The sequence below is a fragment of the Panthera tigris genome, chromosome A2 (genome assembly GCF_018350195.1).
Source record: "Panthera tigris isolate Pti1 chromosome A2, P.tigris_Pti1_mat1.1, whole genome shotgun sequence".
NCBI classification, from domain to species: Eukaryota; Metazoa; Chordata; class Mammalia; order Carnivora; family Felidae; genus Panthera; species Panthera tigris.
The window spans coordinates 13,280,925-13,340,605 of NC_056661.1; the positions used below are offsets into that span (position 1 = coordinate 13,280,925).

The following is a 59,681-nucleotide window of genomic DNA, read 5'->3' on the forward strand; positions in this document are numbered from 1 at the left end:
CCTCAACAGCCCAGTTTCAACAGGAATAGCCCAGTTCCAGAAGGAATCAGAACAAAGGCCAGTACAGTTCCAATCGGAGCAGCTCAGTTCCGAAAAGGTGGCAGCCCAGAGGCGTCAATTCCAATAGGAACAATCTGGTGCCCGAAAGGATACAGACCAAAGGCCAAATGAGTCCTCTCAGAAAAGACAAAGCCTTAAAACAGATCCTGAATGAAAACCCGGAGAGCTCAAAACACACAGATGGCAGAGCTTAAAATCCAGGAGAGACTTAACCTCCATGGTTGGGAAGAAAGTATTAGGGCTCCGTTGGCTCTGTGGGTTCTGGCACCTCTTTGCCAACCAGCCTCAGGATTGTTGGGGTGGGGGTGGGGTTCTTCTCTGGATCCCACCTGTGATCACCAAATAATGTTAATCTTAAAAATAGGGGCGCCTGGGTGATTCAGGTCGCTGAACATCGGCCTCTTGATCTCAGCCCACTTCATGACCGCAGGGTCCTGGGAGCAAGCCCCGTGTTGGTCTCTGTGCTGAGCATGGAGACTGCTTGGAAGTCTCTCTCTTTCTCTCTCTCCCTGTCTCCCTCTGCCCCGCTCTCTCTCTCTCTCTTAAAAATAATAATTTTTAAAAATAAAATAAAAATTAAACAGCTGGTTAGTTTACCAGCAAAATGGATTTATTCGAGAAGAGCAGAGAAACCACAACTTGGGCCAAGCAAGCTCTGGCATAACTATGGGCATGTCAAAAAACAAAGGAGAGGAGGAACAGTTGTTTTATGGAGAAGGAGTTAGTTGGGAGGGGTTGTTTTGAACTAAAGCCCATTGGAGAAAAGCAGAAGTTCAGGGTGATTGACGGCATTTACTGGCTGAGTTTGACACGTTTACTGGCCGAGGGCCAGAGGTCATTGATCTCTTACGGGGAAATGCAAAAGTCTACCTTTTCCCCTTTAGGGCCTGCCATTGATAATTCTTCCCTCTTGATGGCTCTTCTGTTGGATCTGTAATTGACAATTCTTCCTGCAATTGACAGTTGAGTGGTATGGCTCCCCCTTCCCAAGTCGACTTGAGCGAGGTTTCCCTTTATTAACTTTCACAGAATAGACACTGTGTCCATCCACTGGTCTGTTGATGGACTCTGGAGTTGTTTCCACCTCTTGGCTACCGTGAATAGTCCTGCTAGGGACATACATGTACGAGGATTTGCTTGAACACCGGTTTGCAGTTCTCTTGGGTAGCTACCTACCAGGAGAACTGCTTGAGTGATGAGATACTTCCTTCTGGGTGCAACGTGAACCCAGGCCCTCCAGCACCCTCATCTGCCCGGGAAGATTATGGAGTCACTCCTGCTGTCTCCAGGCTTCTACCTTCAGACCTGGCAGGCCTCAGTTTCCTGCAGCCATTGGGGCTGGGCGTGCCTGAGCTGACTTCCTCCACCGCGAGTCTGAACCCAAGATTACACCTAAGTAAGTTTCCAGGGCAAGGGATGCAGGAAGTGTCTGTTGCAGAGGGGATGGGAGGGGCTGCTCCCTCCAGAACAGGCACCTGATGCCAGCTCCTTGTGCGGCCCATGAATTCAGAAAACCCAAGGGACCCCATAAGGTAAAAGCAAGGAACCTAAACTGAAACCTGAGCTGACGCTCCCCACCCCCAACCCTGGGGGGGGGGGGGCGGGGAGAATTGACCTCAAAAGGCTCCAAAGTTACAGCATTTTTCCTAGCAAGAAAGTGTGGGTGGGCACCCAGTGCAGCATGAAATGCCCACGTTTGGTGCAGTGACATTTGATGCAATGGCCCTTCATACCCGCAGTGTATGGAGGTGACGCACGTGCTCTGTGTTGACCCTGCTCCCCAGACGTCTCCCAACTAAAGGAGCCAGGGCTTAGTTCCTCCATTTTCCGCGGCAGGAAACTGAGGCACACCCACCCAGGACGCGCCCCCCTTTCCTCCTTGGGGCGGGGAGGCAGGGGGTGACTCGAACCATCACCTGCTTCACACCTACGGAACTGGTTCTCCCCCAAACCAGAGCTCCCGACCGCAACGTGTCAAGACTAGAAATTTCAGACGCGGCGTGAGGCAGGATTCGGATCTTTACCAACCCCAACCGCAAGAACCTTCAAATCCGACTTCCAACTTCCAGAACCTCTCCCATCCCGAGGGCTGTGGGTTCAGGACAGGCTTTCGGGTTGCGGAGTCTTCAAACCCCTTGCAGAGATCCGAGGAGCCCCTGGGCTCAACCTGCTTTGCTGTCGCCCTTTCAATCATCTCTTCATCGAACACAGGGTGGATCAACCCTGCACGGGGCCCCGTGCCAGGGGCTGGGAAGGCGCTGCTTGCACACCTCCGGGCCGCGGGGAGCTCACTCTCTGGCTGACGGGGGCGGGTGGGGGGAGGGCGGGACCCAATTGGGGTTGAGAGCCCCGAGGGGGCGCGGAGGAGGTGGTAGAGGAAGGTTGCGGTGGGAGCCGGCAGGCAGAGGTGAAGGGGCGGGGTCGGGGGGGGAAGAAGGGAGGGGCCGGCGGGGTGAATTTCTACTGGGCTATTAAGCAGCTCGGCCAGGCGCGGAGAGGGGAGCCTGGAGGGAGGTGAGGCTGGGAGGAGGCGGGAAGGAATTAAACCTGGGGGGGGCGGACGGAGGAAGGTAGGCGGAGGCTCGCGCGCAGGTGAAGCTCTCCCTCCTGCTCGCAGCGCAGAGGAGCCAAGAGGTCAGAGGCTGGACCGTGGTCCGGGGTGAGTGTTGGGGGCCCCTGAAGACCTGGCGGACCTCCGGGGTGGGGAGAGGAGAAGTCGGGGCTCTAGGGAAGCCCAGGCAGGACCCTGGGGTCGGGTCTCCACCGCGCTTACCCTCAAGATGCCGGGAGATCCCGGAGCCCCAGGTCTCAATGACTCCGCGGCCCTCACCCATCGGTGATCGTCGTCGCCGGCATCTCCAAGACCGGCTCGAGCCTGGCGGGCAAGGAAGCCTCTCCTGGCACTGTCCCGTCGCAGCTCTGGACATAGGGAGGCGTCCCTGGACCCCTGTTCCCACTCCCCAGCGCCCACTTCCCAGGAAAGGGCTGAATCGGAATGGAGAAGTGGAGGGCGCTCTTCAGGCTCCGGCTGTTACTCTTAACTGTCGTCGTTTGTGTCGAGATTGTTGGCGCACTGATAGGGTCTGGCAGGAACAGCACCCTGGTGCCCAGGCTGGGGTTTTTATTGTTTCCTGAGGGAACCACCGCTGACCGCCAACCTTCCCAGGCGCTGGGGACCTCAGCTCACGGCTCCCTCTGGGGTTCCCATCCCTCTCTGTTCGGCCAATGCCTCGCTCGGTGGCCTGGGCAGGGTGCCCTGGTTTTTGAACGCACCTCAGTGTCACCTCCCTGACTGACTAGGACAATGACTCAGCTTCCATCTGGTTGCCCAAGATGTCCGGCCAGCGGCAGTTTTTATGACGGGGGGCCCCCCTGACCCCTGGGGGACCTCAAGAGAGTGACTTTGGGTCTCTGAGTTTCCGTTCCCCTATGTGTCAAGGTGGGGCGGGTTGGAGGGGACTGTGGGGGAGGGTCAAGTACGTGGGCTCGCACTGCCACCGTGGAGTGAGTGGACGTCCAGGGGAAGCCAGCTGTCACTATATTAAGTATTACTGTATCATTAGCCACCCTTCCAGGTTCCCCGGGGGTGCGAGTTTTTTTATGGCCATTTTTCAGATGGGGAAACTGAGCTCTCCCACTTTCCCACACACACACCCCCCCCCAGAGCCTCCTGTAGTCCAGCTTTGGGGCCAGCCCTGGGGCTACGGCCTCCTCGCACCGCCCTGCGGGTTCCTAAGGCGGCCACCCGGCCAAGCAAGGGCTGAGGAGTCTAGAGAAAGAGGTGTGGACCCTGCGTCGGGCAACGGGGGCCCCACTCAACCCAAGTGAGAGGATTCCTTTCCCTTTCTCCCTCACCCGTCCGGTGTGGCAATTCCTTCCAGGTGCCCTGGGTGTGGGGGAACCAAGGAGGGGCCTCGAAACGTCCCTTCTCCAGGCCAGAGCTTGAGGGATTCAGACAGGCTTCCTTGGCCCAGGAACCCCAGGGCTGGGCTAGGTGAGCCTTGGAGGAGGAGGGAAGGTGTTACTGGACGCCTTCTCTTCCTGCCACTGCCTCTGAGGCCCAGAGTGGGACAGTGACTTGTCCCCCCACCCCCCCATGAATCAAGATGGCTACCCACTGTGATCCGGCCCCCTGATGGGAGTGTGGCTCAGCTTGATCCCCATCACGGGGAGCTCACTACCAGCACAGCAAACTAAAGGAAGCCTCATCAGGCAGGGATTGAGGTCCCACGTGACCTTCCTTGGATGAGGGCTCTGTGCCTCAGTTTCCCTATCCATAAAAAACCAGGCCAACAAAGCCCTCCCTGCCAGTCGCAGGTGTGGTGGGTGGAGAGCAGGTGGTCCCAATGGGACCACACACAGGGCTTAAGAGGTGTTAACAGGTGTTAACTCTAATCCTGACCGAAGGAGGGCATGAAGGTGTGGGGGGCTTTCGGGAGGCCCCCAGAGGAAGGTCCCATGAGACCTCGATGCCTCCATCTAGGAAACAAGCCCAAGGATGTCCTTTGAGGCTCGGCTGGGGCAGGGCCGGCATTTAGTTCGAGGCCGCAGGTCCCCACCTGGCCCATCCCACGTACCCTGAGCAGTTTCTGAGGTGGGCTCTCCCAGGTCACCTCCTCCACGGAGCCATCCTCGACGAGCCCTTTTTTCCTGCCTACCCCCCCCCCCCCCCCCCGCCTTCTGCTTACAAAAATAACTTCTACTTCTTGCAAAAAGGCACCGGTCCATCATTACTGGGAGGCCTAGCTGGTATGAAATCAGTGATCAGGGTCCAGCGGATCAGGGTTCAAATCCTAGCAACCACTCTTGGCCTTGGTTGGCCGTGTGACCTCTGGTGGGGGGCGGGGGGTGAGGGCTCCCTTTCTGGGCCCAGCTCAGCCACCTGGGAACTGGAGATTAGGTCTGCCTGGAAGGTAGTTCACGGGCTTCACAAGGACAGTCACAGGGATCACGCCCAGGCCGGGGCCTCACGCCCTCTCCTGCAAATACCCTGAGTCCCACCCTTGAGTCTCTTCCAGGAACTTCTCTAGAAAGCTGTCGCATTCACTGCTTTTCTGCCCCTGATTCACACATCAGCTCCGTGAGCACGGGCGTTTCTTGCAGTCATCTTGGCCGCGTGCCCAGAACGTATACCAAGGGCATGGCACACACTAGGTGCTCGGCGCTGGCTCAGCAGTCACAGCGTGTACATGACAACGGTCACCGACGCTGATGTTAACTGGTCCTTGTTGGCGCTTCCTAAATGTGTGGTTTGGCTTACAGCCTGCCTCAGGACCCCGGTCGCCATGCGCACAACTGGGGTTCTCCTGTCACCACCACCCCCCCTGCCCCTCCCCTTGCCTTCTGGAAGTCCCAGAACGTTCCATGCCCTTTTCAGAATCCCAGCTGAGCCTTGTTAAGTACAGCATGAGGAAGACCCCAGTGAGGCCGGTATTCATTCGCCTGCGGGAAGTGAGCCATGGGTTAGCAGCTGACAGCATCCGGCTTTGCAGATGAGGCCCAGAAGGGACCCGCTACCAGCCCCGGGTCCACCGACGGGGCGCCACAGCCGACTTCGGGGGCTGTCGGTCTTCCCGGCTGCTGGGCGAGGGTTTTAGCCCTCACTTCTCTGATTCAGAAACTGAGACCCAGCGACTGGGGCAGGGAGTGGGTCTGTGTCTGACGGGCCCGGAGAGCGGTCCAGGACTCACCGTCTCCGGGCCTCAGTTTCGTCATCGGGAAAGTGGGAGCATCACGCGGGGAATCCCCTTGATTTGATGGGACCCTCCAAGCCCGTGTCAGGCGGGCCCGCCATGGTCTCACAGGAGCAGGCGTCCTGAACGAACGAACGAACGAACGAATGAATGAATGAATGAATGAATTCTGCTGAGTGGTCAGCCCCTTCTGTACTTAGTGTCTCATCAATATTCAGTGAATCCTTAGTATTTAGTGCTGTGCATTTGCGATGAATCGTGGCCACCCAGCGACTGTATATTTTAGTCTCCGGACCCTTCAGTGGCTTGTTCGTGTTCATTGTCATTTGTGTTCATGTTCATTCATGCATCACGCATGCGAACGTGTTCTGTCGTATATTAGAACTCCTGGGTGCTTCCCGCGTATTTAGCCGGTCATTAACGGTTACGAACGTCGGGGTTCATGCTCATTAAACGTATCACGAATATTTCAGCGCTGCGGAGATTTGGCTCTTTAGTGCATTCGTACCTCTTGGTCCTGTCTCTGCTCTACAGGCCCTTGCTAACTCACCGTGACTGAATCGCCGTCGTCCCCCAAGGCCTGTAGGGCAGACGGGGCCGTGGCACCTGTCACGTGCAGCGGGCTTTGGGCTGAAATGAGGCATGAGGAAATTGTTGATATGTGGGCCGTTGTCTTTTTCCCCCGTTCAACAAACAGCCGGTGAGCGTCACATGGGGACACAGCTGTCGGGCGCGAGACACCTGGCCCCACCTCTGGGGCTCCAGGCCGGTTGGGGAGATAAACGGGAGAGAAGTGAGTAGATTTCCCACGTGCAGTGGTGGTGAGAGCGGCAGAGAGAATCAGAGCCGGGGGCAGGGTGTTTTTTAGCTGGGAGGTTGAGGCCCTTCTGAAAAGGCAACATTGAGGGCACCTGGGTGGCTCAGTTGGTTAAGCGTCCCACTTCGGCTCAGGTCATGATCTCGCGTTTTGTGAGTTCAAGTTCCGTATCGGGCTTTGCAGTGACAGCGAGGAACCTGCCTTGGATCCTCTGTTTCCCTGTCTCTCTCTGTACTCGCACGCATGCGCGCTCTCTCTCTCTCTCTCTCTCTCTCTCTCTCTCTCTCAAAGATAAACATTAAAAAAAAATTAGAAGGCAGCATTGGGCTGAGCCTAAAGATCAATGGGGAAAGAGCAGAAGTCCAAGCAGGTGCAAAGGCCCTGTGGCAGGGCTGAAAGAAGCTGACAAGGCTGGTGCGGCTGGAGCAGACCAGGAGGCAATGGTCATTAGGGGCGGGGGAACAGGAGCTGAGAGGTCCCATACCTGGCAGCCACACCCCAGAGGGAGGCTCTTGGATCTTGAAAACGTCGAAACAAGTGGCTTTTCCGAGTACACTAGAAGACGCAGGCTCTGGGTGATGGCGAAATCGCACCAGTGTCTGGAAGGCAAACAGCCAGGAGCAGGATCAGCTGGTCTGGCAGTGAGGCTCCCTGAGAGTCAGCCCAGACGTCACTGCTGTGACTCTGTCCACAGCCACTATGTCTGATCGGCAGGGAAGAAGCATGAAGGAGGCCTTGCCGTGGGCAAGCAGTGGAAAGATGTGCTCATCCATCAAATACCTGCTGGGCCTTCCTGGTTTACTTGCCATCGTGTCCCCACAGCTCTTGGCTGGACACCACACCGAAGTCAGCCCCTGCCCCAGAACATCCCATGGGAAAGGCTCCCAGGCTTTGTACAGTCTGTTCCTCCCGATCCTTCTCCGTCTCCCATGGGCTTTACCCATCGATGACTCCCTTCATCGTCTTTCCTGAATCCACTCCCCTCCCTGCACCTCGCTGACCAGCCCCTGTCCAGGCCCCCAGATTCTTCTGCCTGGTTGCTGCCTGGCCTCTACTCCTGCCTGACTGTCCTTATCCCCTCCGAAGCCACAGGGGGCTTCTTAAAAGCATAAATCGATCTTTTCCCTCTCCTGCTCAACACCCCCTCCGTGGCTCCCATTGCCCCTCACATGTGCCAACGTAAGAGGTTCTTCGTGGCCTGCCCCATTTCCCCCCACCCTCCCCCTGGCATGGTCTGACAACCCACCATCATCTCCCTCCTTGTCGCCCTGTTCCAGCCACAGGGCCTCCCTCTGTCTGCCTTCGGCACCTTACGTTTGGGGTCTGACCCTTTGCGCTTGCTAAGCCCTCAGCCCAAGATGCCCTTCCCCGAAGGCTTTGACCTTTTTATCTTTCCTTATTATCTTTATTATCCTTCAGGAGTTCCCAGGCTGATCAGGTGCCCCACCCATGGGCCCGCCCTTCTTCCACAGTGTTAATCAGGATGCTACTAAACGAATTACCTCCTTCCGGTGTTAACGTCAGAAAAAAAGGGGCTGGTTTAGTTATACCTGTTCATAGGTTTCACTCGCCTGTCTGCACCCAGGGTGGCCCAGCAGCGGAGTGTTGGCTGACCTGGGCTCCGGTTGTCTGTCCTTTGTCAGATGTTTAAGTGCGTGATTCCTTTGACTGATTCTGGAAGGCTCTGAGGTCCGGGTGGGGAATCTCCCAGGAATTCTACATCTCGGGAAGAATAGGATAGACGGACTCCACCCGTCGGAGTCCTGGGCTCCAATTCTGCTTCATGCTGAGTCTCAGTGTCCCCATCTGCAAGCAGGGACTCTAGGGGCACCTAAGGAGCCAGTACAGTGACAAGGTCACTGAGTGGTTACCACACAGCCAGTGTGGTTAAAGCCAAGCCCTTTAACACACAATTCCAAGTGACCTCGTTGAGGGTGGGTGTCGGGGGGCTCAGCACTGCCTCGTCCAAAGGGACGTGGCTGGCCAAGGTCAATTCGGGGCTGAGGTTCAGCAACGAATCGGGCTTTCCCACTCCTTATTCGCATACCCTCTGTGGCTTCCCCCGACCTCCGGGAGATAGCCCACTTCTCAATCTGGCATTCAAGGTCTTTACAGGGTCTGGCCCCACTCCCTAGCCTCGGAAATCACCCCCTCTCCAAATTTTGCTTTTCAGCAAAATAAACCACAGACGATACCTTGAATAGGCCTGTTTTCTTTCCCTTCCGTGCCTTTCTGTTTGCTCTTTCCTCTACCTGAATTCCCCTCGGTGAGCTCCTATGCATCCTTCAAAGCCTTAGCTTCAATATCCTGGTCCCTTCTTCTGGCCCCAGGCCTGATCCCACAGGTACCTGGATTTGTCTCCCCCAGATTGGGAGCTTCTGGCGGGGGGGGGCCGGGCCCAGGGTTGAGGCTTCTCAGGTTCCCCAGACCTATTTGTTGAATGAATGAAAGAATGCGTGGACGAACGAACGGTTTTCATATTATCGGTTTTTTGGGGATAAGAGCTGCTGAGACCCTTCTCAGGACTGAAGGACCTGGAGACAAAGCAGGTTGTTTCTGTGGTGACATGAGGTACCCACTGGGCCACCCTGGGATAACTGTGAGCTCCGCCTCCCCATCTATGAAACAGGGGTAGTGATTTCCCCAGGGTTATTCAAAGCCCATGGACTTCACTGAGTTAGCAGCTGTTTGGACTTCTGTAAATCCAGTCATTGTGTACAATGAGGACTGGAGGGGGTGGACAGCAGGGTCTTGGGTAGGGGTCAGGGAATGGGACCCAGGCCTGCAAGGAGTTTCTTTCTCACCAGCTACCTGGCCCACCCAGCAACAGGCTGCTGCCCAGTAGCTTGTAGGAAGTAATAACCAAACCCACAAGGACGGATCCCTGACTACCTGGGGCACCACCCACAGTGGCACCCAGCGAGGTTTACTAGACCAGTAAATCTGCGCTCTCAGCCTTGCTGACAGGGAGGCCCAGAAGTTCTTTCCTCTGCCTTGGTGGATGGTAAAAGGAAGGGGGTCTTGGATGCATTAATGGAGGTCTATTATAGGGAGGAGGGGAAGTGGGTCTCCCTCCTCTGCCTCGAACTTGAGCTCTCAGACCCTAATCAGGAACCTCATGGGGGCTGGGCTGGTAGGATAAAGTAGCAGAATCCTTCCGTTTAATTTTTTTTTTTTTTTTAGTGTTTATTTTTGAGAGAGAGAGAGAGAGAGAGAGAGAGACTGAGTATGCGTGGGGGAGGGGCAGAGAAAGAGGGAGACACAGCATCCTAAGCAGGCTCCAGGCTCTGAGCTTATCAGCACAGAGCTAGATGCAGGGCTCAAACTCACAAGCCTTGAATCATGACCTGAGCTGAAGTCGGACGCTTAACTGACTGAGCCACCCAGGCGCCCCAGAATCCCTCCATTGAGAGAAACCTTAGACCTGGGGAGAAAAAATGGGGAATGCGGGTGGCTGTCGGTTAAGTGTCCGACTCTCGGTTTCGGCTCAGGTCACGAGCTCACCGATGATGAGTTTGAGCCCTGCTTGGGATTCTCTCCGTCTCCCTCTCTCTGTACCTCCCCTGCTTGTGCTCAGTCTGTCTCAAAAATAAACAAACTTAGAAAAAATAACAGTAGAGCGCAAAACTCCTCCGTATGATGAATTTGTATAAAAACCCAGCGCCAGGTTCTGTGTTCCACCCTGATTCTCCACTTCTAATCTTCCCTCATTGTGAGTTCTGTATTCTGGGTTTCTCTCGGTTTAGACCAGGATATCTCAGCCTTGACAATGTTAACATACCTGCGGCTGGATTATCCTGAGGCGCAGGATGTTAATTGCAGCAGCATCCCGGCTTCCACCCACTTAATGCCATTAACAGCGCCATACCTCCACCCTTTGCAAATGGTGACGGCCAGGAATGTCTCCAGATGTTGCCAAGTGTATCCTGGGGACAGAACCACCTGTTTGAAAATCCCTGATTTCAGCTCTAAACTGCAGATGGCGGGGTTGGGGTGGGGGGTGGGGGTGCACCTGGGTGGCTCAGTCGGTTAAATGTCCGATTTCAGCTCAGGTCATGATCTCCCCATTAGTGGGTTCGAGCCCCGTGTCGGGCTCTGCGCTGACAGCTCAGAGCCTGGAGCCTGCTTTGGATTCTGTGTCTCCCTCGCTCTCTCTGCCCCTCCCCCACTCGCACTCTGTCGCTGTCTTTTGGAAATAAATAAATGTTAAAAAAAAATTTTTTTTAAATAAAAAAATAAAGTAAAAATAAACTGCAGGTGGGGAAAGGGGTGAATCACTTTCTAAGATTTTATGGGTCCCTAAGGAGAGTGTCTCTTGCCCAGGAGATAGGTTCTGAGGCGTGCAGTCGTGTTCCAGGATCTGTGGGTCTCCGGCCGCAGGGGCGGCCCAGGAGGACATTGTGGCGTTTCTAGTCTGATTTCCTTTCTGATGACATGGGCTTTCTGTTACAGCTCGTGAGGTTTTGTCTTGTTTTTTTCTATCCTTTTTCTGTTTAAAATTTATTTATTTATTTTAGAGAGAGAGAGTGAGCGAGCATGAGCAGGGGAGGGAGAGAGAGAAAGGGAGAGAGAGCATCCCAAGCAAGGTCCGCAGTCTCGGTGCAGAGCCTGACTCGGACCTCAAACTCACGAGCCACGAGATCGTGACCTGAGCAGAAACCAAGAGTCAGAGGCTCAACCCACTGAGCCACCCAGGCGCCCGTTTTCTATCCTTGTAGCTCGGGGTTTGCCTGGGAACCACACCTTTCCCATCGTCCATCCTAAACTCAGGCCTCTCTTCAGTTCGGGAAAATGTCCTTCCGGGATTCCATTCACTCTTGGACCTCATCCATCGGTGCCTGGTTTTATCCCAAGGTTATTTGCCTTTTTGGATCTCCCAGACCTGCCCTCCAGCAGCCTAACCACCACCCACCCCGCCCCCCCCAGGCCTGGCAGCCAAGCTGGAATGTCGCAGCGACAAGACAGGCCCTATGCCACCCGCGGACAGGGTCCTGAAGCTGCTGAGGCTCTGCCAGCTCCGTGCACCTGCCCTTCCCTCCCCTGGGACCTTGCCCCCAGACCTCAGCCACCCTGGCTCTTCTGTGCCACTCGCATCCAGCTGGCATGCCCGCCAGACCTCAAAAGCCACACCTGCCACCAGGCCCCATTTCCTCCTGTGCCTTTTGTCACCTCGTGTCATTTCAGTGAGGTTTTAATTTGGCGTTTGTTCGCCCTCAAGAGCGAGGGTTCCATAGTGGAGACGGTTAGGTACCCCGTGCCTGTGGAAATCCAGTGTTCATTCGTTCCTCGTCCGTTCAGCACCCATTTAGCGCCTATTGCACACCAAGCACAGTTCTGGGGGCTGGGAATAAGATGGTGACCGAGACAGGAGCTCATGTTCTGGTGGCCGGAGATGGATGAGAAACCATATATATACTTTTTAATGTTTGGCTTGATTTTTGAGAGAGAGAGCGTGAGTGGGGGAGGGGCAGAGAGAGAGAGAGAGGGAGGGAGACACAGAATCCGAAGCAGGCTCCGGACTCCGAGCTGTTGGCACAGAGCCCGAGGCGGGGCTCGAACCCACGCACCGCGAGATCACGATCATGACCTGAGCCGAAGTCGGACGCTGAACGGACCGAGCCCCCCGGGGGGGCCCTGAGAAACAACACATTTTTCAAGTTTCATCATATATTTTAGGAGATGTAAAGTGCCGTGGAAGAAAAAAAAAAGTAGAACAGGGTCGGGGACCAGGGCTGCTAGTGAGATAGTGTGTCCTGAGGAGGGCACGTTGGAGCAAAGACCAGAAAGGTGTGAGGGAGGGAACCATGTGCACGTCTGGGGAAGAGTATTCCAGGCAGAGGGAATGATCTGTGCAGAAATCCTGATGCAGGATCAGGCCCAGCGTGTTTGAGGTTAAAACCCCCACAAAAACACTCTTACGTGGGGTTAATTCTCCCCGTTTTACATGGAGGCTCAGAGAGGGCAGGCTTCTTTTCCAAAGTCACACAGCAGAGCCTGTGGGGGAAGATCTGAGCCCTGTTTCCGGGAGACATCTGGCCGGAGAGGCTTGGCCGGGCAGTGTGCAGACACATTAGGGAAATGGCCTCGTGGATCCAGGAGGAAGGCACCCTTCCCGGCTCTAGACGGAAATGGGAAGCCGCTCTCTTTTTTTGCTTCCAGGCCACAGCCGGGTGGGGTCGCTTGGGGCAGGGGGAGCCTTCCGGAATCCACTGACTGCCTCACGTTTTCCAGGTGCCGGTGGGCAGAACAAAGAGACCCCAGAACAGCACAGGCAGCCTGAGGTAAGTCCTGAGGTCCACGTAGTCATTCAACAAACACTCGCTGAATGCCCACCAGGTGCCAGGTGCTGGGAGCTCCCTTCATGCTTGCACAGTCCTGTGAGTTGGAGGTGGCTCAGATGTCCCCTTTTATAACTGAGGAAATCGAGGCCCAGGGTATAGAGGACGCACGGGGAGTGATGGCAGCGGGATTGAAACCCAGGAGTGGGGCTCTGGAGTCTGTCCCTCTGGGGTGAGTCAAAACGACACGCATCAGGGGCGCCTGGGTGACGCAGTCGGTTAAGCGTCCGACTTCAGCCAGGTCACGATCTCGGGTCCGTGAGTTCGAGCCCCGCGTCAGGCTCTGGGCTGACGGCTCGGAGCCTGGAGCCTGCTTCGGATTCTGTGTCTCCCTCTCTCTCTGCCCCTCCCCCGTTCATGCTCTGTCTCTCTCTGTCCCAAAAATAAATAAAAAACGTTGAAAAAAAAAAAATTAAAAAAAAAAAACAAAAAAAAAAAACGACACGCATCTGACAATGGGTGAGTCCTGCCTGGGGTCTCATCCAGTAGGTTCATGCTGCGCCGGAAAACCTTCACATTTAGGACTGAAAAACACTACAGACACTACCTCTCCAGACGAAAGGACATTAAGGGAATCCAGGGAAGCCCGGGAAAGGGATCTGGAAGGGAGACCGAGGGCTCTGCCTGGATACGGGGAAGGAAGGCTTCTAGGAGGAGGCGACATTAGAGTTGGGGTTTCGAAGGATGAGTCCGAGTTTACCCGAGAGAACCTTCATGAATTTACTTTTATTCATGAATTTATTCATTCAAACACTCCCTGCTTCCCCCATGTGTCTGCCCCCTGCTGGGCAATTCAGGGACCCTCAGGAAGTCACCAGTCTTAGAAAGACAAAGCTAAACACAGACACCCCCGTGGGATCAAGACCGGACCAGAGAGGGGTAGACAGAGCTACAGGTGCCAGATAGAATCAGGAGTGTTCCCGAGGGGTTAAAGAGGGCTTCCCAGGGGCGCCTGGGTGGCTCAGGCGGTTAGGCGTCCGACTTCAGCTCAGGTCACGATCTCGCGGTCCGTGAGTTCGAGCCCCGCGTCGGGCTCTGGGCTGATGGCTCAGAGCCTGGAGCCTGCTTCCGATTCTGTGTCTCCCTCTCTCTCGGCCCCTCCCCTGTTCATGCTCTGTCTCTCTCTGTCTCAAAAATAAATAAAACGTTAAAAAAAAAAAAATTAAAAAAAAAAAAAGAGGGCCTCCCAGAGAATGGATCGTTAAAGCTGGGTTATAAAGGAAGAATATGAGTTTGCTGAGGATCGTAGCTTCGTTTGAAACGTGCTGGGCCTGAGGGATCTGTGGGGAGCCAGGTGCCATACTCAGGTCACAGGACCATTAAAAATAGTCCAGGGGCGCCTGGGTGGCTCAGTCAGGTAAGCGTCCGACTTCAGCTCAGGTCACGATCTCACAGTTGACAAGTTCAAGCCCCATGTCAGGCTCTGTGCTGACAGCTCAGAGCCCAGAGCCTGCTTTGGATTCTGTGTATGTGTGTCTCTCTCTCTGCCCTTCCCCCCCCTCATGCTCTGTCTCAAAACTAAACGTTAAAAAAAATTACGATGAATTAAATAAATAAACATTAAAAAAATAGAGTCTAGAGAATGTCGGTGATGGTGTGTATCAGAACGCTAGAAGCTCGGAGCTTCCTAGTGGGGCAAGTGAAAAGGGAAGCAGGAAGCATCCTCATAGCTCTCAACTGATAAAGAGGGAATTCTTTGGGTTTCTGGGCCATTTCTGAGGCAGGGACGTGAGGAAAACCAGGTCAAAAGCGGGGGGGGATTCCGGGCACACCGAGCCTGGGAGGCTCACCTTGGCATCTCCAGGCCTCGGTTTTGTCTGTAAGGATTTAATCCCCCGCAGGGCCTGGGTACCTGTCAGAGCCAACGTGGGTTGAGGGGCGGGAGGAGGTGTGGGGTGTGGGGGGGATAGGAGAGGGTGCGTTTCGATATCGTACCAACCGGAGCGACTGTAGGGCTGCACCCAGGTGTTGGGGTCCACAGGTACCTCAGGGAAGGCGCTTGACCCGTCTGGTATCTTCGGTGCCTGTTACTCTTAACAGGAACCACCAGGCCGGCCAGGATGAGATGTTCTCGGCCCCGCAGCACAGAGGTGGCCCTGCCTGTAGCTCTGAGCATCGTCACCCTCTTCTTCTTCAGTCTGTACATGTCATCGCCCGCCTTCCAGAGCCTGAAGGAGCCCCAGGACAACCCCGTGGCCCTGACCTGGCCCTCTCTACCCTCTCGGCCCGCCCCGCGCCCCCCGCCCGCCCCCTGCGGGGCCAACGCCTCCGTGGCCACCCTGCCCAACTTCGAGGGGCAGCCACAGCAGGTGCGTGACTTCCTGCTGTACAGGCACTGCCGTGACTTCCCGCTGCTGCAGGACGTGCCCCTGGGCAAGTGCGCGCCGCCCGTCTTCCTGCTGCTGGTGATCAAATCCTCGCCCAGGAATTACGAGCGGCGGGAGCTAGTGCGGCGCACTTGGGGCCGCGAGCGCCAGGTGCGGGGTGTCCAGCTGCGCCGCCTCTTCCTGGTGGGGACGGCCCCTAACCCCCTGGAGGCTCGCAAGGTCAACCGGCTGCTGGCGCTGGAGGCACAGGCGCACGGCGACATCCTGCAGTGGGACTTCCATGACTCCTTCTTCAACCTCACGCTCAAACAGGTGAGCCCGCGGGGAGTCACCTGATGAGGGCCCCCCCCTCCTCCCTGCCCCCTCACCACCGCCTCCTCTGAGGGGCCCAGGGGCCTCGAAGTCCCCATCCATCCCCCCCACCCCCCCTGCTTTCTTCGCTGCCCTCACGGCGATCGGCGATCGGAGTCGCTAAGGGAGGCGGGGAGAAAGGGCAGGGTGACCCGATGTACAAGCCCGGCTGGCTCTCGGAGCCTGATGCCCTAGGTTTGAATTCATGCTCTGCTGCTTATTCGATAATCATTTACCTCTCGGGGCTTCCGTTTCCTCATAGTTATCAAGGAAATGGGATTGCTTGGATCTGCCCACCTCCCTCCCAGGGCTGTTAGGACAATTACAGGAGATGATATTTACAAAGCTTCTAGAGCAGTGCCAGATGTTCAAATGACAAGCGGGGGTTCGGGGCGCCGGACAGAACATCGTGTTGACTTGTTCTGTCTCCCCGTGAGGCCCAGGTCTGTGCCACGGGTGCTCAATAAAGACCTTTTTGGTGGACCAGAACCCACAAGAAGTAGAGAGAACCCTGCCTTGACCCAGATAAGGAATAGCCTTAGGTGAGCCTCCCAGGCTCGGTGTGCCCAGAATCCTCCCCCCTTTTGACCTGGTCTTCCTCACGTCCCTGCCTCAGAAATGGCCCAGAAACCCAAAGAGTTCCCTCTTTATCAGTTGAGAGCTATGAGGATGCTTCCTGCTTCCCTTTTCACTTGCCCCACTAGGAAGCTCCGAGCTTCTAGCATTCTGATACAAACCATCACCGACATTCTCTAGACTAGAATTAGAATGAGATTAGAATTAGAGGCTCTGAGGACCCACCCAGGAGTCGAAGGGGACCCAGTGTAGGTCCCTGCTTACAGTTGGCACAGACGGGTCTGGGCTCAAGACCTTAAGTTGCTACGTATCTGTTGTGTGACCTTGTCCAAGTCACTTTATCTGCAGAGCCTCTATTTCCTCATCTGTAGATGGGGTTGAAGATCACCCCTGCTTGCAGGAGAGACTCCAGGCAGGGCGGTGCCTGGCGTTGCAGCAAAAGTTATTACGGAGGAAACTGAAGCTGAGGCGGTTAGAGGGCCAGAGCCTCTCAACCTGCCACGTTCTTCATTCAAAACACAAAAGCATGTAAAAATGTTAATTTGACAAATCTGAATCCAGTACCTACGAAGCGATGACCCCACACTGGGTGCTCGGGAGATAACAAAGGAGAGACACAGTCCACCCCTACCCCAGGGGAAGCCTAGAGTCTGGTGGGGAAGGTAGATATTAAATAATAGACAGACGAGTAACTATTTACCAGCAGTGCTTGGCCAGGCAGAGTCAGAAGGAGCTACAATAAATGTAAATGTGACAATTTTCCAGCACTTGTTGGCGCTTTACCGAGCATCATCTCCACAGGTCCCCAACGCTCCCGGAGACAGGTCCTCTGATGAGGTCTGTCCGGAAGGTTGGAGACTGAAGCTCAGGGTGGGGCCTCAAACCCATGCCCGGGGACGCAGCCTCGTCTGGGCTCCTTGGGCTGGGCGGCCGGCCAGGACCCACAGCTGATTGCCCCAGCCCTCAAGCTCGTGTGCCCTGTCCGCCTCGCCTTCAGGTGCTCTTCCTACAGTGGCAGGAGACTCGGTGCGCCAATGCCAGCTTCGTGCTCAATGGGGACGATGACGTCTTCGCACACACAGACAACATGGTCTCCTACCTGCAGGACCATAATCCCGACCGCCACCTCTTTGTGGGGCAACTGATCCACGGTGTGGGCCCCGTCCGGGTTCCCTGGAGCAAGTACTATGTGCCAACAGTGGTGACACAGGAGGAGCGGTACCCTCCCTACTGTGGGGGGGGTGGCTTCCTGCTGTCCCGCTTCACGGCCACTGCCCTGCGCCGGGCCGCCTCCACACTGGACCTCTTCCCTATCGATGATGTCTTCCTGGGCATGTGCCTGAAGCAGGAAGGTCTGAAGCCCGCCTCACACAGCGGTATCCGCACAGCTGGCATTGGGGCTCCCTCAGCCCGCATATCCTCCTTTGACCCCTGCTTCTACCGGGAGCTGCTCCTGGTCCATCGCTTCTTGCCATACGAGATGCTACTCATGTGGGACGCCCTGAGCCGACCCAACCTCACCTGTGGCCAGCAGATGCAGGTCTACTGAGGGGGTATCAGAGCCCGCAGCCTCTAGGCTCTGGTCTCCACCCCCCCCCCCACACTGGAAGGGGCTGCATCTTCCTCCCAGGAAGCAGGAAGCTCTGTTCTCCCAAGTGGGCCGGGCACAGCGGAACGCCAGGGCGGGTTTAATGAGCGATTAGTCTAGCTGGCAAACTCCTAGACGTCCTGCAAAACCCACCCGGTCCTCGAACCCATGTTCCGTCATCCTCCCTAGCCTCTCAGCTGAAGGGGGACAATCTCTTCCCAGGGCAGCCAACTGCAGAAGCACTTCTGAGTCAGGGTCCCATTTCCCAGCTCCGACCTTGATCATGGGACGGACCTTCAATGGTGGCCAAGCCCTCCTTGGTAGTAAAGCCACAGTGGTTTAATGGTAGGTGAGTTCCAGCCATGGTTCAAGTTCAGTTGGGAACCCTAGGTCCACATGCAGCTGAAGTGAGAAGTATTTGGCTGGCTGGGAAAGGGGTTTTGTTCCCTCCCTCGGCCTCCCCCCCCCACCCCGGGGTCTCTGCCCGCCTCTGACCTCGGATGGTAGAAGGGGCTGGAGAGCCCGTGAGTGGGACCACCCCCTCCCTGCTCTAATGGTGGAAATGTCGGGCTGAGGAGGCAGACGGCTGTCTGACTCAGGCTATGAGAGCTCAGACTTTCTGGAGTCCCCGAGAGAGCCCAGCTCCCATTTTTGTGCTCCCCCCAAATTCCGGGAATGAGATCAACACACGCACTTACCCCGGTGCCCAGAGAACGGGGCGATTCAAGCCCTTGGATGTCTCTGAGCTCTGGGGACCCAAGACCGGCCCCCACCCCAGTATGTTGGATTGGGGAGATCCAAGCAGAAGAGGGATACCCCCCACCCCAGCCCTGCTGGCTCTGGGCAGATGTCGGGGGGCTTGGACTTTGTAGGCTTCGGAGCTGTGCTTGGGAGGGAGGAAGGGGGTACCTCGGCAGAGTGAGGACTGGGGAGTGGGCCCTCCGGGAATAAAATGTTTTGTGAGGACCTGAGTTTTGGGGGTTTTGTTGTGTTTTTTTTGTTTTGTTTTTAATTTTGATTTTTTTTTAATGTTTATTTATTTTTGAGACAGAGACAGAGCATGAATGGGGGGAGGGTCAGAGAGAGAGGGAGACACAGAGTCTGAAGCAGGCTCCAGGCTCTGAGCTGTCAGCCCAGAGCCCGACGTGGGGCTTGAACTCATGGACCAAGAGATCATGACCTGAGCTGAAGTCAGACACTTAACTGACTGAGCCACCCAGGCGCCCCGGTTTTGTTGTTTTTAAAGCGGTTTGCAAGTTTTAACTGAGACCAGTCTGCGATCTGTACAAGTCACGTTTGCAGTAGAAAACACACCAGCAAAAATGACTTGGATGAACAGGAGCTCCTGTCAACAGGTCTGACGTCATCCTGCCCCTGCTCACGTACCCTTGATGGTTCCCTATCACCCTCCGCTCATGTGACCCCACCCAGACTGGGTCTCACCGCCAGCTGGACAGCACGCCTGGGGGGGGGGGGGGAGGCACAGGGGTGAGACTGCTTCTGGCTGCGGGCCTCCTGCTTCCGGCAAGGCTCTTTCCAAACACCACCCAGCCCCTCTCCTCCCCAGACGCCCCTCCCCTCCCCAGACGCCCCTCCCACTAGGATCGTGGCTCCCTCCCCTCCCCGGACGCCCCTCCCACTAGGATCGTGGCTCCGCTGTCCTCTGTCCCACTTCCTGCTCTCCCTTCTTTAAGGATTTGTGCGCCTCCTATATGCTGCACACCTTGCCCTATATTCCTGCTGCCGGTGCTGTGTTGGCAGATACCCACCCTGTAGTGAGAAAACAAACCTGTGAACAAATAGGAAGTTACCGGAAGTGGTAGGAACTTGGAGAAGTCAAGCAGGTGGACACACAGGGATGGGAAAGAGTATTAGCTGAGAGATCAGGAGACTGGAGCTGGGACCTGCGGAAGGAGGACATGGCCCTGGGAGGAACCGGGAGAAGGGTGTTCTAGGCAGAGGGCACAGCATGTGCAAAGGCCCTGCGGTGGGACAATCCGGAAATGTTCAAGTTGCAGCGAAAAGGCCGTGGCTAGAGGTAGGTGAGTAAGGACGATACAGAGTAAGGAGGGACATGAAGTCACAGGGGCTGGCCACATGGGGACTCGCGGGCTGGGGTGAGGAGAGAGGGTGTTGTTTTGAGAGCGATGGTACCTTTGAGCAATGGAAGGACATGATTGTTTTTTAAGTTTTAAGAAGCCCTATGGCTGCCATAGGGACTGCTGGGAAGGGGGGTGACGGTACCATCCAGGCAAGGGAAGGCAGGCCCGGATGACACAGGGGCTGCAGGGACTTCTAACATGTAAGTCAGACCTCATCCTGCCCCTGCTCACACACCTGTGGCTCCCCATTGCCCCCGGGAGAGAGTCCTGCTCCCCTGCTGCCCCGGATTGAGCAGGATACAGCCCCCCGGAACCTTAGAATATGGCCTTTTTTGGAAATAGGGTCTTTGCAGATATAATTAAGGTAAGGATCCTGGATTAGGAATGGGATGGGCTTCAAATCCAATGAAGGTGTTTTTGTAAGAGAAATGAACACAGACATGGAAAAGAAGGCCACGTGAAGACAGAGACAGAGGGGCTCCCGGGGGCTCAGTCAGTTAACCGTCCGACTCTTGATCTCAGCTCAGGTCGTGATCTCATGAGTTCATGAGTTCAAGCCCCACATCGGGCTCTGGGCTGGCAGTGCAGAGCCTGCTTGGGATTCTCTCTCCCTTTCTCTCTGCCCCTCCCCTTCTCTCTCTCTCTCTCCCTCTCTCAAATAAAAATAAACATCGTTTTTTAAAAAGACAGGGGCACCTGGGTGACTCCATTAAGTGTCCCACTTCGGCTCAGGTCATGGTCTCAAGGTTCATGGGTTCCAGCCTCGCACCGGGCTCTGTACTGATGGCTCAGAGCCCGGAGCCTGCTTCGGATTCTGTGTCTCCTTTTCTCTCTCTGCCCCTCCTCCGCTCGTTCTCTCCCTCTCTCTCAAAACTAAGTAAACATTAAAAAATGAAAAAGAGAGAGAGACAGAGCTTGGAGTCATGCATCTAGAAGCCAGGGAAGGTCAGGGATTGCCAGTAGCCACCAAAAACCAGGAGAGAGACATGAACCGGGTTCTTCCTCAGAGCCTTTTGAACAGAAACCACCCGGCCACACCTTGACTTCTGTCTCTGGCTCCTAGAACTATGAAGGAAGAAATTTCTACTATTTTAAGACTCCCAGTTTCTGCTAATTTGTTATGGCAGATGTAGGGAAGTAAAGACACATGCGACAACTGGATCGCACGTCCCCGTGGGTCCCCGGCTGCCAAGGTAGGACCCACCCACGCAAGGGCTGACCCAGGCTTGTCCCTTTTTTCCTTGAGAAAAATGCAAAAGGCTGCTTCGGATTCTGCAGGAGCTTCATTTATTTACTATTAGGGAGACATCAACGAGGGTCAGGGTCGGTGTCACGGATATGGGGCAGGCGGCGCCTGGGGCTCCTCAGAGGTGAGAACATTTGGCCCTCAGAGTCTGGCATCCCCGTGAAACCAAGGACCCTCCAGGCCAGGGTTGTTGAGGTGCGATTTTTTTTTTTTTTTTTTTTTTTTTTTTTTTTTGCAGTTGGCCCCACAGAGGAAGGTGGCCCAGGGGAGGCGGTGAGTGCTGGGAGGTGATCCGCCCCGTCCTCCCAGATGGGGCTTCATGGTGCTCCAGGAGTCCGCCAGACCCGACCCCTGGGGCGGGGGGGGGGGGGGGGGGGGGGGTGGCTCTGGATCCTCTGAGGCCACACCCAGGCGGGTTCAGTGAGGACACAGAGTCAACAGGTGCTGCCGGGTGCAGCCACTGAGGCAGCAGAAATGTGCAGGGTTGGCGGCGGCTGCCCGGCGGGGGCGGTGACGGCGAGAGGCCTGGGGCAGGGGCTGTGGCACGAGAACCGTTGTGGGGTCCCCGTCGGCCGCCAGCCCGTGGAGATGTCGTCCTTCCAGCCACTGCAGCAGCTCACCTGGGGACGGAGCAGAAATGGACAGGGGACCCTAGAGGACCCCTCCCCAGTACGTGCAGACAGCTGCACGCTCACCTTGTGCTGTGACCCACCAGACACCCAGGATGTGCACAAATAGGGAGCGACTGTTAAGTGCCTGCTGTATACCGAGCACGGACATAATCCCCCATCCAGGTGTGCGCGCTCTCGAGCCGCGCTCACGGGTCCCCGGTTGTGCACGTTTCCACGAGCCACGTACCACACAGACGCGCAGACGCTTCACAAAGCCGGAGACAGCAGAGGTGACATGTGACGTATACGTGTGCACCTGTGACGGCCACACACCCTCGTACCCCTCCCCAGTCTCCCCCTACGGGTGCCCGCCCGCATCTGGGTCGCAAAGACGCACACATCAGGACACACACGTGTGACGCACATGGGCGCCCAAATCTGTTTTCCACCCTCCGCACCAGGGCCCGCAGGAGGATGAGAAGGGCGAGCGCTGGCCTCAGTGCGCAATTCAAGCGGGAGCCTAAACGCTCAACAATGAAGATTAATCCTCTTTTAATGCGCCCCAAATCGCGAAGATCAAAACGCTGGGATTGTAAATAAGGCAGGCTCTGACCGTGCGCTTGTAAGACTCCGCCTCGCTCGCCTCGCACTGATTCCTGCCCGGCAGGGGACGCATCCTTCGCGAATTTGCACACACCGGCGCCGTGGCCAAGTGGACCCCCGGGACGCGCGTTGCAAACCACCCGCCTGCCCCCCGCCCCGACGCCAGCGCCCGCGTGCACCCGCCCCAGCTAGAAACCCCGGAGCGCAATCGTCGCGCGGCTCCACTCACGGTCTCCGCCAGCCGCTCGCCGCCCGTCTCCGGAGGACCAGCGCGGGCCCCCGCACACCCGCACCAGCGCGCGCACCAAGTGGTGGCCGCACAGCTTCTCTGGGGCTTCCGGAGCCGGCGCGGGGCCCAGCGCGAGCGCCAGACCGGTGCCCAGCAGCACCAGTGCCCAGGTGAGTGGGCGGCGGGGGTCCATGGCGGCGGGAGTCCGGCCCCAGCGGGGATCCCTTCTTATAGGCGGCCAGCCAGCCCCAGCTGGGGGACCTTGGTTGGGGGACAGAACGTTCCGCGGCATGGCTCAGGGAGAAGGTCAAGGGTGGGGTGAGTGCAAGTGTAGTGTAAGCCCCAGCAGTTGTGTCCCTCCTCCACTCCCCCCCCCCACCCCAGTAATCTCTGTGCCCCAAGTGGGGCTCGAACTCAAGACCCAGAGATCAAGAGTCACGTGCTCCACCGCCTGAGCCAGGCTTTGGTATAGTACCTGACTTAAACTTTCGATGGCCCATCTTCAAAGGTGGCTATCTGGGGATGCCTGGGTGGCTCAGTCGGTTAAGTGACTTCAGCTCAGGTTATGATCTCACTATTGGTGGGTTCGAGCCCTGCGTGAGGCTCTGTGCTGACAGCTCAGAGCCTGGAGCCTGCTTTGGATTCTGTGTCTCCCTCTCTCTCTCTGCCCCTCCCCAGCTTGTGCACGTGCTCACTCTCTCCCTCTCTCTCTCAAAAATAAACTTAAAAAAAAAAAAAATGATGGCTATCTGGAATAAACCGATTTGCCAGCCACACGACTAGAGAAAGAACCAGGCTGCCTTCCCCCACCCCGTTTCTTCCCCTCCTGGGGCTTTAAATTCCCACTCGTATATTTTGTTTTGTTTTTTAATTTCTTTTTTAAACGTTTATTTATTTTTGAGAGACAGAGAGCGCAAGCCAGGGAGGGGCAGAGAGAGAGGGAGACACAGAATCCGAAGCAGGCTCCGGGCTCTGAGCCGTTAGCACAGAGCCCGATGCGGGGCTCGAACTCACAGACTGCAAGATCACGACCTGGGCCGAAATCAAGAGTTACTTAACCGACTGACCCACCCAGGCGCCACCCCACCCCCGCCCCCGCGCCCCCCACTACTCCTATGTTTTAAGTTTACCAAGAAACAATGAGCCCTGGAAACCCTGGGCTCCCATCCTGGACCCAATAAGAGCAGAGGCCCGGCCAGTGAACAAGCAGCTCTGTCTTGGTCCCCCCCTCGCCCCTTTCACTATGTGGCCCTGGGGGCGCTGGGTGATCTCCAGGTCTGGTAAGTGAGAAACCTTTATTTTTTTTCAGTTTCCCGATGGGTGTCCGGCAGAAGGGCGTCTTGTAAGCAGAACCACAAAGGCCAGTCCAACCACGACACTAGTCATCGATCAGCTGAGCCCTAACTAGTGCAAAATACCCCCTCATTTCCTATGCGTGAGCCCCACTCTCCTTCGTGATGGTGTCTGGGGAGGAGGGGCGCTTCGGGAGAGCATTAGGTCGCGGAGGCCAGGGGGGTGGGGTCCCATCCCGGGGTTGGTGCTGCCAAAGGAGGGGCCGTGAGAGGATGTGCCCCCACGCCCCCTCCCTGTCCACGCGGGGACACAGCCAGAAGGCAGCCATCTGGAAGCCAGAGGGCCCGCCCTCGGCAGACCCCCCTGGCACCCTGATGCACCCTGGTCTCAACCTTCCAGCCTCCGGAGCTGCGGGAAGGAAGCGTCTGTCGGGGAAGCCGCCTGGTATCGTGCCACAGCAGCCTGGACGCGCCGAGCTGGGGCCCGAGACGGCCGGAGGAAGGAGTCTGTACCAGGACACGTACACGGCCACGCACAGGGACTCAGGCCACCATGTGGGGGGAGGCAAGCCCTGTGCTCCGAACATTAAACTCCCGCTCTCTGTCTTAAATCCACCCGGAAAGAGTGAGCCGGGGAAACCCTAGGCCCCCACCCTGGACCCCAATGATAGCAGAGCCCCAAGCCTGAGTTTGCACTGTTCCTACAGGTGACCTCCCTGTGTGGCCTGAGGCCGTGTACCATGGGTGTTGCCGAAGGGCATCTCGCAATCGTAGGAAGAACCACAAGAGTGGTCGTAACCTCCACACTGGTTACCGATCAGCTGAGATCTGCATGAGACAGTGAGGGGCCCTCCCCCTGGGCCAGGGCCGTGGGCGTAGCTCCCCCAGGAGGACCAATGGGGGGGCAGTCTTTTTAAACACGACCATCACCACCACCATTTTATTTATTAAAAAAAAAAATTATTTTTAACGTTTATTTATTTTTGAGACAGAGAGAGACAGAGCATGAACAGGGGAGGATCAGAGAGAGAGGGAGACACAGAATCTGAAACAGGCTCCAGGCTCTGAGCTGTCAGCCGAGAGCCCGACGCGGGGCTCGAACTCACGGACCGTGAGATCATGACCTGAGCCGAAGTCGGACGCTTAACCGACCGAGCCACCCAGGCGCCCCTTATTTATTTAAAAAAAAAAAAATGTTTTTTAATGTTTATTTTTGAGAGAGAGAGACAGAGCGTGAGTGGGGCAGGGGCAGAGAGAGACGGAGACACAGAATCTGAAGCAGGCTCCAGGCTCCGAGCTGTCAGCCCAGAGCCCAACACGGGGCTCGAACGCATGAACTTTGAGATCATGACCTGAGCCAAAGTCGGACGCTTAACTAGCTGAGCCACCCAGGCGCCCCCTTATTACTGTATAAATAAGGACACCGAGGCTCAGAGAGGGGACCGCCACACTCGCCCATGGTCACAGGAGGCTGGGCCTGGGGCTGGGGCTGTTGGCCGGCTCTGTCTCTCCCTTTGGGCTGGGCAGGGACTGGTGGGCCCAGAATGAAGCTGGCTGTGTTTGCTCGGCATCTGCCTGGTGGCAGCCTGGTGCCCAGGAGGACTTAGGACCTCGTTTTACCAAGGAAGGCAAAGAAGCAAAGACAAAAGAGGGCCCGGGCTGAGAACCGTATCTTGCTTGAGCCCAAAGCAGCCCCCTTCCACCTTGCACCCAAGCAGATGGCTTTCCCGGGGCTAAGACAGCAGGTGAGACAGAGAGAGAGAGCCAGAAGAGAGACACTGTGTCTCTCCTGCCCTTTCTGAGTCTGTCTCTCCCTCTCTACTTCTCTCTGTGCCTCTTCATATCTCCCAGCAGTCCCGACGGAGACTTGCTTGGCCCCCACTGATGTTAGACCCCCTCCTCATAGCCTAGCCCTCCCAGCCCAACCTTGCCCTCTGACCCCCCCCACCCAGAGCAAACTGTTCTCTCCACCCACCAGGAGGCCGTAATCAGCTTCTCGGGACAGAGCCAAGGCCAGCAGCTGGAGCTTTCCATCCCCCAGCCCTAACCACATTCCTCCCCAGCTTACAGCCTCCCATAACGCCCATCACCCCAAGTCCAGTAACTAAACCATTCTTCTCGCTGAACTTTATTCATTCAACAAACATTCCCAGAATCCCCTTTGTGCCCCCCGCCCCCCCACAGCCCAGCCCCCAGGGAGCCTCTGGGTGAGAGGACCCAGATCTGGACAGACACCCCAGCCCTAGGATCAGAGGGAGAGTGATCGGCCGGTGAGAAGTGGTGGGGGCATGCCAGGGAAGGCTGCAGGGAGGGGATAGCTGGGGTTTTGAGAGATAAATACGTTTTCCAGGGGCAAAAGTGGCAGAAAAGACTGCAGGCAGGGGAGAAGTGGGGGTGGGGACGGGGGTTACTTAGCCTGGCCAAGATGCTTTCTCACAAGGCTCTGGAAACTGTACAGCAGGAGGCCAGCACCATTCATCTGCCCATTATACAGGAGACCCAGAAAGGGGAGGCAACTCGCCTGCCATCACACAGCAAGTGAGTGGCAGAACCGTGGGCTCTTAACCTCTGTCCTCTGAGCCTCCTCATTCTCACCATGTTGTTCCCTCTGCCGAGAATACCTTTCCTTCCCTTAGCTGCTGCAAGTCCCCAGGGTCATCAACTGTGTGACCCTCCGGTCAGGACAGAAAGGGCCCCGGTGTGCAAGTGGGCCAACATGAAACCTGAGACGCTCTGGTACATTTAGGGTGGACTGTGATCCCAGCTTCTCCTGGCCCCCAAAAGCAAACTTCCAACCAGGGCAGCTGCTCTTGTCTGTGGCTCGCTCCAGCACAAGAGGGAGGGGGGACAGAAGCCTGGGATCATATATTTAAAGCTATGCCACGTCCTCGCTGCGCCAGGAAGCCCAGGACCAAATCCAAGAGGGTAGGAAGATGGGAGGGGCTTCAGTCTGGTTCCTCAATTCCCTTCGCAAGGCACAGCCGGCCACGCCCCCAACCGAGGGATTCATCTTGAACCTTTTCAAGTTGCTGAGGCCACCAGGCGGTTGTTGCCCCCCAACAGGGGTGGGTACCCCTCCCAAAGCCAATGTCATTGCCCCGTGGGGATCTCTGTGAAGCGGGAAGCCCAGCGAGTGGCAACTTCCTGCCGAAGGTCACACGGCCAATCCACAAAGACCAGAACCCAGAGGTGTGCGTGCAGCGTGCAGGAGAGAGACAAAGGAAGTGCGTGGGGCTCTCCCGGCGGACAAGCAGGGCAGGCGTGAGTCTCACGCTCTATGCTACCCCCCGGCTTCCACTCCACAGTGTATCCAGCTGGGGGCCCAGGGCACTGAATGTTGGCCGGTCTTGCGGGCTCGGGGCCCAGCACAGCTTCATGAGCTCATGAACCTGAGGGGGCGGGAGGAGACAACAGGATCATACGTGCAACTCCTATTCACCGTTTTAAAATGTAAATTCACCTCCATCCCTCCTCTGCTCCAAAGCCTCCCATGTCTCCCTACAGAACTTCGAACAAAATCTCATCCCCTCCCCTGTCTCCCTCCATCACCCGGTCTCTTGTTTCCTGCAGCCGCATCTGCCCCCATCTCGTTATTTAAATGCACCAAACTCATTCCCACCTCAGGGCCTTTGTGCCTGCTGTGTCCTCCACCGAGAATGCCCTCTCCCGGCTTTCCCCAGGGGTGGGCTCCTCCTCCTCCTCTTTCAGGATCGCCCCCTCTAAGAAGCCCTCCCGGACCTATCACCCACCCTCATGTCCCCCTGTTCCTCTCTTTCCGGACACCGATAACGACCAGAATGTTCTTGTTAGCCTCTGCTGGTTACCAAGAGGACAGGGTAGCATCTGTTCTGTCCTCTGCTGGGTCCCCAGCACCCCAGCACACAGTCAGCACTCAGTAAACATTTGGGGCCTGGGCAGATCAATTTACGGATGACCAACCTCACGTCATACACTTCCGCAAAAGTTGTGATGATCAACTGTAAGCGTCATTGACGTTTATGGACTCTAAACTGAGTACTGGCGAGGTGTTGACTTGCTTGACCTTCCCCCACCCCGTAAGGCATTGTTACTCCCGTTTTGGAGATAGGTAAACTGAGGATCTGAGAGTATTTGTGACTTGGCATACAGCCACAGAACAGCCAGAATCCCCTTCAGCTTCACGCCCCAGGGTACGCTCTCAATCAAAAGGCAGCCATGGGTGGGGAAGTCCAAAGGGGCCAGCTGGCTGGTGCGGGAAAATCTAGAGTGGGAAACTGAGGCAGGCCCTCCAGCGCTCACCTCACCGGGGCAGGCGGGAGGCGCGGGCAGCCTCTGGCCCTCAGCCAGCAGCTCCAGGAGGCGGCAGAGGGCGGGGACGTCTCGCTCACATCCCATCATACGGAGGAACTCCTAGGGCCAAAAGGAGCACCCGTGGTGGGGAAGGAGCCGCCCGAGACTGGGGCCAAGGGGCAGCCATAGTGAAGGCAGGGAGAGAATCACCCGCGGTGGAGAGAGAGGGCCTCTGTAAGGGAGAAGGAAGGGTCATCTGTGATGGAGGGAGAGGGGGCTGCCAGTGGTAGTGGGGGTCAGCCATAGCGGAGACGTCCTCCCCAGTATAGACGGCCTATATAACGCTGGGACCAGCGACTGAGCAAATAGGGCACAAACGGGGCAGGGACGGGCCAGGAAGGGATGAGGGAGAGGAGGGTTACTGGGGATCCAGGGGCGCTGACTCACGGCTGAGGGGCTGCAATTCTTGCTGCCGTAGGTGAAAAGCTCGTACAGGACGACCCCGAAGCTCCAGACGTCCGACTGGCGCGAGAAGATGTTGTCAGAGAGGGACTCTGGGGCATACCTGGAGGGGGGGGGGGGGCGGCAAGGAGGTCTTGGGATGCGAGAGTGAGGCAGAGGACGGGAGAGGGGACAGCCTTGGGCTAGGGGAGCTGGTCAGTTGTAGGTGGGGTCATTCCCCTCCCCACCCCTGCAATGTAGGAGGTCATTCCCGGCTCCGGGGTCAGTCTTCCCCGCCTGTGGGATGGGGTATTCACTCAGCAACCCAAAGGGGGGTCTGGGCGGGCTCAGGGCGGAGAGCCGTGGCTCCAGGGAGAGGGGCCAGGACAGAGGGGCGGAGCGAGGTGGGACCAGGTTGTGCGGAAGGGAGGGTATGCTGATAGGAAGGCCGTGGTCTGGGGGGGGGAGGAGCCAAAACGGTGGGAGGGGCGGGGCCAGGACTGTGAAAGCCCCGGAGGGGTCAGGGGAGAGGGAGAAGCGGGAGGCCTGGGCGGGGTCAGGACGGGGCCCAGGCTCCAGGGGGAGGGGCGGGGCCGATGCCGAGGGGGCGGGCCGGTGCGCTAGGAGGCGGGGCCAGGACGGCGGCAAGGGCGGGGCCACGGCCGGCCCCCGAAGGCGGGAGCGAGGTGGGGGCCGGAGCAGTGGGGAGGAGAGGTAGGCCGGGGCGGGATCCCCACCAGAAGATGGGGCTCTGGCCGGGCTCGCGGACCACGTAGTAGTCTTTGTCGAGCGGCAGCAGCTTGGCGAGGCCAAAGTCGGCGATCTTGACGTGCGTCTCGCTCTCCACCAGGATGTTACGGGCCGCCAGGTCGCGGTGCACGCAGCGGCGGGAGCCCAGGTACTCCATGCCCTGCGGGCGACCACGAGGTGCGGACCCCAGCACAAGCCGCAGGGGCCCCAAGCCTGACCTGGGATCCAATCCCGCAGACCCCAAGCCTGACCCTACCCTGGACCCATCCTGCACTCCAGCGCTGACCCTAGCCCTAACTCAACCGCTTCTCCGACCGGACCTGGGCTCCAAACTTCCACCTGCAGCCTTCCCCGCGACTCCACGCACACCCCCACCCGGGCCTAGCCACCTCAGGCCCCAGGCCCCCCCAGGCACGGCCCCGCACCTTGCAGATCTGCGAGGCGTAGAGGAGCAGGCGGCTGGCGTCGAGGCGCGCGCGGTGTCGCTGCAGGAAGTCGCGCAGGCAGCCGCTGGGCAGGTACTCCATCACCAGCCGCAGGCTCTGGCGGCCTGGGTGAAGCGGGGAGAGGCTGGGGGGAGTCACCACAGGGCCCAACTCTGTCCACCCCCCCCCCCTCCATTCTTCCTCCCCGGTCAGAGTATGACCCGGGGCCCCTCCCAGCCTCGGGATTGCTTTCTATACAATGGGAACCCCAACAACGACGCCTTTCATGGCCAATGGCTCTTCAGTACTTTCTACAATATACACTGATTCCCTTAAACCTCATAATGACCCATTTTCCGGGTGTGGAAATGGAAGCTTCCACGTTTGGGAAGTGGCTCACCCGGGCCATAGCTGACACCGCGGTACTTGACAATGAAGTCGCTGTGGAGGGCTTTGAGGATCTGGATCTCCCGCTGGAAGTCCCTCTGCTGGTCTGGCCCGCTGTGCTGAAGCTGCTTCACAGCCACTAGGGCGCCCGTGTTGTCGCCCAGCGGGTCATAGCGGCACAGCTCCACACTGCCAAAGTTGCCCTGGGGGACAGCGGGGCTGGTGTCCACGTGCAGGGGTGCTTCCCCGCCCAGCCCAGCCCAGCCCAGCCCACCTCACCTTGCCCAGCTGTGAGATGTACTTGAGATGCCTCTCCTCAAAAATGGTAGGGTCCTGGCAGGCGTAGAGCTGGGCGCCATTCCACAGCCCATCACGGGGCGCCAAGGCACCAGGTGTGGGGTCTGAGAGGAGCTCATAATCTGCGGGGCACAGGTAAAGTGACCAGCACATTGAGTCCTGGGTCCCGCTCCTAAGCTGACTTGCTGTGGGACTTCGATCCGCCTGCTTACCCTCTCTGTGCATTATGGCAGGGCCACCGCAAGCCTAAGGGTACTTTGTGGGGGCTGGAAAAAGATGCCCGCTGGGCAAAGGCAGCCCCCTTAGGTGCCACGCAAGCTGTGCAACTACCCATAGCTCCGGGGCACAGGTAAAAACCCAACATGGGGACCCTCCACAGTCTCCCTCTTGTCTGCAAAGGATCCGGCACGGGATACATGGAGCCACACAGAGGGAGAGGTGCCTGTTGACCCGGACACCCTCATTGAGTGAAAAGTAAATATCCATCACATTCAACCTAGAGCAGAGGCGGGGAGGGGTCTGTTTGTTACAGCAGCTGTGGAGGCTCATGCTGACTGTTACAGTCACCAACCACTCCAACCTTGCCAAGCACATAGGGCAGGCTCTGCGGGCAAATCTCCCTTCCTCCCTGCTCTGGGCGCGATATGACCTGCCAGCCCCGCCCACCCTGCCCGGCCCAGCGGGCACCTGAAGTGATGAGGCTGTTCAGGTCACGGATGATGGCGCGGAAGGAGGGCCTCTGGCCTGGCTCATAGGCCATGCACTGTTGGATCAGTGTAGCCAGCTCCATCCACTTGGGGGCAGGAAGGTGCTGCCGTTCCTCGTAAAACTGGAGCTTCTGAGGGTGGGTAGAGTGGCTGGTCATTGCCAGCGCACCCTCAGGAGGCCCCTCCAGACCAGCCCATCCTCCCCAAGCTGCCAAACGGGGGCTTTGGAGGCCACCACTGGTGCTCTGACCTTGGCAGGATCCAGGGTACTGATGGGCATCGGGATCCCGCTGAACACTTCCCAGACTGTGGCACCGAAACCCCACTTGTCAGCTTCCAAGCCAAGGGTCCGGGCCTCCTGGAGACACTCAGGGGCCACCCAGGGGATCCTGTCAGTGAGCACTGGGGAGCGGGGCTGGGGTCAGGGATCTGCTCCCCGGCCCCACGAGGCCCCTCCCTCCACCCTTCCACACTTACTCTCCAGGCTCAGCACAGTGGGGCTGACACCAGGGTCACTCAACTTGATGAAGGGCAGGTTCCCGTCAGCCCCCTCCCGAGCCAAGAGCACCTTCCGGGCTGAGACATTGCCATGGGGGAGGCCTTTGTCTTCCTAAGGGGGCCGGACACAGAGAAATGCCAGGGAGGGTTTGATGGATGAATAGTCTGGCTGGAGAACCACCACGCATCCTTCAAAGCCCACCTGTTACTGCCGAGACCACTCCCTGGACTACTGGTAGGTCCTCCCCTTCTCAAACCCACCCTGTGGCTCCCCGTTGCCTTCAGGGTAAGGTCAGAGGTTCTCAGCCTAGCTTTCAAGGCCCTTTGAGATGCTGGCTCACTGTCCCTACGAGATTCTTCCGCACCCCTACCCTGGTCTCCTGCCAGCTGAACTGCCTGATTCACGCCAGGACATGCAATACACCTTCTAATCTGCAGGCCTTGGCCCGGGCTGTGTCCTTGGCCTGACATGCCCTCCTTCTTTCCTCCCCTTAAGCTACTGTGCAACCTTCAAAGCCCGGCTCCGGCCCTCTTCTGGCCTCCTGCCCAGGCCCATTGCTCCCTACGCCCCGGAGACCCACCAATGACCAGCTGCTCTTCCCTCCTCCTGCCGTTACACCTCTGCGCCTGTACGTAGGCTGTTCCCGCGGTCTCAAATGCCCCTCCGGGCCTCCTGGCCTCCTTGCCAAACTCCTACGCATACCACAGAGCCCGCGCTCAATTCCCCCTCCATCCCATGCATGGAGGGTAGAGCGGGCACAGGAACACTCACCAGATAGTTGAGGGCATAGGCCAGCTGTTTGATCACCTGCAGCTTCCAGCTGGCTGGTACCAGGGGGCCAGACTTGCGCAGATATGTATCCAGGGCTCCCAGGCGCACGAATTCCTGCACCATGACACCTGGTGGCAGCGGGGCGGGGCGGGGCTGGGAGGCGGGACTGCATCAGGGGTCCCGCGGGCTCTCAGTTCGGACTGTTCCCTCCATCCTTACTCTACGCGCCCGTCCTCCTCCTTACTTCCCATGAGAGAACTATGCCCGAAATGCCTGGAAGGCGGTGAGCTCTCTCCAGAGCTCACTTCCGGCCCTTTGCGCGTTCCGCCGGGAACATGCCCCTGCCTCCTCTCCCCTCGTCCCTACTTACCCTTGCCTTCTCTGCTTCGAACTCACCCAGAATCACCGTCTAGCCTCCAAGGCGGGCTAGCGGCCTCTGACCACCCACAGGGCGCCGCCCCCAACACACATGATCCCGTGTCCCCCTGTCATGTTCCCCGCTATGCGCCCCGAGGGCAGGGGTGGGGACGAGGGTGGTGTCTCACTGTCTCCAGCCATGCACACGCCGTGGAGCAACACGAGGTGCTGATACGACACTTGGCTCATCAGGCTCGCTGCTTCCAGGAAGGACTGGAGAGAGGAGAAGGGAGAGAAGGCCCATGGGTTCCTCCCGCTCCAGGGTCACACCGAGGACCCCATACTCGCTGCTCGCAAAGCGGCCTCAGGAAGAGACCTCGTCCCAAGCCTCCTTTGACCTTGGAGTCTGTCACTGGGGTACACAGCACTCTATCAAGATTTTCTGGCGGGGGCTGGAAGTCCCCACTGCAATCTGCATTGGGTCTCTCACACAGAAGTGGGACATTTGGGGTTCAAAGCAGGCTCAAGCCTTCCCTGGGTGGCCCAGTCCCTGCTGATGCTTCCATCTACCTCACTCCCCTCTTCTCTATCCACTGGCCTCTTCACGGTTCCTTTTTTTCTTTTTTTTTCCCGGTTGTATTTATTGAAGTCATCTCTACACCCCACGTGGGGCTCAAACTCATGACCCCAAGATCGAGAGTCACATGTTCTTCCAACTGAGCCAGCCAGGTGCCCCCTCCTCACTGTTCCTTAAACATGCCGGGCACGACCCTGCCTCAGGACCTTTGCACTGGCCGTTTCTTCTGTTTGGTGTACTCTTTCTGTTTGCGTCTAAATCCCCTGACCCCTTCTGTATTTCATGGTTTGGAGATGCCGTGGCTACATTTCTGTCGTTTTAAGACCTGCGTGTGTTTAAATTTCTCTGCATCTACAACGCTCTCTCCAGCCAGTCCTGACCCCACACTCATGGTCCCCATCACCCTCACCTCCATGCAGTTTCTGTGCTTGGCATCCATCACTTTGAGTAGCACCTCTGTCTCCCGGGCTTCCCCGTCCACAGCCTCATGGCGACAACCTCGGTAAATCTTGGTGAAGGACCCATGACCCAGGTTCTCATGCTGGAAGAATAAGGGGGGTTCCTGGTGGGACCCTGGCCTCATTTTACAGATAATGAAACAGAGGCACAAGGAGGTCATGTCACATGCTTGAGGCCACACAGCAGAGGGTGTAGACGGGATGGGATGTGGACCCCAAATGAGGCTCCCCCCCCCCCCGCTTCCGGGGGCCACTTACCCACTCCAGGCTGTCAGCAGGGATCTTGTGAAACGTCATCTGACTCAGCTGGCACTGGGATTGGGGCCAAACAAGGGATGACGTGGGAGCGCTGCAACCTCTCCGCACCACGATCAGGTTGGACTTTTCTACGGGGCGGAGGTAGTGGGAGAACAACCAAAGGCCAGAGGTGAAAGACCCCCTAAGGTTGGTTCACGCCCTGTCTTAGTCTGGGGTCTCCCCCAGAAGCCAACCCTGAGGTCCGGACTCGAGTACACGATTTCTTTGAAAGGAGGCTCCGGGGGCCACCTGGGTGGCTCGGTTGGTTAAGCGTCTGACTTCAGCTCAGGTCACGATCTCACTCCGTTCGTGAGTTCGAGCCTCCCATCTGGCTCACTGCTATCAGTGTGGAGCCTGCTTTGGATCCTCTGCCCCTCCACCCCTCTGCCCCCCACTTTCTCTCTCTCTCAAAAATAAATTTTAAAAACCTTTAAGAAAAAAATGAAAGGAGACGCCAGGAAGCCCCAATGGGGGGGACGGGGGGGGGTGACCCTGTGAGCCACCTAGTCTCAGTCCTGCTAGAGATTCTGGAAGACTCCGAAGGACCCACACCTCCAGTTGTCCCCACCAAGGGGTTTGTCTGAGAGTGAAAGTCACCCAGAGGAAGAGGAAGAGATGGACGGAGAGAGACTCCGTTCCAGTGACATCTCTCAGATCCCGCCGCGTCTGGACCTAGTGGTGCCTGAAGGGAACATCCATTCCACAGGCCGAGAAGTCACCTTTTCTTCCCTAACCCATGTTGACGGGCAATCTCTGCCGCTTGCCACACACGAGGCAGGGCCCCCCCCCCCGATCGACTGCACGGCCCAGGGGAGGGGGCGGGCTCACCTTTGGGTCTGGGGGCGCAGCAGGAGGTGAGGTTCAGCGCAACCCCATCCACGTGCAGCCCAGCATCCCAGCAGGCTGCCAAGAGCTCTCGAAGACTGCTGTGGGGCCGGCCGAGGCCAGCCAGGGAGAAGGTTCCCGAGGGGTCACACCGGATGAGGCAGCCCTTGTAATCAGGACCCAGGGGGGTCTGCAAGGAGGAGTGGTCCCTCAGTGGAAGCGGGCAGCACCTTCCTCCCCCTCACCCCCTCTCCCTTGAGCACCACAGGCTCATTTCCAATCCCCAAGCCTTTGCATATGCTGTTCCCTTCTGGGAATGCCTCCACCCCCTCCCCCCTCTTCTTCGAGGAGCAAATACTGACTCTACTTTTGGGTCTCAGCTTAAATGTCATTTCCTTCAGGAAGCCCTCCCTGCCCACCTGGCTCCCGGTGGCGGACCGACCTGGACGCAGACAGTGAGGAGGAAGCTGTCGAAATCCTGGGGGCTGCGGCGGAGAACATAGGAGCCGGGAAGGGAGCCCCCGGTCTTGAGCTTGTTGATGGCAAAATCCAGGCTGTGGAGAAAAGGTGGGAGGAAAAGACGGCGGGAGACATAGAGATGGAGGCAGAGAAACCAAAGCCAGACTTCGGTTCTAACCCTGGTCCCTCGGAAGCCCTGGGACCCTCACCAGCTAACATCCCCTGTCTCCTTCCTATTTATAAAATGTGCCAACATTGGGGCTTCTACTAGGGGATTAAAGGGGAGGCTGCTGGTGGAGCCTGGTGCCATGCATCCCCAGGAATGGGCGCTGGGGCCCTGAGGAATCAGAGAGAGGGACGCCGCTGCCCCGGACAGCAGAAGGGGGACCCCAACCTCCCTGAGCGCCAACCATGCCCCGGGCGCTGTTCCAGCCTTGTCCAAGGCTCCCGGGAGGGAAGGGCACCGAGGCACCGAGAAGGGGAGTGGCCGAGACTCGAACCGAGTTCTAGCTGCGGAGGGCGGGCATGCGGGGCGGCCCCTTACGTGATGGGACCGTGGCACTGCTCGGCCACCTCCTCCAGCAGCCGCGGCGGCGCGACCTCCTTGCAGAAGAAGTGCCTGGAGTCGGAAGTCAGCCGGAAGTAGCCGTCCACGAGCGCCACGAAGGACAGGGCCGCGGGCAGCCCCGGGAACTCGGCCTCCTGTGAGGATCCGCGTCAGCGCCCCCCCCCGCGGCCCGGACGCGACGGTCCCGCGTCCCCGCGGTCGGGGTAAGGCGGGAGGGGAGAGGGTCCAGCACCCACCAGGATCTGGTTGTCCGTCCTGGTGACGGTGACCAGGCGGTGCTCCCCGGCGGGGCCAACACGAGGCGCCTGCTTGATGCTGATGTCCACAATTTCTGGAAAGTCGCAGAAGGGCTGGAGGGCCTGGGAACGAGGGGGAGGGCTGAAGCTGGGGGTCCTGTCCCCTCGGAGCCCCCGATCCTTCTTGGAAGCCTGGACCCCACAAACCCACACCATAAGCCCCGACCCTCTCAGCCTCCCCCAGCCGCAGCCCCTTCCCACCTGGCCCCTGTCAAGCCCAGGCCCCTTTTATCAATCACACCCCTTTCAACCCCCCCGTCCCCAAAGTCTCCCACCCCACCTCTGCTAAACCTCACCTCCCTCTGTCGGTGGGTCCCCTCCCTGAGCCGCGCCCCCTCTCAGCTCCACACTCCAACTCCCAGTCTCTCTTGGAACACCGGGAGCCCCGCCCCCTCGCAGTCCTGACCCCTCCCCCTCCCTCCAATTAGCCCCGCCCCTATCTCTGCCCACCCAACCAGTCCCCTTCCCCTAAGCCCCGCCCATTTTTTTATTCCCGCCCACTCACTCAGCCCCACCCCTCGCCACGGGCCCCTCTCGGAGCTCCCAGTCCTTCCACGCCTTCACCCCGCCCACTCTCCCGCCCCTCCTTCCTAGGCTCCTCCCCTGCCGTCGGTGCCGCCCTGCGGCCTCCCACACCTCGTGTCCTCCCGGACTCCAGTGGATGCCGCTGTCACCAGCCACTCGGAGCAGCCCCGGAGCATCCTGGCCACCGGCAGCCCCGGGGAGGCTCACGAGGAAGGTCTCGGCGGCCCTGGCCGGGTCCAGCCTCTCCAGGTCCATGATGTACTTGGCCATGAGCGAGTGCCTGTCAGCCTGGCAGGCGGTCACGCGGCCCAGGGCCCGGCGCACAGTCCTCCGGATACGCTTCCGCGTCACGAAGCTCAGGCCCTGGATCAGGTCGCGCAGATCGGGGGGCAGGCAGGCCTTGTAGCTACGAGTGGGGGGTAGCAGGTCGTCACCGGGGGGAGGGATCTCCACAGGTATGGACAGGGACACGCACAAAGGGCACGAGGCACACACGGGGGGGGTGGGGGTGGGGGGAGGACGTCAGGGTGGGGAGGGCTGTAGGCTGGGGCTGGGGCTGGGTTGGTGGGGTCCTGAGTCACATGAACACGCTGCAGACTTGTAGGTGGGAGGCCTCGGGAGGCCTCGGGAGCCCGGGCTCCGGCAATGCCCTGGTGGAACCACGTTTTCTGACTCCCAGGTAGAGGCTGGGTATCACAGCCTGGAAGCCCTCACCTGACGGTCTTCAGCAGCTCCTCAGGCTGCTGAGCCTGCTCACGGGCCATCCGAGCCAGGTCCAGCACTGCCAGGCTGAGACATTCACCCTGCTCCTTGAGACTGAGGCCCACGGCGAGGCGGCCGCTCACCAGGTCATTTCGGTGCTGGGGGCCGGTCACAGCCCGACTGTGAGCCCTGATGTTGCCCTACAGACCCCCACCCTTGGGCCGGCTCCCACCCCGGGGCTGCTTCAGAGAGGGTCAGCCAAAGCCACCCAACCGGGACCCTTGATGTTGCCCTGTGGATCCCCCCACCCCCCCCCCTACTCCGGGCTGAGCCCCATGCGGACCCCTACCTGGGCGAAGAGATGCTCCAGGACTGGCAGGTCAAGGACGGCACTGGCCAAGTCCTTCCGCAGCCCGAAGCGGTGGCATTTCTCCAACCCAAACCAGTTGGGGAAGTAAAAGCTGTTGGGGAAGGGGAAGAAGCCTGGAGTAGGAGCATAGAGGGCTGGAGGACGGTGCCAAGACCTCACAGAGCCCAGGTGGTGCCACTGACTTGCTACGTGCCCTTGGACGAGGAACCTACACTCTCTGGCCTGATGTCCTCATCTGCGAGATGAGCAGTGATCACATCCTCCCTGGGGCACCCACCCTCCCGGCGCAGGGAGATGAGAAGGTTGTAGGATCGCTGTCGCTTGATTTGAGTTTTGAAAGTTCTTTCACGTTTACTTATTTTTGAAAGAGAGTCAGAGCATGAGCGGGGGAGGGGGCAGCGAAAGAAGGAGACACAGAATCCGAAGCGGGTTCCAGGCTCTGAATTGTTAGCACAGAGCCCGACGAAGGGCTGGAACCCGTGAGTCATGAGATCATGACCTGAGCTGAAGTCGGACCCTTAACAGACTGAGCCACCCAGGTACCTCTGATCACTGTTGTTTTCAACTCCTCATGCCCTTGGGGCACCTGGGTGGCTCTGATTTCGACTCAGGTCATGATCTGACAGCACAGAGCATGCTTGAGATTCTCTCTCTCTCCCTCTCTCTTGGCCCCTTCCCTGCTGATCCAATCTCTCTCTCTCTCAAAATAAATAAATAAACATAAAAAAGAAAACAAAAACAAAAGCAACTCCCCGTGCCCTCGACCAAAGTCACCCCCTCCTGGTAATTTAACCCACCCCTGCGGGGGTCGGGGTGATGTGTTTCCTACCGGAGCCTGTAGAGCAGGACTTGGGTGCTTGCATCCTCCACGGAGAAGATGTGGCTCGGGGGGTACCAGTAGGACAGGTCCTCCGTGGCCAGAGCAAAGAGGGAGTGGTACACAGGCAGGATGCCTGAGGGGATGCCCCCATCAGCACCCTCCTAAGCTTCCCCCTCTATCCCCTGTAGGGCTGGCATGGTTACCTAACCCCGTGCACCCCTACAGGGCTCTTTCCCACCTTCAGCTCTGACACTGTGTCCCACCCCTGCCCACACACACTCCAGAGCTCCCTATCGCCCTTAGGAGAGAATCCACACACAACCTACTGCCCGCCCCTCTCCCCAGAGAGCCTCCTCCCGCTGTACATTTTACCTCAAGGGATGACCAACTGTTTCCACTCATGTGCCTCTGGGTCTTTGCACAGCCTTTCCCTGTGCACCTTCTTCCATTTCCAAACCCTTCCTCATCCCCCAAAGCCCCAGCTCCAATGCTGACTCCACTTGGTAGCTATTCCAGCTCCCAGTCTGGGCCCGACACAGCCCCACCCTGCTCTTTGGCCCAGCCATCTAAGGACCGACTCACCACTGGCCTTAGCAGCCCAAACACATAGCTCTTCAGCTGAATGGTCCCCAAAGGAGAAGGACAGGCGTTGTGGGGGTCCGGGTCCCCGAGGGGGCAGCAGCACGTGCAGGGCACCAGCCTCTGAAGATGAGAGGCTGCAGGAACGCTGAGGGATCAGGGGTGTCTCCTCACTTGGAGGCGCCATGGGTGTAGCCTGTCTGGACACAGAGAGAGGCAGCCACTCAGGTCTGGCCAGAGGGAAAAAGACTACAAAGCCTCTTGGGGTGTGGGGGAGACGGAGATGCTGCTGGGTGAGGTAGGGTTGAAGCTGGTGAAAGAGGGAGAGAGGAACAGAGAGACAGAAAGAGAAAGACAGAGATGGAGAAAGAGAGGTGGGGAGCTGAGTGTGCAAGGAGGGTGAGGAGTCAGAGATCCCCAGGCAAGGGCTATGCTGGGGGCTGGAAGATACTCTACACCCTATGAATTCTTTTTTTTTTCTTTTTTCTTTTTTTTTTTTTAGTATAGTTAACACACTTAATCGGTGTGAATTCTTGTCAGTGGCCAGGGCAGACATCTCCAATCAATCTATACCCTCCACATATACCTTAGGGCAGAATCCCTGCCCCTGGCAGGCATGAGCAATCAATCACAGATGCACAGATTTGCTGACCGGGGAAACTGATGGATACTGGCTTGTGTCTATGGGGATTTAAGGCGACAGTGATGGACCATCACTTCCTATGGATCTAGGAGACTCAAGCACTTCTGGGGCTGGGGCTGGAAGTGTTTGCCTATGATGCAATGCCTGATGGCATGCATCAGATCCAGACTGATGTTGACTCAGTCGACAGGGACCTCCGTCTTGTCTGCCCACCCCCATCTCTCTCCCCTTTATCACTCCCACTATTCCTCCCCGGAATGGGCCCGGGAGGAAACTGCCCCTCATCCCTTATTCCCAAAGCTCAGGACCCCTGGTTAGGCAGAGGGAACAGCTGGGCTTTGGGTCCTGCGAGAAAAGGGGAGTAGATGGACAAGATCCATTTACATTATTGACTCGAATAAAGGAGACACAAAGAGAATATTGGGTAAAAACAACAACAACAGGGGCGCCTGGGTGGCGCAGTCGGTTAAGCGTCCGACTTCAGCCAGGTCACGATCTCGCGGTCCGTGAGTTCGAGCCCCGCGTCAGGCTCTGGGCTGATGGCTCGGAGCCTGGAGCCTGTTTCCGATTCTGTGTCTCCCTCTCTCTCTGCCCCTCCCCCGTTCATGCTCTGTCTCTCTCTGTCCCAAAATAAATAAAAAACGTTGGAAAAAAAAAAATTAAAAAACAACAACAACAACAACAACAACAACACAAAACTATGTACCAGAATAATACTGGGGGGGGGGGGCAGCATTAATGAGCTTTTAACACACCCAGCATATAAGCCTAGAGCTAGAATAGGTGAAGACCCTAAGCTCTGGGTTCAAATCCCACCCCCACCATATCCAAGCTTTGTGACCCTGCCAGGGCTCCCATTGCTAGGACTCTACTTTCTTAGCTATGAAATGGGCTGACTCCCCCCCTGCCTTGGTGTGCTGAGCTGAGCCCCAAAGTATCAACATTTTTGATTCTCACTAACTGGCACAATCCTTGGCAACAAGCCGAGGGAGCAGTTAACAAAAGTCGGCTAAACCAGACAGGAAGGTCCTGTGGCAGGGCGGTTTAGCGGTTCCTGTGGGGGAAGGAGGGCATGAGGGGAAAGAGATCTTTCCCGTAGGGACACCCCAGTGTCACTAGCTTCCAGACCTGGAATCAGGACTTTCCCAGGCCCAGGAGCCCTGGAGCCCCGGTCACTCTCCCCAGAGGGGATCACTTCCTATTTCTTTTTTTTTTTCCTTGAAACGTTTGTTTATTTATTTATTTATTTATTTGAGCGAGACAAAGTGCGAGTGGGGGAGGGGCAGAGAGCAAGGGAGACAGAATCCGAAGCAGGCCCCAGGCCCTGAGCTGTCAGCGCAGCGCCCGAGGCGGGACCCGAACCCACGAACCGGTGAGATCATGACCTGAGCCTAGGTCGGAAGCTCAACCGACTGAGCCACCCAGGCAGCCCCCACCCCCTTTCTTTTTTGATCACTTCCTAAAAACGACTTAATTGTGGTCTTCGTGGTCTTTCATGTAAACAGAATCAGGCAGTGTATCTTTTGTTTAAAATAAATCTTAAAGATACAGCCACATTTTAAATATTGAAGGTAAAAAAAGAAAAAGCCAGAAGGGGTGCTTGAGACCCGGAAAAATGCCCTTGTTTTAACTCCAAAAGTCCCATAGTCCCCACAGTGGGTTGGTTACCCAACGCTCTGGCCTGGGGCCTGGGAGGGTGGAGGCTGGGAACTGTCCCTCCAGCGACAATGAACTCTAGGCTCAAGGCACAGTGATACATTCAGGTCCAGAGAGCTTGGAATTTGGGGTCTCATGTTATGCCGAACAAAGCTGAGGCCCAGAGAGGAGAGCGTTTGTCACAAGCCACAGAGCCAGCCCTCCCAGCTGTCTGTCTGGCAGCCTTCCTCAGAGGCCTTTCCTTTGTCCCCAGCCACAGCCATTCACACACTCCCCCCAGCCCCCACCCCAGAGCCATGTGGCTCCGCCAGCTCTTACCTGGCAGCGGGGGGACCCTGGGCCGAGGACCGGAGGGCAGAGCCGAGAGGCAGCAGGAGGAAAGTCCCACCGGGCTCCTTCCTGTGTGGGCCCCTCGGCTTCCTGAGCTGCTGTCACTTACTGAAAGTCATGACCATGTGGGGGATGGGGACAGGGAGGCAAGAGGGCTTGGCCAGGGAGGGGCAGACAGTTCCAGAAGCCTCCACAGCCCGGTGGCCCTCCTCAGACAGGCTGCTGGAGACCCTAGACCTAAAGGAAGGAGCGACAGGACAGAGAAGGGCCCCGGTCACAGAGAGGCTCTCAGCTGGCTCCGGACTCACTCACCGTGGGGCCCTGGAAATGCCCCAGCTCCTTGGGCCTCAGTTTACCCATCCGTAGCACAACGGGGTGGGGTATGCAACAGGACTAATTCTGCACCCAGGAAGGAAACAGGGAAGTTGCCCCAGATAAATGTCAAGTTCTTCTTCAGGATACTTTCCCCCATGAGACCCTAGGAGGAATAATGGGCCCCTTCCGTGCACCACACTTTCTGCACAACGCTGTTTGCTCTGTGCACAACCCTAGAAACAGCTCTAGCCAGGCAGACCAGGCCTGCCTTCAGGCTCACCTCACCCTCTGGTCGGTCAAGAAGACAATTACTAATTACAGATAACAAAGAAAACCAGGGTGGGGTGCCTGAGTGGCTCCGTGGTTCCGGTTAAGTTCCTAAGTTCCTCCATTGGAAACCAAGGTCTCAGCTCAAGTCGTGAAATCTCGGTTTGTGAGTTCAGGCCCCCATGTTGGGCTCTGTGTTGACCGTGTGAAGCCTGCTTAGAATTCTCTCTCCCTCTCTCTCTGCCCCTCCCTGGCTCTGCTCTCTCTGTCTCTCTCTCTCTCTAAGTAAATAAATAAACTTAAAAAAGAATAAAAGAAAGAAAAAAGAAAACCAGGGTGATGAGACAGGCACAGGGTGGAGCTGGGGGCAGGGAGGTGCCTTTTGCGCAGAGGCCACGATTAATTGAGCTGTGATGTGAAGCAGGACAGAGAAAGGGCACTCCTGGTGGGGGCACTGTTAGTGCAAAGGCCCTGAGGTGGAATGAGGTGAGCAGTCCGAGGACCAGAGAGGAGGCAGGAATGGCAGGAAGAGGTAAGAACGGAGGGGGAGGCACAATGGTGACCAGGGGTCAGATCTGACTTATCTTTTTTTTTTTTTTAATTTTTTTAACACCCTGGAAGCTGTCATGAGTGGAGGAGGCAGGAGGCTAGGGCAGCATCCTTCGGGAGACCCCAGAAAATAGAGTTTTGGGGATAGACTTTAGAGGACTCTTTCTATAATTCCATCACGTATCCTGGCACAAAAAAAGGCTTTGGTATGTATGTATTTTGTTGACTTTAGTTCAATCACCCACGGACACTTACCAGGCGCCTCCTGTGTGTAGGGCACTGGGGACACATCGGGGGACAGAACGGACCCAGTCTCTGCCTGGTGGAGCCGACCATTGGCGGGGGGGGGGGGGGGGGGGGAAGACACGATATTAAACTGTTACACAATAATTGTTTCAGTTGCCCTTGGGGCTGGGCTGGTAGGAGACACCCTGAGTCTGCAGGGCTTCCTGGAAGAAATGACTTTGATACTGAAATCCAAGGGCAAGTGGGATTGGCCACAGAGTGATCTGGAAGTGTGGGGAGTTCCTGCAGAGGGAACAGCCCAGGCAGAGGCCGGGTCACAGCGTTTCTGAGAAGAGCAGGATGTCAAGGGCAGAGGGCTCTGAGACTTGCTAGGAAGCATCAGTGGGGCCTTGCGGGTGGAGGGAGGGGTAGGAGGGTGACCTCAGTGGCAGGAGCCCCAGCAGGCTAGAGGCAGGAAGTGCTGCCTGGGGTGGGGGGACTTGGCTGTGGTATTTTTCATTTACTTCCTGGGTGGCTTTGGCAGAAACGAATGTAAGCATACTCCCATCCCTGGCCCTGAGACAGAGGCTCCAGTCCTCCAGGAAGGACAGTGAGTTTCCAGGGCCCTGAAAACTTCAATGTGACGGTCACTGTGGTATTTTGAGAGTGAGCAGGAAGGGAACAGGGGTGGGGCAAAGGTGACATCCTCAGCCCCAGAGAGGGCTGTGTGAAGGGGGAGGAAGTTTCAAGGAGGCAGAGCCCAGACCTTGTTCAAGAATAAATTGGAGGGCGCCTGGGTGGCTCAGTCGGTTAAGCGGCCGACTTCGGCTCGGGTCATGATCTCGCGGTCCGTGAGTTCGAGCCCCGCGTCGGGCTCTGTGCTGATGGCTCGGAGCCTGGAGCCTGTTTCGGATTCTGTGTCTCCCTCTCTCTGACCCTCTGTCATGCTCTGTCTCTCTCTGTCTCAAAAATAAATAAACATTAAAAAAATAATAAAAAAAAGAATAAATTGGAAACTTTAGTGAGGCAAATATCTCAATTTTTCTGCTGCCAAAAAGCTCATAAATACAGTCAAAGAATAAATAAGACTGGAAACAAACGTGAATTCATATTGTGGATAAAATCTCTTCATTATACAAGCACTTCCTGCGAAACAATAAGAAAACACCAAAGCTTAGCAGGATATGAACCCAGAAGTCACAGAAAATGAGGCACAAATGGCTCTTTTTTTTTTTTTTTTTTTTATAAATGGCTCTTAAACCCGGGAAAAGATGCTCAGCTTCACTCATAATAGGAAATGCGCAAATTTAAATTTTTTTTAAAGGTTTATTCATTTTTGAAAGACGGAGAGAGACAGGCTGCAAACAGGGGTGGGGTGAAGAGAGAGGGGGACACAGAATCCAAAGCAGGGCTCCAGGCTCCGAGCTGTCAGCGCAGAGCCTGACGCGGGGCTCGAACTCACGAACTGCGAGATCACGACTGGAGCCCAAGGCGGACACTTAACCAACTGAGCCACCCAGGACCTCCAGGAAGTGCAAGTTTAAAGCACAGTGAAACCAGATGATCATTTCAATGGATGCGGGAGAGATTGGCCAACACTCAACACCTCTTCATAAAAACGTCTACCAAAGTAGGTGTAGATGAGAATGTCCTCCACCTGATAAGAAGCGTCTACAAAAAAAAAATCTATGGGTAATATTTTACTTAACGTGAAAGACTGAATTGTTTCCTCCTGAGACTGGAACAAAGACAAGGACTCCATTTTCATCACTTCTATTTGATGTTCCTCCGGAGGTCAAAGTCATTACAATGAGGGTAGAAAAACAAACACAAGGCATAAAGATTGGAAAGGAGGAAGTAAAACTCTTCCTATTTGCAGATGGTATGGTTATTTACAATGTAAAAAATCCAAGGGAATCTCTGACAACTACTGGAATTAGCAAGTTCACGGGTTAAAAAGGTAACGTACAAAAGTCAACCGAATTCTTATATACCATGTATTCTTAGACCACACAATTGGAAAATGAAATTTTTAAAAAATCCCATTTGCAGCAGCACCAAAAAAAAAAAAAAAATTAAGTATCTAGAGATAAACCAAACAAAGGAAGTCTAAGACCTCAGCACTAAAAACTGTAGGTATTACCGAGCAAAATTCATGAAGACTTAAAGAAATGGAAAAATATACCATGTTCATAGATTGGCAGACTCGGTGTTGTTAAGATGTCAGTTCTCCCCAGACTGATTCATGAGTCAACGTAATTCCAATGTATGGGGCACCCGGGTGGCTCAGTCGGTTGAGCGGCCGACTTCGGCTCAGGTCATGATCTCACGGTCCTTGAGTTCGAGCCCCGTGTCGGGCTCTGAGCTGATGGCTCAGAGCCTGGAGCCTGCTTCCGATTCTGTGTCTCCCTCTCTTTTTGCCCCTTCCCCGTTCATGCTCTGTCTCTCTCTCTCTTTGTCAGAAATAAACATTAGAAAAAAATTAAAATTGGGGCCCCTGGGTGGCTCAGTCGGTTAAGCGTCCAACTTCGGCTCAGGTCACGATCTCACAGCCCGTGAGTTCGAGCCCCGCGTTGGGCTCTGTGCTGACGGCTCAGAGCTTGGAGCCTGTTTCAGATTCTGTGTCTCCCTCTCTCTCTGACCCTCCCCCGTTCATGCTCTGTCTTTCTCTCTCTTTGTCAGAAATAAACATTAGAAAAAAATTAAAATTGGGGCCCCTGGGTGGCTCAGTCGGTTAAACATCTGATTTCAGCTCAGGTCACATTCTCATGGTTTGTCGGTTCAAGCCCCGCATCGAGCTCTCTGCCATCAGTGCAGAGCCCGCTTCAGATCCTCCGTACCCCCCCTTTCTGCCCCTCCCCTGCTGGTTCTCTCTCTCTCTCTCTCTCAAAATAAATTAATCAATTAAAAAAATAATATGGAGGGTGCCTGGGTGGCTCAGTCGGTTAAGCGCCCAACTTCGGCCCAGGTCATGATCTCACGGTTCGTGGGTTCGAGCCCCGCGTCGAGCTCTGTGCTGACAGCTTGGAGCCTGGAGCCTGCTTCGGATCCTGTGTCTCCCTCTCTCTCTGCCCCTCCCCTGATCATGCTGTCTCTCCCTGTCTCTCAAAAATAAATAAATATTTAAAAAAATAATAATAATAATATGGACAACAGATACGAATAGATGTTTCACCAAAGCCGACAGGCACATGAAAATATGCACAAAATCATTAGCCATAAGGTAAATGCAAACCTAAACCAAGGTGAGATAGCACCATACAGTCGGCAGGATGGGCAAAATTAGAATGACAGACGAGAACAAGTGTTGATGATGTGGGACTGTCAGGGGGAATGCAAAAAAAAGGTGCAGACCCTGTGGTGAACAGTTTAGCGGTTTCTGAAACCATATGAGCCAGCCATTTTCCTCCTACGTGTTGAGAGAAACGAGAGCATAAGTCTATATAAGGGCTTATAAACGCATGCGCTCGACAGCTTCATCCGTAATGGTTCTAAATTGAAAACAGCCCAGATGATCACTCACGTGAATAGATACACCACCAGTGGTCCAGCCATGCAGAGGAATACAACTTGGTTAAAAAAGAAAATAAAGTAATAAACTAGTGAAAGACGCAACAATATGGGACAATCTCAGAATCATCAGTGATGATCAGGGAGTGAAAGGAGCCAGGCACAAGGCTTACACGCAAAATTCTGGAACGTGCAAACTATTCTTAACGGCAGAAAGCCGATCAGGTTGCTGCCAATGAAGGCGCCGAGAGGAAGGCATCGTGAAGGGTGCAGGACCCCGCTGGGGGTGATTTTTAAACATTCATTTTTGAGAGAGAGAAGGAGGGACACCTGGGTGGCTCAGTCGGTTAAGCGGCCGACTTCGGCTCAGGTCATGATCTCGCGGTCCGTGAGTTCAAGCCCCGCGTCGGGCTCTGTGCTCACAGCTCAGAGCCTGGAGCCTGCTTCCGATTCTGTGTCTCCCTGTCTCTCTGACCCTCCCCCATTCATGCTCTGTCTCTCTCTGTCTCAAAAATAAACGTTAAAAAAAAATTTTTTTTTTAATTAAAAAAAAAAAAAAGAGAGAGAAGGAGACAGAGTATGAGCTGGGGAGGAGCGGAGAGAGAGGGAGACACAGGATCCGAAGCAGGCTCCATCCAGGCTCTGAGCTGTCAGCACCGAGCCCGACGTGGGGCTGGAACCCGCAAACCGTGGGATCGTGACCTGAGCCGAAGTCAGACGCTCAGCCGACTGAGCCACCGGGCGCCCCAATAGGTTCATCATCTTGATTGTAGTCACGGTTTCATAGATTTACACACTTGTCAGAACTGTGCAAAGTGTGCATTTAAAATATGCAATTTAGTGGACTCCAATGAACACTTAATAAAGTTGAAACGTTGTGGGGGAGGCGAAGGCATAACAAGGGGCTGTTTTCCACCTGTTAGACTGGCATAAATGAAAAGTGTAAGACTTCAGGGGCGCCTGGGTGGCTCAGTCAGTTGAGTGTCCGTCCCACTCCCGATTTCTGCTCAGGTCATGATCCCCAGCCAGGGTCATGGGATCCAGCCCTGCAATGGGCCCCGAACTGAGCGTGGAGCCTGCTTGGAATTTTCTCTCGACCCCCCCCCCCCCACTCCACCTGTTCACTTTCTCTCTAAAATAAAATTTAAAGGGGCGCCTGGGTGGCTCAGTCGGTGAAGCGTCTGACTTCGGCTCAGGTCATGATCTCACGGTCTGTGGGTTCAAGCCCCGTGTCGGGCTCCGTGCTGACGGCTGGGAGCCTGGAGCCTGCTTCGGATTCTGTGTCTCCCTCTCTCTCTGCTCCTCCCCCACTCATGCTCTGTGTCTCTCTCAAAAATAAATAAACATTAAAAATTTTTTTAAATAAAATTTAAAAAAAGAAAGAGAGAAAAGTATAAGACTTCAGCGTATGCTCAAGGATCTGCACAAATTCTCATTGTTGCCGTCACGAGTGGAAATGGCCCAGCCCTGTGGAGGGAATCAGGCAGAAGCTGAAGAAAATGCCCTAGGACCCAGCAAGGATCCTTCTAGCAAATCGGCCTTCCATGAGTGATACCTATACAGAGCTAAGGATTCATCATGGCACAATTTGTAACAGGAACGAGCTGGAAACGACCTACATGCCCAGGCACAGGGGATTTGCTGTATAAACTATGGCTGGCCTCAGCAATGAATATTACACACCCGTGCAAAAGAACGCACAAGGACAAGGCAGCACAATGCTGACAATATGGGAAGACCTCCGAGATATTTCGCAAAGGCAAGAGCAAGGTGCAAACCTGCCTGGGGAGGAAGCTTTGGTTTGTGTAGAAAGACGAGAGATGATGAGGATGGGTAGACCCTTTGCAGGGAAACATAAACAATAAATAACTTGTTCCCGTGGTGGCCACTGGGGAGCCATGGTAGACAAAGGAGGGAGATAGTTTCTGTCATTTACCTTTCCATGCCTGTTGAATTTTGTATTTGTTAATAGTGTTTAAAGGTAAGTGTTTGATCAAAAAAGGAAACGTATAGGGGTGCCTGGGTGGCTCAGTTGGTTAAGTGTCGACTTCAGCTCCGGTCATGATCTCACAGTTTGTGAGTTTGAATCCTGTGTCGGGCTCTGTGCTGACAGGTCAGAGCCTGGAGCCTGCTTTGGATTCAGTGTCTCCCTCTCTCTCTGCCCCTCCCCTGCTTGCCCTCTGTCTCTCTCTCTCTCTCTCTCAAAAATAAAAACATTAACAATTTTTTTTAATTAAAAAAATGCATATCCCTTGCGGAGAAAGAGGATCTCTTTTGCATTGTTGGTGGGAATGCAAGCTGGTGCAGCCACTCTGGAAAACAGTATGGAGGTTCCTCAAAAAACTAAAAATAGAACTACCCTACGACCCAGCAATTGCACTACTAGGCATTTATCCAAGGGATACAGGTGTGCTGTTTCAAAGGGGCACACGCACCCCCATGTTTATAGCAGCACTATCGACAATAGCCAAAGTATGGAAAGAACCCAAATGTCTATCGATGGATGAATGGATAAAGAAGATGTGGTATATATATACAATGGAGTATTACTTGGCAATCAAGAAGAATGAAATCTTGCCATTTGCAATGACGTGGATGGAACTGGAGGGTATTATGCTGAGTGAAATTAGCCAGTCAGAGAAAGACAAAAATCCTATGACTTCACTCATATGAGGACTTTAAGAGACAAAACAGATGAACAGAAGGGAAGGGAAACAAAAATAATATAAAAACAGGGAGGGGGACAAAACAGAAGAGACTCTTACATATGGGGAACAAACTGAGGGTTACTGGAGGGGTTGTGGGAGGGGGGATGGGCTAAATGGGTCAGGGGCACTAAGGAATCTACTGCTGAAATCATTGTTGCACTAGATGCTAACTAATTTGGATGTAAATTTTGAACAATAAAAAATAGAGTTTAAAAAAATGCATATCCTTAAAAAAAAAAGAAAGGAAACATTTAAGCACTTGGGATGGGAGAGGAAATAGTAACCAGAGCTGCTGTTCAGAGGTTGACCGTGAACCAACGCAATCATATGGATCATGAGAAGAGCAAACACATCCAGCGCTCAGCAGTGCAATCTGGCTTTGTTTGCTTACCTCCCCCCCCCCCCTCCCCTGCTCACAAGGCCCTAGGATCATCCTCCAATGAGGCTGAGAAAAGGGAAATGGGATCTAGCCTCTGGCTGGGGATGGGGGGGGGGCGGCGATACTTGCACGGAGCCTACAGAGACCCCCTTCCTGTTTATTTTTCTCCCCAGCACACATCGCACTGTGTTGTGGTGCCTATTTTTCTTATTTATCTTGTGCTTGTCCATTTCTCCCATTGGTATATCAGCTCTCAAAGGGCTGGAGTTGGTTGTCTTGATCACTGCTGGGTCCCCAGTGCCTGGCCCACAATAGGTACTGGAATTCATTCATCCATCCATTCATTCATCCATTCCTTCCTTCCTTCCCTCATCCATTCATTCATCCATCCATTCCTTCCTTCCTTCCTTCCCTCATCCATTCATTCATTCCTTCATTCATCCATCCATTCCTTCCTTCCTTCATTCATCCATTCATTCATTCATCCATTCATTCATCCATTCCTTCCTTCCTTCATCCATCCATCCATCCATCCATCCATCCATCCATCCATTCATGAATTCGAAGAAAGAGCCTTAGGAGGGTTGGGAGCAGGAACAATGAGGGGCAGGAGACAAGGCGCAGGAGGCCGGGGCCTGAACCTTGTGGCATCTGGGTTCCATGGGAGTGAGTGGCTTGGGTCATTTGCAGGATAAAGTGACAGGAGCAGAATCTTGGGCCACTGCATGGAGCACTGGAAAGACGGAGGTGCTGGTGGCCCAGATGGAGAAGGGGGTGAGCTGGATGGGAGCAGCTGAGGTGGTGACTGCCAGGACAGCTGAGGAAGGGTGATGATCCAAACTGGGGTGTGGCCAGAGTGTGGCCCAGGAGCCAGGATTAAAGCCTTCAAGGTCTCAAGGAGGAAGAAGGACAGTCAGGGAGGGGGCAGCCCAGGGGTGGCCCCGCCAACCAGGAAGTCAGCCAGGCCTAATTGAATGGTGGTAACAGAGAGGAAGGGATGCCTAGCCGGGACCAGTTGACCCAGCTGGGCTTCCCTGGGTGGGGGCTGCCAGGAACAGGAGCCACGAGATGGAGGGGGGGTGGAAGGGCAGGAGGGAGGAGCAGGGGCTCAGAGGAGGGGCCAGGGCAGCATTCCACAATAGAGCCAAAAGGGGGGCAGGGAAGCTTAACAAACGTTAGGACACACCCCCTGCCCCCCCCCCCCCCCCCGCCCCGTTCCTCCTTCTGCTCCAGCTGAAGCGGTCACCCTGACCTACCTGGCTCCAAAGCCCTGCTGAGCCTGGGGCCTTTCCTTCCCATTCATACTCCCCCCTCCCTTCTCACCTGTCCTCCCTGCTCCCCCTCCTCCGGCCCCTCTCTTGCTCTCCCAGCACTCATTTTCCAGGACTCCTTTCTACCTTCCCATTTCCTGCCCCCAGCCTGGGAAAACTGAGGCCCAGCGCACGGAGTTCACCCGTGCCCAAGGCGCACAGCTCCAGGGCTGGGGCTTCTGCCTCCCCAGTCCAAACATTCTACGCCATTTAAAGCTCATAACCCCAGGAGCTGGGGACTATTATTAGCCTCATCTTACGGATGGGGGAACTGAGGCCCAGAGAGATGATGTTCCAAGGAACTATTAGTGGGATTTGAACCTGTTCCTGCCCCACCCACACCAACGTCCAGGCTCTTGGCCTCAGCCCGGTGGAGACAAAGCAAAAGGTCTGCTGCCACCTGGTGGACAGTCTAGGCAGCGCCGTTTGGATGGGGTCGTCTCTTCCAGAGAAAAGGGCCAGAGCCAGGAGGAGGCAGGCCTGGTCCCTTGACCACACTCCACCCCTCATGCTCCTTTCCCGCCAATTTTCCGAATTTTCAACACCTGCGGATCCATGAAAAAGGCACTGCCTAACCCATTTCCTGCTCACGACTTCTTTAAGTGCAGAAAGACCCTGGATGTCAATTCTAACACACGTAAAAAATGAAAGACCACAAAGACAATGCTGTAATTATAAAAAACAGCACAAATGCACTTTTTTGATCTCTTAACTGATTTGGAAAGCAATTGTAGGGGCGCCTGGGTGGCTCAGTCGGTTAAAATACCAAATTTGGCTTAAGTCATGATCTCCCGGTTGAGGAGTTCGTGCCCTGAATCGGGCTCCGTGATGGCAGTATGGAGCCTGCTTCAGATTCTCTCTTTCCCTCTCTCTCTCTCCGCCCCTCTCCCACTTAGATTCTCTCTCAAAATACATAAGTGAAACTTAAAAAAAAGCAATTGTATAAAAATTATATTAATTCCATCATTAGGTCTATAGCATGTAGACATGTAATATATTTGACGATAATACAAACAGAGGTGAGTAAAGTCGTATAGGAATGAGGAAATGACACCAGGTAGTAATGCTAATCCACAAACACAAGTGGAGGGAACCAGAAATGCAAATGGAGAAAATTAATATAACAAACTTTATAAATACATACTTGTCCTCCTTTGATTTCTCATGATGCTTTAACAGACATACGGTTGTAAGTAACAATTATAGCCATGCGTTGTTAGGTTTGAACACATAAGAGATGTAATATGTATAGCAGTAATAGCACAATAATAACAATAATTTGGGACAAAAGGGGGAAGAGGAAATGAGTTCTATAGGAGCTACTATAGGAGTAATGGCATCTCATTAAAATGAAGGCAGCATAAATCGTAAATAGATTGTAAATTAAGATGTATGTGTTAGGGGCGCCTGGGTGGCTCAGTTGGTTAAGCATCCTACTCTTGGTTTCAATTCGGGTCAAGATCTTGAGGTTCATGAGTTTGAGCCCCATGTCAGGCTCTGTGCTGACAGTGTGGGGCCTGCTTGGGATTCTCTTGCTCTCTCCCTCTCTCTCCACCCCTCCCCTACTCTCACTCAAAATAAATAAATCAACTAAAAAACAAAAAAAACAAGCACATAAAACAACGATGGATGTGTGAAGCCCTAGAGCATCCACTAAGGAAATAACTTAAAAAATACAGTAGGCTTGAGGGTGCCTGGGTAGCTCAGTCCGTTAAGCGTCCAGCTTCGGCTCAGGTCATGATCTCACGGTTTGTGGGTTTGAGCCCCGCGTCGGGCTCTGTGCTGACAGCTCAGAGCTTGGAACCTGCTTTCGGATTTGGATTCTGCTTCCCCCTCTTTCTCTGCCCCCCTCCCCTACTCATGCTCTATCTCTCTGTCTCAAAAATAAATAAATATAAATATATAAATAAATGTATACACACACACACACACACACACACACACACATACAGTAGGCTTGGGGCGCCTGGGTGTCTCAGTTGGTTAAGTGTCTGACTCCTGGTTTCAGCTCAGGTCACGCGTGGTTAGTGAGTTTGAGCCCCACCTCAGACTCTGCACTGCTGGTGTGGAGCCTGCTTGGGATTCTCTCTCTCCCTCTCTCTCTCTCTGCCCACCCTCCCCCCCCCCGCTAGCTCGTGTTCTCTCTCTAAATAAACACGTAAACTTAAAAAAAAAGTTAAAAGGAAAATAAAAACAAAACAAAAATATATAGAGTACGTTCACGGTGCCTGCTTGCGAGTTAGAGCCCCACCTTGAGTATAGAGATCACTTAAAAAATAAAATCTTAAAAAATAACAAAAAATATTATATAGTAAAAAAAACAATTAAAAGAATTAAAATGTTACACTAGAAAAGTCATTTCATGCAATATAAAGCAGTAAAGACATAAATTCTAAAAACAAACGAAGAAAGAAAGAAAGAAAGAAAGAAAGAAAGAAAGAAAGAAAGAAAGAAAGAAAGAAAGAAAGAAAGGAAGAAAGAAAGAAACAAACAAACAAACAAATACATTCCACACAAGAGCATCACGGTAAGTGGAACGCTCGGACTGCCACCCAGACACCCCTAGGCTGCCTACAACTCCCAGCGTGCCTGGCGCTCCCAGGCTCCCTTACTGGTCAAGGTGGAAGGGGAGGGGCTACGAGACCTACCTCCTGCGAGTTGCAGTCTAGCTGCGAACGAAGGCGGGGCTGTGTGAGGTTGGTGGATCCGGAGGCAATGAAAAAGCAGATCTGGTTGAGCGCCGGGCCGACAAACCAATGGGCGTGCGGCTTGCGGGAGGCGGGACTTCCGTCAACGAAGTCCTGGTGAGCGGCTGCGCGAGGGCGGCCACTTCCTTTCTTGGGTGGCGGCGAGAGCGGAGGGTGCGCCATGAAGGCCTCGGGCACAGTAAGGCGAGCGCGGTGGGGCAGGGGGCCGGGGAGTGCGGTGCGGAACGAATCCGGGGCCTCGGCAGGTGGCGTGGGCCGGGTAGAGGGAGCGTGCGCCCGGCTTCGTCCCTCGCCACGCGCGCCACTGCCTTCAGGTGCAGCCAACATGGCGGCCATCGCGGGCGCCGCGTGGGGAGGCTAATGCCATGCTCCCGGCCCGCTTGGGAATCACGGGGCCCGAAGAGGCCGGGCCTCCTTTCCGGGGGAAGGGACAAGTGGCGCGACTTGGACGCTCGACCGACGGGACCTTGTTGAGCCTCCGAGCCTCAGTTTTCCCATTGGCGAAGAGGACCCAGTGGGAGGGTGCAATAATACTACCCCTCTCGGCGTGGCTGTGAGAAGTAGAAGAAAAGTATAAACCCGAGCTGACACCGGGAGTGCGAGCCTTATCTGTGACAAGTGCTAGGTGAAATCAGAGGGCGCTGTGGCGCAGAGATGGAAGAGCAAGTCCCCGGGACCAAGGGGGTCATGTACAGCCCTCCAGCCTCAGGCCAGCCGCATCGGTCCCTTCCTGAACGGGTGGTCCGCGGGGCTGATGAGTCAGATTGAGAGGTGGGAGTAGGAGCCGAGTTGGCGATACTTGGGGCTATCATATAAGCAAAACAGCAAGTCCGTGAGAGATACGTTCCTTTGTACTATATCGCAGAGTTTGGCCTTGGCCGACATACTTGTCTGTGCATCCGTGTCAACAGGGAGTTTCCACTGGGAAGTCCAAACCCCTTGGACTGCTGCTGGGAAAACTGAGGTAGCTGCAGGTCCCGTGGCAGCAGTGCTGAGAGTCCAGGGCTGGGGAGGGCGCTGGATTTTTTTTTTTTTTTTTTTTTTCCCCTGGTTCTGCCTGGAGCGTGCTGTGCGATCCCAGGCTGGTGACTGTCTTTGGGCCCCCGAGTGGAAGAGAACTTTGGGAAGACGTAGTCAGCCGCAAAGATGCAACGGAGTTAGGAGGCTGCAGGCCTAGGCTTCAGCTTTTCCCAGGAACGTAAACGGAAGGAGGAAGGACAGTGAGATTGATAGCCCTGCCCAGCTTTCTGGAGCCGAGGCAAAGGGTACACAGGCACCTTCGTGAATCCTCCCTGCCCTCAACCCCTGTTGTGGAAAGGCTGGGACAGTGGCGTGGCTCCTTCATCAGGATTCCACACGGATGCCCTGGGAGGGGACAGTCTTCTCGCTCTCCTGCTCCATATTGGGAAAGGGAGCAGGGTCAGTCTTCACGGTTGCCTCAGAGCTCTGGGTCAGGCGTCATCTCGCCCCTGTTTCTCTTTCAGCTGCGAGAGTACAAGGTGGTGGGGCGCTGTCTGCCCACCCCCAAGTGCCGCACTCCTCCGCTGTATCGCATGCGAATCTTTGCACCTAATCATGTTGTCGCCAAGTCCCGCTTCTGGTATTTTGTGTCTCAGCTGAAGAAGATGAAGAAGTCTTCAGGGGAGATTGTCTACTGTGGGCAGGTACGGGGCGTCTGAGACAGGGTGAGGTCTGGAGCGGGTTTACACGTTCCTGTGGGGGCCTTCCTCACTGCACAGAGTTCCCAGACTTCATAACCCCTGGGCTGTTCGTATGTGCTGTTTAGGCCCTAGGTCAGGATGGGACGGATCCCTCCGTGCCCTTTTCCTAACGAAAGAGCCCAAGGCCCAGAAGGGTGTGGCTGGCATGCCGGGACACCTTGGCTGAGGCCCGCACCTTTGCTGGACCTCATCTACGAAGGTGCCGTCACTTAGGCACGTTTGCTGTGTTGGGCACTGGACTCTGCGTCATGTGGCCGCACAGGGTGGCAGCTGGTTTTTGGTCTAGATAGACCTGGGTGAGTGGCGTTTGGGAGGAGCCTGGAGCTGGTGGTCCACATGGGGGGAACATCCAGGCCTGGACTGCTGTGTACCCCCGGCTGTTAAACGGTGGGAATTTGTCCTAGGACAGCAGGTTTTCCTCGTGTACTTTAAAATTCAAAGACTGGGAAATAGGCGCAGGAGAGGCCTGGGGCTGGGCTGCCCTTGGAGCAGCAGGGGCAGATGATCACCAGGGTGGTAGAAGTTGGGCTCGAGCCCGCTCTCTACGCTTGCCTCAGCCGGTTTCTTTGGCAGGTGTTCGAGAAATCCCCCTTGCGGGTGAAGAACTTCGGCATCTGGCTGCGCTACGACTCCCGCAGCGGCACCCACAACATGTACCGGGAGTACCGGGACCTGACGACCGCGGGCGCCGTCACCCAGTGCTGTAAGCTTCCGGTGGCCACAACCCGGTTTCTCCTTTAGACTCACCTCGCAGGCGTCTGCAGCTCATCCGCCTGTGTCCGCCCGCTCCTTCAGACTGAGGCAGGACGGGGACTGGGTGGTCCCAGGCATGGCGGTTGGGATGCAGAGGCAGTGTTTGTGTTTGCTAAGGGGACAGGAGTGGAAAGGATGTTCCGGGTGCATCTTTTTCTGGAGCCTGGCAGCAGGGGGACCTTTGGAGTTGATCACTCGTGTGGCGATAATTCCCACCCAGAATCCAGCCGGGGCCCTGTCAGGATGTGTGCCAGTGGCCCCAAGTGCTCCCAGGGCAGGTTGCCTGCCGGGGCCAAAACCGAAGCGCCTCAACCCAAGAACTGCTGTTTCTTGTAATAGCGGTTTAAACAGAGGTGCTAACAGCGAGTGGATCTCGTCGCCTTTGGGGGGCTGTGGCCGTGCTCCTCAAAGTGAATTGAGAGGTTCTACAGCCCTGGTGGCCCACGCCCGTTGGGGTCCTTCCGGGTCAGTACTTGACGGGGGGGGTTTAAGGAGTGCGCGCACCCCCGGCACACGTTCACCTTCACCCTCCTGCAGACCGAGACATGGGTGCCCGGCACCGTGCCCGGGCCCACTCGATCCAGATCATGAAGGTGGAGGAGATCGCAGCCAGCAAGTGCCGCCGCCCGGCAGTCAAGCAGTTCCACGTGAGTGCCCTGGGGGCCCTGCTGGGTGGGCTGGGCTCGGGGGGGGGGGTCTCCCCCGGAACATGGAGCTGACCTAGCTGCTCCCCTGTCCCCCAGCCTTGGGAGCCGCAGGGAGGCACCGGGTTTGACGCAGGAGCCCGGTGGGGGGTGGCCACACCTCAGTGGCCCCTGGAAGAAAGGTTAAGAGGCTTCGTCCCCCTCACCCATCTCTCCCTACCACAGGACTCCAAGATCAAGTTCCCGCTGCCCCACCGGGTCCTGCGTCGCCAGCACAAGCCACGCTTCACCACCAAGAGGCCCAACACCTTCTTTTAGATGCAGAGCCTCCCTGGCCCCAGGTCCGCCCAAATAAACTCCTTGGGAAAACCCGGGTGCTCAGACACGCTTGTATTCTTTGTACACCCTGCAGAGCTCAAAAGGGCGCAGCCAAGCTGTGAGTTCTCTGCTCTGGGAGGGGTCTTTCTCTCTTGAAATGGGACCCAGACACTTGATTTCTCCAGAAGGGGAGCTCTAGAAATGAGAAGGCCACACCCCCTGGGACTTCATCCAGCAAGGGGCTGTCATGGGCCGGGTCCTAGAGCCAGAGGGCCCATTTTTCAGCCCCATCGACTGGCCCTCTGCTGTGAGCTTTGTAGCGTGTTGCAAAAGGTTTGGCCCCTAAACCCGTTCCACCTGCCTTGTGAGGCACAGGCCTCAACTCTCCCCACGGCTGTGGTAAGCTGTGGCACTTGGATGCCTGGAAGGAATCGGGATGTTAGGGTTGGTTCATTCCACCTACGAGTTTTCCCTTCCAGGCTTGGAACCCTAGTCTCTGGTTCCGGGATCCTCAGAGCAGACGTGAGGGGGCACTTGAGAGGGCTGTGAGCTGTGGTAGTTTGTCCTTCACTGGCTTGGGGGCCCCTCAAAGGAGACCCTAATCCTGCCCGAGGAGGTAAAGGACTCACTGGGTATCTGTCTCCAGGCAACCGCTTACAGCCTGGGGAATTCTAGGCACGAGGCTAATCCCACCCTGGCTGAGCCCGACAGGAGGCCAACACAGCTAGGAAGGAGCAAGGATCTTGGGAGGCATCTGTCCTTGGTGTGTAACCTTGAGCAGCCCCGGCCCTTTGAGCCTCGATGTTCTCAGAAGATGAGGGCACGGAGCAGATGTAATTTACTCGGTTGACAGTACTGGGGAAAGTCGCAACTGCGGGCACTGGGGGCAAAGGTCAGTCAGGATCGCCTTCTGTTGCGGGGAGCCGGGGAATGAGAAGAAGGCAGGGCAAGTCCGTGGGGTGTGGGGAGCAGTCTGCGCTGGGGTGTCCCAGGCAAGGGTACGGCCTCCCCTCTCCCACTTGGGGGGAGGGGGCTAGTTGGCAGGATCAGTCTGAGTGGTTTCTGGAAAAGCAGGTCATTTCAAACTCCGCCTATGCTTGGAGCGGCACCCAAGCCAGGGTTTGTGCACAGCCAGCCGTTGTCACAGGAAAGACCCCTGAGGATGGGGTGCCAGGCTTCCGAGACCTTCGCGGCTGCCCTGCCTGCTGTTCTCGAGTGGTTCTTTCCCATCTCCAGGCCTTTGCGCTTTGATGGCTAAAGAAAAATCACTTCTTAGGATTTGAATTTGCTTTTTTCTTAGGAGGTGGGCACTTTGCTTTAAGTAAAAATACTTGTGTGGTCTCGGCTCATTACGGGGCTGCGGGTCATTTTTTAAGTTACTGTTTTGTAAAGGTCTTTATGTATGTAGGCGAAAGATGTGACAGATACATGTTTTTCCCCGTAGATGGTACAAATACTTTTCTAGGGCACTTCATGTTTCTTAGGGTATATTTTGGGAGCCAGGCTAGAGTTTTTGAACTTTTTGCCTTGTTGATTTCATTAATCTTTTGAGACTTGGGGCAGAAACCCCTCCTCCTTCCTCAGTAATTGGATCTCTGTATCTAGATGCCCCCCACAAAGAAAAAATCCATTTCCCAGCCTTCTCATCTAGGAGTAATCATGTGATACTAGCAGTGGTGATGTCTGCCATTTCCGGGATGTCCCCATCTGGCTTGGAATAGAGGCAGGATGGCCGGTGCGCCAGCAGCCCTCTTTGGCCATCGAGAAGCCACACTTGAGCAACAAAGTGGAAGGGCCTTGGACACCTGACCCTGTGTCTGCAAGATTAGAAAACATGGAGAAGGAGCCCCAGTCCCGCTTGGACTGGAATCTGGAGCCCTTCGGTCAATCGTGACTTGGTCTTGAGGTGGCCCTACTGGTCGTGCCTGGGGCTAGTCACTACCCACTCAGCTTTTGTTCTGTGTGAAGTGAGGGTGGGGATAGTTCAGGTGAGCTAGAGACTGGATGCATCACTGGGAGAGTGGAAGGCCAGGGCCTCGACAAACCATCCATGTTACAGCCTGGGGGCTGGCTGGGAGGGCTCTGCCCGAACCAGCCAGACGGTGGGGTCAGTCCCACTATTGAGGGACCTTTGAACAGATGACGAGTGCACCCCAATTCCCTAACTTCCGTGTCTTCGTTCACCACCCCCTGCCCCGGCCATCTACCCATACTTGCCTGCAGACTCCTCTACTGTGTCCCCACCCCACAGACCCTGCACAGAGCAGCTGGCAGGACGCTGGCAGGAGGTGGAGACCGCTGAACTGGGCCCTCAGTCTCCAGAGGTAGGTGAGGTGCTGGAACCACGCAGAGCGAAAGCCCAGAGTAGGTGGCGATGGGCCCTTCGTTGTGAGGCCCGTGAGATAGGGCTGGCCTCTTGGACTTTTAACCCTC

At 55.9% G+C, this 59,681-nt stretch overlaps 4 protein-coding genes and 1 non-coding gene across 9 annotated transcripts; 3 read left to right on the top strand and 2 right to left on the bottom strand.

Moving 5' to 3' along the window:
- Positions 1-2,513: 2,513 nt before the first annotated feature.
- On the top strand, positions 2,514-18,565 carry B3GNT3 (UDP-GlcNAc:betaGal beta-1,3-N-acetylglucosaminyltransferase 3). Of its 3 annotated transcripts, none has more exons than XM_042978550.1 (4): positions 2,514-2,719; positions 12,802-12,851; positions 14,949-15,547; positions 17,160-18,565. In XM_042978550.1, exons 3-4 carry the CDS (start codon positions 14,969-14,971, stop codon positions 17,709-17,711), a joined length of 1,131 nt encoding a protein of 376 aa, XP_042834484.1. In that variant the 5' UTR covers positions 2,514-2,719; positions 12,802-12,851; positions 14,949-14,968; the 3' UTR covers positions 17,712-18,565. The 3 variants fall into 3 exon arrangements, with proteins under 3 accessions (XP_042834484.1, XP_042834485.1, XP_042834486.1); XM_042978551.1 differs by having other exon boundaries at positions 2,526-2,574; XM_042978552.1 differs by lacking the exons at positions 2,514-2,719; positions 12,802-12,851 and adding exons at positions 12,858-13,080; positions 13,578-13,582.
- Positions 18,566-21,116: 2,551 nt separating this feature from the next.
- Positions 21,117-22,766, bottom strand: INSL3 (insulin like 3). Its single transcript, XM_042978553.1, has 2 exons — positions 22,542-22,766; positions 21,117-21,718 (listed from the first exon to the last, which is right to left on the bottom strand). Exons 1-2 carry the CDS (start codon positions 22,732-22,734, stop codon positions 21,516-21,518), a joined length of 396 nt encoding a protein of 131 aa, XP_042834487.1. The 5' UTR covers positions 22,735-22,766; the 3' UTR covers positions 21,117-21,515.
- A 3,177-nt stretch (positions 22,767-25,943) lies between these two features.
- Positions 25,944-41,953, bottom strand: JAK3 (Janus kinase 3). Of its 3 annotated transcripts, none has more exons than XM_042978556.1 (24): positions 41,830-41,952; positions 39,216-39,408; positions 38,643-38,766; positions 37,793-37,904; positions 37,456-37,601; positions 36,853-37,147; positions 36,157-36,279; positions 35,897-36,054; positions 35,336-35,447; positions 34,897-35,083; positions 34,030-34,157; positions 33,723-33,854; positions 32,925-33,009; positions 32,380-32,507; positions 31,587-31,719; positions 31,360-31,511; positions 31,090-31,240; positions 30,385-30,524; positions 30,119-30,308; positions 29,719-29,843; positions 29,281-29,453; positions 28,550-28,667; positions 28,112-28,222; positions 25,944-27,222 (listed from the first exon to the last, which is right to left on the bottom strand). In XM_042978556.1, exons 2-24 carry the CDS (start codon positions 39,397-39,399, stop codon positions 27,109-27,111), a joined length of 3,321 nt encoding a protein of 1,106 aa, XP_042834490.1. In that variant the 5' UTR covers positions 39,400-39,408; positions 41,830-41,952; the 3' UTR covers positions 25,944-27,108. The 3 variants fall into 3 exon arrangements, with proteins under 3 accessions (XP_042834490.1, XP_042834489.1, XP_042834491.1); XM_042978555.1 differs by having other exon boundaries at positions 39,216-39,412; positions 41,830-41,951; XM_042978557.1 differs by lacking the exons at positions 25,944-27,222; positions 28,112-28,222; positions 28,550-28,667; positions 29,281-29,453 and having other exon boundaries at positions 29,730-29,863; positions 39,216-39,412; positions 41,830-41,953.
- An 11,932-nt stretch (positions 41,954-53,885) lies between these two features.
- On the top strand, positions 53,886-57,313 carry RPL18A (ribosomal protein L18a). Its single transcript, XM_007088367.2, has 5 exons — positions 53,886-53,990; positions 55,297-55,476; positions 56,107-56,236; positions 56,824-56,933; positions 57,156-57,313. The coding sequence occupies exons 1-5, from the start codon at positions 53,973-53,975 to the stop codon at positions 57,246-57,248; spliced, it is 531 nt and encodes a 176-aa protein (XP_007088429.1). The 5' UTR covers positions 53,886-53,972; the 3' UTR covers positions 57,249-57,313.
- On the top strand, positions 56,587-56,719 carry LOC122236811. The gene has a single exon (XR_006215058.1). It is a non-coding gene; the product is annotated as a small nucleolar RNA SNORA68 (small nucleolar RNA).
- Positions 57,314-59,681: the final 2,368 nt, after the last annotated feature.

Excerpts from the sequence above, each read along its gene's own strand:
- INSL3 (XM_042978553.1), bottom strand. The coding sequence starts at position 22,734 with ATGGACCCCCGCCGCCCACTCACCTGGGCACTGGTGCTGCTGGGCACC. Across the intron at positions 21,719-22,541 it reads GCGAGCGGCTGGCGGAGACC|GTGAGCTGCTGCAGTGGCTG; the intron begins GTGAGTGGAGCC and ends CTCCGTCCCCAG.
- B3GNT3 (XM_042978552.1), top strand. The coding sequence starts at position 12,896 with ATGCCCACCAGGTGCCAGGTGCTGGGAGCTCCCTTCATGCTTGCACAG. Across the intron at positions 15,548-17,159 it reads TCAACCTCACGCTCAAACAG|GTGCTCTTCCTACAGTGGCA; the intron begins GTGAGCCCGCGG and ends CCTCGCCTTCAG.
- RPL18A (XM_007088367.2), top strand. Across the intron at positions 56,237-56,823 it reads GGGCGCCGTCACCCAGTGCT|ACCGAGACATGGGTGCCCGG; the intron begins GTAAGCTTCCGG and ends ACCCTCCTGCAG. Across the intron at positions 56,934-57,155 it reads CGGCAGTCAAGCAGTTCCAC|GACTCCAAGATCAAGTTCCC; the intron begins GTGAGTGCCCTG and ends TCCCTACCACAG.
- JAK3 (XM_042978556.1), bottom strand. The coding sequence starts at position 39,399 with ATGGCGCCTCCAAGTGAGGAGACACCCCTGATCCCTCAGCGTTCCTGC. Across the intron at positions 35,448-35,896 it reads CAGTGCCACGGTCCCATCAC|CCTGGATTTTGCCATCAACA; the intron begins GTAAGGGGCCGC and ends TTTTCTCCACAG. Across the intron at positions 28,668-29,280 it reads GGCCAGAGCCCCATCTTCTG|GTATGCCCCAGAGTCCCTCT; the intron begins GTGGGGATCCCG and ends CCCCCCCTCCAG.